At 38.9% G+C, this 68768-nt stretch overlaps 2 protein-coding genes across 3 annotated transcripts; both read right to left on the bottom strand.

Moving 5' to 3' along the window:
• Positions 1 to 17405: 17405 nt before the first annotated feature.
• Positions 17406 to 54499, bottom strand: SPATA7 (spermatogenesis associated 7). 2 transcript variants are annotated; one of them, XM_081229316.1, is made up of 13 exons: positions 54284 to 54499; positions 53397 to 53562; positions 49826 to 49900; positions 47457 to 47552; positions 43283 to 43330; positions 37069 to 37202; positions 28210 to 28685; positions 27010 to 27076; positions 25225 to 25340; positions 23631 to 23684; positions 22190 to 22267; positions 18281 to 18338; positions 17406 to 18020 (listed from the first exon to the last, which is right to left on the bottom strand). In XM_081229316.1, exons 2-13 carry the CDS (start codon positions 53491 to 53493, stop codon positions 17454 to 17456), a joined length of 1866 nt encoding a protein of 621 aa, XP_081085442.1. In that variant the 5' UTR covers positions 53494 to 53562; positions 54284 to 54499; the 3' UTR covers positions 17406 to 17453. The 2 variants fall into 2 exon arrangements, with proteins under 2 accessions (XP_081085442.1, XP_081085443.1); XM_081229317.1 differs by lacking the exon at positions 53397 to 53562.
• Positions 54500 to 57096: 2597 nt separating this feature from the next.
• On the bottom strand, positions 57097 to 57459 carry LOC308614207 (cytochrome c oxidase assembly protein COX20, mitochondrial-like; the record flags this gene model as incomplete). The annotated part of the gene is made up of 1 exon (XM_081228424.1): positions 57097 to 57459. One exon carries the CDS (start codon positions 57457 to 57459, stop codon positions 57097 to 57099), a length of 363 nt encoding a protein of 120 aa, XP_081084550.1.
• Positions 57460 to 68768: the final 11309 nt, after the last annotated feature.

Raw genomic sequence — 68768 nt, 5'->3', positions numbered from 1 at the left:
CCATGTGGGCCCAAAGTAACCACAGGGTCTTTCTACAGGGGAGGCAGGAGGGTCACATTGAGCAGAGATCTGATGACGGAAGCAGAGGTGAGAGAGATTTAAGGATGCTAAATGGCTGGGCTTGAAGATGGAGGAAGGGGCCACAAGTGAAGAAATGCAGGCAGCCTCTAAAAACTGGAAAAGGTAAGAAACATTCTCCCCTAGAGCCTCCAAGAAGATGCTAGGTGTGTGCTTATCATATATGGCCTTTATTATGTTGCAGTATGTTCCTTCTATACCCGTTGGGTATGATGTCAGCTGTGGTCTTGTCATATATGGTCTTTATTAGGTTGAGGTATGTTGTTCCCTTTATACTCTGTTGAGTTTTTTTTTAATCATAAATAGATGTTGAATTTGACAAAAGCTTTTTCTGCATCTATCAAGATGATCATGATTTTTAAAAAATAAATTTATTTATTTATGGCTGCGTTGGGTCTTCATTGCTGCGTGCAGGTTTTCTCTAGTTGTGGTGAGCGGGGGCTACTCTTCATTATGGTGTGTGGGCTTCTCATTGTGGTGCTTGTTGCAGAGCATGGGCTCTAGGCACACAGGCTTCAGTATTTGTGGCACGCAGGCTCCGTAGTTGGGGCTCACCAGCTCTAGAGTGCAGGTTCAGTAGTTGTGGCGCCCAGGCTTAGTTGCTCTGTGGCATGTGGGATCTTCCCGGACCAGGGCTTGAACCCATGTCTCCTGCATTGGCAGGTGGATTCTTAACCACTATGCCACCAGGGAAGTCTGATGATCATATGATTTTTATTCTTCAGTATGTTAATGTGGTGTATCACATTGATAGATATGTGGATATTGAACCAGCATACATCCCTGAGATAAATCCCACTTGATTATGGTGTATTATCATTTTAACATGATGTTGCGTTCAGTTTGCCAGTATTTTGTTGAGGATTTTTGCATCTATGTTCATCAGTGATATCGGCCTGTAATTTTTTTGTGTGTGTCTGATATCATTGTCCTTTTTGGTATCAGGGTAATGCTGGCCTCATAGAATGAATTCAGAAGCATTCCTTCTGCAATTTTTTGGGACTAGTTTGAGAGAGATAGGTGTTAGCTTTTCTCTAAGTGTTTGGTAGAATTCACTTGTGAAGCCATCTGGTCCTGGACTTTTGTTTGTTGAGAGTTGTTTTCATTACTGATTCAATTTCATTACTGGTAATTGGTCTGTTCACATTTTCTGTTTGTTCCCGGTTCAGTCTTGGGAGATTGTATATTTCTAGGAATTTGTTCATTTCTTCTAGGTTGTCCATTTTATTGGCATATAGTTGTTTGTAGTAACCTCTTATGATCTTTGTATTTCTCTGGTGTCAGTTGTAACATTTTTCATTTCTAATTTTATTGATTGGGCTCTCTTTTTTTCTTGAGCTTTGTTAAAGGTTTATCAATTTTGTTTTTCTTTTCAAAGAACCATCTCTTCATTTCATTGATGTTCTCTATTGTTTTTTTAGTCTCTCTTTCATTTATTTCTGCTCTGATCTTTATGATTTCTTTCCTTCTACTAACTTTGCATTTTGTTTGCTTTTCTTTTTCTTTTACACTGAAGGATGTACTCCTTCAGTGTAAGGTTAGGTTGTTTATTTGATATTTTTGTTTCCTGAAGTAAGTTTGTATTGCTATAAACTTTCTTCTTCGAACTGCTTTTGCTGTGTCACATAGATTTTGGATCATTGTGTTTTCATTTGTCTTCAGGTATTTTTTGATTTCCTCAGTGATCTATTGGTTGTTTAGTAGCATATTGTTTAGCATATTGTCTACAAACCATGTGTTTGTATTTTTGCAGTTTTTTTCTTTTGGTTGATTTCCTGTCTCATAGCATTGTGGTTGGAAAAGATGCTTGATATGATTTCTATTTTCTTAAATTTACTGAGGCTTGCTTTGTGGCCTAGCATATGATCTAGCCTGGAGAACGTTTCATGTGCATTTGAAAAGAATGTGTATTCTGCTTTTTAAAAATATATTTATTTATTTAGGCTGTGTTGGGTCTTAGTTGTGGCACACGGGACCTTTCATTGTGGCACATGGTCTCTTCATTGCAGTGCGCGGGCTTCTCTCTAGTTTTGGTGCACAGGCTCTAGGGTGCATGGGCTCAGTAGCTGCAGTGTGTGGGCTTAGTTGTCCTGCAGCATGTGGGATCTTAGTTCCTCAACCAGGGATCGAACTTATGTCCCTTGCATTGGAAGGTGGCTTCTTAACCACTGGACCACCAGGGAAGTCCCCTGTATTCTGCTGCTTTTGGATGGGATGTTGTATATATATTATGTCCGTCTGGTTTAATGTGTTAAGGCCAGTGTTTTCCTATTGATTTTCAATGTAAGTGAAAATTGATGTAAGTGGATTGTTAAAGTTCCCTACTAGTATTGTGTTACTGTCCGTTTCTTCCTTTGTTTTTGTTAATACTTGCTTTATGTATGTAGGTGCTCCTATGTTGGGTGCATATATATTTACAATTGTTATATCTTCTTCTTGTATTGCTCCTTTGATTGTTATGTAATGTCTTTGTCTCTTCTAACTCTTTGTTTTAAAGTCTATTTTGTCTGATATAAGCATTGCTACCCTGGTTTTATTTTGATTTCCATTTGCATCGAATACCTTTTTCCATCCCCTTACTTTCAGTCTGTGTGTGTCTTTAGATTTGAAGTAGGTCTCTGTAGGCAGCATATGTATGGGTCTTGTTTTAGTATCCATCCAGGCACTCTATGTCTTTTTTTTTTTTATTAGTTTCTGCTTTATAACAAAGTGAATCAGTCATACATATACATCTGTTCCCACATCCCTTCCCTCATGCATCTCCCTCCCTCCCACCCTCCCCATCCCACCCCTCCAGGCGGTCACAAAGCACCGAGCTGATCTCCCTGTGCTCTGCGGCTGCTTCCCACTATCTATCTACCTTACGTTTGGTAGTGTATATATGTCCATGCCTCGCTTTTGCTTTGTCACAGCTTACCCTTCCCCCTCCCCATATCCTCAAGTCCATTCTCAAGTAGGTCTGTGTCTTTATTCCCGTTTTACCCCTAGGTTCTTCATGACATTTTTTTTTAAATTCCATATATATGTGTTAGCATACGGTATTTGTCTTTCTCTTTCTGACTTACTTCACTCTGTGTGACAGACTCTAGGTCTATCCACCTCATTACAAATAGCTCAGTTTCGTTTCTTTTTATGGCTGAGTAATATTCCATTGTATATATGTGCCACATCTTCTTTATCCATTCATCTGATGATGGACACTTAGGTTGTTTCCAGCTCCGGGCTATTGTGAATAGAGCTGCAATGAACATTTTGGTACATGTCTCTTTTTGAATTATGGTTTTCTCAGGGTATATGCCTAGTAGTGGGATTGCTGGGTCATATGGTAGTTCTATTTTTAGTTTTTTAAGGAACCTCCATACTGTTCTCCATAGTGGCTGTACCAATTCACATTCCCACCAGCAGTGCAAGAGTGTTCCCTTTTCTCCACACCCTCTCCAGCATTTATTGTTTCTAGATTTCTTGATGATGGCCATTCTGACTGGTGTGAGATGATATCTCATTGTAGTTTTGATTTGCATTTCTCTAATGATTAATGATGTTGAGCATTCTTTCATATGTTTGTTGGCAGTCTGTATATCTTCTTTGGAGAAATGCCTATTTAAGTCTTCTGCCCATTTTTGGATTGGGTTGTTTGTTTTTTTGCTATTGAGCTGCATGAGCTGTTTATAAATTTTGGAGATTAATCCTTTGTCAGTTGCTTCATTTGCAAATATTTTCTCCCATTCTGAGGGTTGTCTTTTGGTCTTGTTTATGGTTTCCTTTGCTGTGCAAAAGCTTTGAAGTTTCATTAGGTCCCATTTGTTTATCTTTGTTTTTATTTCCATTTCTCTAGGAGGTGGGTCCAAAAGGATCTTGCTGCGATTTATGTCATAGAGTGTTCTACCTATGTTTTCCTCTAAGAGTTTGATAGTTTCTGGCCTTACATTTAAGTCTTTAATCCATTTTGAGCTTATTTTTGTGTATGGTGTTAGGGAATGATCTAATCTCAAAGTTTTACATGTCCCTGTCCAGTTTTCCCAGCACCACTTATTGAAGAGGCTGTCCTTTCTCCACTGTACATTCCTGCCTCCTTTATCAAAGATAAGTTGGCCATATGTGCGTGGGTTTATCTCTGGGCTTTCTATCCTGATCCACTGATCTATCTTTTTGTTTTTATGCCAGTACCACACTCTCTTAATTACTGTAGCTTTGTAGTATAGTCTGAAGTCAGGGAGCCTGATTCCTCCAGCTCCGTTTTTCGTTCTCAAGATTGCTTTGGCTATTCGGGGTCTTTTGTTTTTCCAAACAAATTTTGAAATTTTTTGTTCTAGTTCTGTGAAAAATGCCAGTGGTAGTTTGATAGGGATTGCATTGAATCCGTAGATTGCTTTGGGTAGTAGAGTCATTTTCACAATATTGATTCTTCCAATCCAGGAGCATGGTATATCTCTCCATCTATTTGTATCATCTTTAATTTCTTTCATCAGTGTCTTATAATTTTCTGCATACAGGTCTTTTGTCTCCTTAGGTAGGTTTATTCCTAGATATTTTATTCTTTTTGTTGCAATGGTAAATGGGAGTGTTTTCTTGATTTCATTTTTAGATTTTTCATCATTAGTGTACAGGAATGCCAGAGATTTCTGTACATTAATTTTGTATCCTGCTACTTTACCAAATTTATTGATTAGCTCTAGTAGTTTTTCGGTAGCATCTTTAGGATTCTCTATGTATAGTATCATGTCATCTGCAAACAGTGACAGCTTTACTTCTTCTTTTCCAATTTGGATTCCTTTTATTTCCTTTTCTTCTCTGATTGCTGTGGCTAAAACTTCCAAAACTAGGTTGAATAAGAGTGGTGAGAGTGGGCAGCCTTGTCTTGTTCCTGATCTTAGTGGAAATGGTTTCAGTTTTTCACCATTGAGGACAATGTTGGCTGTGGGTTTGTCATATATGGCCTTTATTATGTTGAGGAAAGTTCCCTCTATGCCTACTTTCTGCAGGGTTTTTATCATAAATGGCTGTTGAATTTTGTCGAAAGCTTTCTCTGCATCTATTGAGATGATCATATGGTTTTTCTCCTTCAATTTGTTAATATGGTGTATCACGTTGATTGACTTGCGTATATTGAAGAATCCTTGCATTCCTGGAATAAACCCCACTTGATCATGGTGTATGATCCTTTTAATGTGCTGTCGGATTCTGTTTGCTAGTATTTTGTTGAGGATTTTTGCATCTATGTTCATCAGTGATATTGGCCTGTAGTTTTCTTTCTTTGTGACATCCTTGCCTGGTTTTGGTATCAAGGTGATGGTGGCCTCATAGAATGAGTTTGGGAGTGTTCCTTCCTCTGATATTGTTTGGAAGAGTTTGAGAAGGATGGGTGTTAGCTCTTCTCTAAATGTTTGATAGAATTCGCCTGTGAAGCCATCTGGTCCTGGGCTTTTGTTTGATGGAAGATTTTTAATCACAGTTTCAATTTCCGTGCTTGTGATTGGTATATTCATATTTTCTATTTCGTCCTGAGTCAGTCTTGGCAGGTTGTGCATTTCTAAGAATTTGTCCATTTCTTCCAAGTTGTCCATTTTATTGGCATAGAGTTGCTTATAGTAATCTCTCATGATCTTTTGTATTTCTGCAGTGTCAGTTGTTACTTCTCCTTTTTCATTTCTAATTCTATTGATTTGAGTCTTCTCCCTTCTTTTCTTGATGAGTCTGGCTAATGGTTTATCAATTTTGTTTATCTTCTCAAAGAACCAGCTTTTAGTTTGGTTGATCTTTGCTATCGTTTCCTTCATTTCTTTTTCATTTATTTCTGATCTGATCTTTATGATTTCTTTCCTTCTGCTAACTTTGGGGGTTTTTTGTTCTTCTTTCTCTAATTGCTTTAGGTGCAGGGTCAGGTTGTTTACTCGAAATGTTTCCTGTTTCTTAAGGTGGGATTGTATTGCTATAAACTTCCCCCTTAGAACTGCTTTTGCTGCGTCCCATAGGTTTTGGGCCGTCGTCTCTCCATTGTCATTTGTTTCTAGGTATTTTTTTATTTCCTCTTTGATTTCTTCAGTGATCACTTCGTTATTAAGTAGTGTATTGTTTAGCCTCCATGTGTTTGTATTTTTTACAGATCTTTTCCTGTAATTGATGTCTAGTCTCATAGCATTGTGGTCAGAAAAGATACTTGATACAATTTCAATTTTCTTAAATTTACCAAGGCTTGATTTGTGACCCAAGATATGATCTATCCTGGAGAATGTTCCATGAGCACTTGAGAAAAATGTGTATTCTGTTGTTTTTGGATGGAATGTCCTATAAATATCAACTAAGTCCATCTTGTTTAATGTATCATTTAAAGCTTGTGTTTCCTTATTTATTTTCATTTTGGATGATCTGTCCATTGGTGAAAGTGGGGTGTTAAAGTCCCCTACTATGATTGTGTTACTGTCGATTTCCCCTTTTATGGCTGTTAGTATTTGCCTTATGTATTGAGGTGCTCCTATGTTGGGTGCATAAATATTTACAATTGTTATATCTTCTTCTTGGATTGATCCCTTTATCGTTATGTAGTGTCCTTCTTTGTCTCTTCTAATAGTCTTTATTTTAAAGTCTATTTTGTCTGATATAAGAATTGCTACTCCAGCTTTCTTTTGATTTCCATTTGCATGGAATATCTTTTTCCATCCCCTTACTTTCAATCTGTATGTGTCTCTAGGTCTGAAGTGGGTCTCTTGTAGACAGCATATATATGGGTCTTGTTTTTGTATCCATTCAGCCACTCTGTGTCTTTTGGTGGGAGCATTTAGTCCATTTACATTTAAGGTAATTATTGATATGTATGTTCCTATTACCATTTTCTTAATTGCTTTGGGTTCGTTATTGTAGGTATATTCCTTCTGTTGTGTTTCTTGCCTAGAGAAGTTCCTTTAGCATTTGTTGTAAAGCTGGTTTGGTGGTGCTGAACTCTCTCAGCTTTTGCTTGTCTGTAAAGGTTTTAATTTCTCCATCAAATCTGAATGAGATCCTTGCTGGGTAGAGTAATCTTGGTTGCAGGTTTCTCTCCTTTATCACTTTAATTATGTCCTGCCACTCCCTTCTGGCTTTTAGAGTTTCTGCTGAGAGATCAGCTGTTAACCTGATGGGGATTCCCTTGTGTGTTATTTGTTGTTTTTCCCTTGCAGCTTTTAATATGATTTCTTTGCGTTTAATTTTTGACAGTTTGATTAATATGTGTCTTGGTGTATTTCTCCTTGGATTTATTCTGTATGGGACTCTCTGTGCCTCCTGGACTTGATTGACTATTTCCTTTCCCATATTAGGGAAGTTTTCAACTATAATCTCTTCAAATATTTTCTCAGTCCCTTTCTTTTTCTCTTCTTCTTCTGGAACCCCTATAATTCGAATGTTGGTGCGTTTAATGTTGTCCCAGAGGTCTCTGAGACTGTCCTCTGTTCTTTTCATTCTTTTTTCTTTATTTTGCTCTGCAGCAGTTATTTCCACTATTTTATCTTCCACCTCACTTATCCGTTCTTCTGCCTCAGTTATTCTGCTATTGATCCCATCTAGAGTATTTTTCATTTCATTTATTGTGTTTTTAATCGATGCTTGATTCATCTTTAGTTCTTCTAGGTCCTTGTTAACTGTTTCTTGCATTTTGTCTGTTCTAGTTCCAAGTTTATGGATCTTGGAAATAGAATCTTGGATCAGCTTTACTATCATTATTCTGAATTCTTTTTCAGGTAGACTGCCTATTACCTCTTCATTTGTTAGGTCTGGTAGGTTTTTATCTTGCTCCTTCACCTGCTGTGTGTTTTTCTGTCTTCTCATTTTGCTTATGTTACTGTGTTTGGGGTCTCCTTTTTGCAGGCTGCAGATTCGTAGTTCCCGTTGTTTTTGGTGTCTGTCCCCAGTGGCTAAGGTTGTTTCAGTAGGTTGTGTAGGCTTCCTGGTGGGGGGGACTAATGCCTGTGTTCTGGTGGTTGAGGCTCGATTTTGTCTTTCTGGTGGACAGGTCCACGTCTGGTGGTGTGTTTTGGGGTGCCTATGGCCTTATTATGTTTTTAGGTAGCCTCTCTGCTAATGGGTGGTGTTGTGTTCCTGCCTTGCTAGTTGCTTGGCATAGGGTGACCAGCACTGTAGCTTGCTGGTCGTTGAGTGAAGCTGGGTGCTGGTGTTGAGATGGAGATCTCTGGGAGATTTTCGCTGCTTGATATTGTGTGGAGCTGGGAGGTCTCTTGTGGACCCGTGTCCTGAAGTTGGCTCTCCCACTTCAGAGGCACAGCAGTGACTCCTGGCTGGAGCACCAAGAGCCTTTCATCCACCCGGCTCAGAATAACAGGGAGAAAAAGTAGAAAGAAAGAATTAGTAGAAGAAAGAAAGAGAGAGGGAAAGAAAGGAAGAAGGGAAGAAAGGAAGGAAGGACGGAAGAAAGAAAGAAAGGAGGGAGGGAGGGAGGAAGGATGGAAAGAAAGAAGGAAAGAAAGGAGGGATGGAGGGAGGACTGAAAGCAAAAGGAAGAGTGAATGGAAGAAGGGAGGGAGGGAGGGAGGAAAGAAAGAAAGAAAGAAAGACAGGAGGGAGGGAGGGAGGAAGGAAAGAAAAAGAAAGTGGAAAGAAGAAGGGTGGGAGGGAGGGAGGAAAGAAAAAGAAAGAAGGCAAGGAGGAGCGGAGGGAGGGAGGGAGGAAGGGAAGGTAGGAAAAAAAGAAAGAGCAGGTAAAGTAAAATAGAATAAAGTATGAAATATAGTAGCGTTATTAAAATTAAAAAATAATTATTGAAAAAAAAAAACGGACCGACAGAACCCTGGGACATATGGTGGAAGCAAAGCTATACAGAGAGAATCTTACACAGAAGATTACACATACACATTCACAATAAGAGAGCAGGGGGAAAAATCAAAAATCTTGCTCTCCAAGTCCACCTCCTCAATTTGGGATAATTCGTTGTAAAAAGAGGAAAAGGGCGAGAAGTCTGAAATCTTGCTCTCTGAGTCCACCTCCTTAATTTGGGATAATTCGTTGTAAAAAGAGGAAAAGGGGGGAAAGTCTTAAATCTTGCCCTCAAAGTCCACTTCCTCAATTTGGGATGATTCGCTGTCCATTCATGCACTCCACAGACGCAGGGCACATCAAATGGACCGTGGAGCTTTAATCCGCTGCCTCCGAGGCTGCACAGAGAGATTTCCCTGTCTCTGCTCTCACAGCTCCCGGGTCTCAGCCTTGGACCTGGCCCCGCCTCTGCGCGTAGGTCGCCGGAGGGCGTCCGTTCTTCGCTCAGACAGGACGGGTTTAAAGGAGCCGCTGATTCGGGGGCTCTGGCTCACTCAGGCAGAGGGGAGGGAGGGGCGCGCAGTGTGGGGCCGGCCTGCGGCGGCAGAGGCCAGCGTGACGTTGCAGCAGCCCGTGGCGCTCCGTGCGCTTTCCCGGGAAAGCCGTCCCCGGGTCCCGGGACCCCGGCAGTGGCGGGGTGCACAGGCCCCCCGGAAGGCGGGGCGGACAGTGACCCGCGCTCGCACACAGGCCCGGCGGCGGCGGCGGCGGCGGCGGCGGCAGCCCCAGCGTCCCACGCCCGTCTCCGAGGTCCGCGCCTTACCCGCGGCTCGCGCCTGTCTCCGGCGCTTCCCCAAGCAGCCCTCTTAATGCCCTCTCCTCGCGCACCAGGAAACAAAAGGGAAAAAAGTCTCTTGCCTCTTCGGCAGCTCCCGACCCTTTCCCCGGACTCCCTCCGGGCTAGCTGTGGTGCACTAACCCCTTCAGGCTCTCTTCCTGCCGCCAGCCCCAGTCCTCTCCCTGCGCTCCGACTGAAAGCCGATACCCGAGCCTCAGCTCCCAGCCCCGCCCGCCACGGCGGCCGAGCAGACAAGCCTCTCGGGCTGGTGTGTGCCTGAGGGTACCGGTCCTCTGTGCCAGAATCTCTCCGCTTTGCCCTCCGCACCCCTGTTGCTGTGCTCTCCTCCGCTACTCCGAAGCTTTCCTCCTCCGCCACCTGCAGTCTCCGCCCGCGAAGGGGCTTGTAGTGTGTAGAAACCTTCCCTCCTTCACGGCTCGCTCCCACTGGTGCAGGTCCCGTCCCTATCCTATTGTCTCTGTTTATTCTTTTTTTCTTTTGCCCTACCCAGGTATGTGGGGAGTTTCTTGCCTTTTGGGGGGTCTGAGGTCTTCTGTCAGCGTTCAGTAGGTGTTCTGTCGGAGTTGTTCCACGTGTAGATGAATTTCTGATGTATGTGTGGGGAGGAAGGTGATCTCCGCGTCTTACTCTTCCGCCATCTTCCTCCGGGTCCCACTCTATGTCTTTTGATTGGAGCATTTAGTCTATTGACAGTTAAAGGAATTATTGATACATATGTTTTTATTGTCATCTTGTTAATTGTTTTGGGGTTGTTTTTGTGTTTCTTTTTTGTTCCTTTCTTCTTTTGTTCTCTTCTCTTGTGATTTGAATATTTCTAGTGTTGTGTTTGGATTCTTTTCTCTTTTTTGGGTGTATATCTATTATAAATTTTTGGTTTGTGGTTACCATGAGGTTTATATGTATCAATCTATGTATACATATGATTGTTTTAAGTTGCTGATCTAAATTTTTTTTAACATATTTATTGGAGTATAATTGCTTTACAATGGTGTGTTAGTTTCTGCTTTATAACAAAGTGAATCAGCTATACATATACATATATCCCCGTATCTCCTCCCTCTTGCATCTCCCTCCCACCCTCCCTATCCCACCCCTCTAGGTGGTCACAAAGCACCGAGCTGATCTCCCTGTGCTATGCGGCTGCTTCCCACTAGCTATTGGTTTTACATTTGGTAGTGTATATATGTCCATGCCACTCTCTCACTTTGTCCCAGCTTACCCTTCCCCCTCCCCATGCTCAATTTCAAATGCATTTTAACAACACTGCATTTGTATGCTCCTTCCCACATGATTACCATTTTTGATATCATATTTTACATTTAATTGTTTTGTGTATCCCCAGTGGCTTATTGTGACTATAGATGATTTTACTACTTTTGTTGTTTAACCTTCCTACTAGCTTTGTGTGTAGATGATTTACTACCTTTACTGTATGTTTGCCTTTACCAATGAGTTTTTTGCTTCCATAATTTTCACGTTTCTTGTTGTGGCCTTTTCGTTTTTGCTTAGAGAAATCCCTTTAATATTTCTTGTAAAGCTGGTTTGATCATGCTGATTTCATTTAGCTTTTGCTTGTCTGTAAAACTTTTGATCTCTCCATCAAATCAGAACAAGAGCCTTGCCAGGTAGAATATTCTTGGTTGTAAGTTTTTCCCTTTCATCACTTTAAATATACACTGCCACTCCCTTCTGACCTGCATAGTTTCTGCTGAAAAGTCAACTGATAGCCTTATGGGAGTTCCCTTGTATGTACTGAATAACTTGCTGCTTTTCCCTTGATGCTTTTAATATTCTCTCTTTACCTTTAATTTTTGCTACTGTAATTACAATTTGCCTTGGTGTGTTCCTTTGTGGTTAATACTATTTGGGACTCTGTGGTTCCTGGAGTTGAATGTATGTTTCCTTTCCCAGGTTAGGGAAGTTTTCAGCTATTATGTCTTCAGATGTGTTCTATGCCCCTTTCTCTCTCGCTTCACCTTCTGGGACCCCTATAGTGAGAATTTTAGTGCATGTGATGTTGTCCCAGAGGCCTCTTAAACTGTTCTCATTTCATTTCATTTCATTCTTCTGTCAGCATCAGTTATTTCCATTACTCTGTCTTCCAATTCACTGATCCAGTCCTCCATACCATATTTGGTCTACTGTTGATTCCTTCAAGTGTATTTTTTATTTCAGTTACTGTATTTTTAATTTATGTTTGGTTGTTCTTTATATTTCGAATTCTTTTTTAAAAACTTCTAACTTCTCTGTGCATCCATTGTTCTTCCAAGTTCTTTGATCAACTTTATGATCATTACCCTGAATTCTTTCTCAGGTAGATTGCCTATCTCTACTTCACTTAATTCTTCTGGGGTTTTCTTTTCCTTCATTTGTTACATGTTGCATCATTTTGCCTAACTTGCTCTTTTTATATTTGTGTGTCTGGTAGGTTGGTTACGTTTCCCAACTTTGGAGAAGTGGCCTTTTGTTGTAGATGTCCTATGCCTCCTAGTAGTGCACTCCCCTCTCATCACCAGATCTGTATACTCTACAGGTGCCCCAATGCGGGTCATTCTGTTGTGGCAGACTGACTACTGTGGGCAGTCTGATAGGCTTGGTTGGACCCTTGTCTGGTTGGTTGCCAGGCCCTGCTTTGAGTAGAGGCTTCCACCTACTGGTTGGCAGGCTGAGTCATGAGGTAGCTGGGTGCAGAACCTCAGGGGACCCCAGGGCTAGTGTTGGCTCACTGGTGGGCAGAAGAGGGCTCCAGGAAACTCCGGGGTAGTTGCCCACCCACTGGTAGGTGAAGCCTGGTCCTGGGGCTAGTACCAGTCTATTGGCAAGCAGGGTCATGTTCTGAAGTTTGGCTGCAGGCCCAGGAGTCCCAGGGCTGGTGGTTGACCACTGGTGGGTGGGGCCGTTTCTTGACACAGCTGGCTACGGTGTCTTGAATGTCCCAAAGCTTGTTTTGGGCTACTAGTGGGCAGGGCCAGGTCTCAGCTGGTCCCAGGGCAGGTGCTGGCCTGCTGGTAGGTGGGCTGGGTCCAGAGGCTGTGGGGCTATAACTGTCCTGTGACTGGTGTTTGCCCTTTGGTGGGTGAGGCTGGTCCTGAGGCTACAGCAGGATCACTGGTGGGTGGGGCCAGGGATTCTGGTGCTGTTTCCTGCCCACTGGTGGATGGAGCTTGGTCCTGTCGTCTCTAGCTGTGGGTCCCTAGGGGTTCCAGGTCTACTGCCTTTACACTGGTGTGTGTGGCCAGGTCCTGGGCCCACTGGTGGGCAGGACTGGGTCCAGGGGCAGCTGTGGGCTCAGGGGATCTTAAGGCAGCCTATCTGCTGGTAGGTGGGGCTGTGTCCCTGCCCAGCTAGTTGTTTGGCCTGAAGTGCCTACAGGCTGGTGGGCAGGGGCAGGTTTGGGTCCTGAGGCTAATAAGCTAGAGGGAGGATGGCAAGATGGTGCTGGCTGGCACCAGTGTCCAGGTGGTAGAAAAACTCCCCACAATGGCTGCTTTCAGTGTCTGTGTCCCCAGGGTGAGCTGCTGTTGCCTCCTGCCTCTCCAGGAGACTCTCCCGAGCAGCAGGTGTGTCTGACCCAGAGTCCGTTCAAATTACTGCTTCTTCCCTGGGTCCTGGAGCATGTGAGATTTTGTGTGTGTCTCTATTTAGGACTCTAGGACTAAATTAGAGATTTTAGGACTCCTGAAACTAAGCCCTGCTGGCCTTCAAAGCCAAACGTTCTGGGGGTTCCTCTTCCTGGTGCAGGACCCTGGGCTGGGGAGCCTGATGTGGGGTCCAGACCCCTTGCTCCTTGGGGAGAACATCTGCAATTATAATTATTCTCCCATTTGTGGGTTGCCCACCTGGGGATATGGGACTTGACTCCACCCCTCCTACCCATCTCGTGATTCTTTCTATTCTTTAGTTGTAGTAGATCTTTTCTTGTAGGTTCTGGTATTTTTCATGGTTGTTCTGTAAATAGCTGTAATTTTGGTGTGCCCATGAGAGAAGGTGAGCTCAGGGTCTTTCTACTCTGCCATCTTGGCCCATCTCAACCCACCAGTTTTAAAATCTTGGAAGGTATGGAACACTCGCATCCAGCACTGCTAGGCATTTTTGCCTCAACACTTGAACATTGGTACAAGACAATTCTCAAGGCAACAAGGTTGGCTTTGGAGCAAAACTTTTCCTATTCCAATTCAACAGCATCTTCTTCCTGGCCTTGGAATTCAACATACAGATTTGTTTTTTGGGGCTATGCCATTACTGGCTGCATCTGCTGCTTTTAAAAGTTCTGGGAAAAGTATCATGCTAGGTGGCATATTCTATCACCAAAATGTGAATCAATTTAGCAGACTGCTTTCCAGAACTATACTAGCGCATGAAGGGTGAAGAGGAATTTCCACTTCTAGGTGTAATTTATTTCACTTATAATTTCTAAAGACCCTAAGAATTAAGCTAAGACTAACTATGGGATATTAAAACTAAGAGAAATCTTTGGAACATCTAATCCAAACTTTTTTAAACAAAGGCCCAGGATAAAGTAATTCATTGGCAACCACACAGCTAATTAATCCACTTGGCAAATTGTCATCTTGCCCCATAAAATCTATTCTGATCTCTTCTAATTGGCTTCACTGGGGAAAAATGTAACTTTTTAAGGCTTCTTAGGAAGAGGCTAATTTATATTTTAAACCATTTGAAAAGTGAGAAAATGAGGAAATTTTCCTGTAATTTAGCAATTTGCTACATTGCCCCTTCTTTATGGGAAACTGGCACTCTGAGTATAAAGACAGGAGAAAATATCTGTCCTGGTTTCCCTATAACCTTGTCTGGAGCTAAACATCCCCCCAAGGTCAAACTATCTCCCTCCATGAACAAATGCATTCATGCTTTGGGGATCCAAAGAGAAACAGGTCCTTTCTTTTGAGAAGCCCATAGTCTAGACAGGAGACCAGTTGCGTTCGTAAACAATATTATAATTCGCATGGTAGGTACGAAAGATCTCGCCCAGAGCAGGGGGGACATTTGTTGCAACAATCACTCAAGGTTTCAGTGTTACATTCAATCTGGGCTGTCAAAGGCTCCCAAGGGCAGCAGAGGGGAGATGATATTTGGAGCAGATAGCAAGTGCAAAGGCATAGAGAGAGAGGACAAACCTCTGTATGTTCAGGGAACAAATAATTAGATGTGACAGACACTTAGGATGCTTGGGAGAACATGGCAAGAGATGCATTGGGAGGAAAACGTGACTTTATGAAAAATTCAAAGGGGCCTGTACCTTTTCTTGTTAGCAAGAGGAAACTCTCAAAGATTTGTTCTGTTTCTTAAAGAAGGGAGTGACAGGGTCTGTTTTAAAATAATAACAGCCTGTGAGTCTTTAATTCTTACACAACCTATTTAACTCCTTACAGCCCTGCAATGAAGGCTCTATAATTACATCCTCCCATCCGACAAACGAAAAGCAGAAGGAAGCTCAGTAACCAGCTTAAAGTCGCAGCTCATAAGGATCAAACCTGAGCAATTTGGCTCAAAAGGCTCACTCATCATGACTCTACTAGTCAGAGCAGAGAATGGGCTGTGGGAGAAGTAGAGGGAAAGATATAAATTAACGTGCTGCTTCGAGTCTAAGCCAGTGTTTCCCAAACTTACCTTTCACTTCCTACCTTTACGCAACTTTTGCCATCTGAGAACCACTTTTAATGTTTTTTTTAAACCAACTCATCTCTTTAAACTTAAATTTTACAGAGAAGCCTGAGGATAACAGCAGAATACCCTAACAGGTATAAAAGTTAGGATGGTTCATGGCCCCAGAAACAAAAAGCTGTACCCAGAGTTGGATGGTAGAGAAGACGGAACATGTCAAAGCAGGGCACGCAACAGTAGTCTGAAGCAGGGCCCAAAGGGTGGACAAGCAGCAAGAAGGTAGTGACTGAGAAGGCCTTAAACAAGATGGCAGCTTCAGCAAAGGGAAGAAAATCTGAACCAGGGCAGTGAGTCTGAGGTACTTACATGGATAGCGGCGTGAGGGGTTTGTGGCAGAGTGAGGCTGAGACTAAAGAAAGGAGCCCTGGGGCCTGAAAGGAGGAGGAGTCCAAGAAGCAAGCAGAGGGGTGAAGTATGACTGATGGGGAGACCCAGGCTGGCAGCCAAGAATAGTGCTGGGATATTTTAGCCTGTGAAAGAGGACTGCAGGGTGGGGAAAGGAGGGGTTGTTTAGGGGGTAAGGTAAAAGTTCCAGAGGTGAGAGCAGAGGGTAGGTGGAGCTGAGGAAGGACTGCAGCAGAGCGACTTGGGGCACAAGATATTGGGGCAGAACTGGCTTGGGCACCCAGCCCCACCATGTTATATTAGCTTCGGCTGTTCACAGAACAGAGCATCATGATTTTCAGTGTTTGAGAGAAAATCGATGGAAAAAGTTGGCAGTACTTGACATGTACTTGCATATTATATTTTGCAGGTAGTCCCTGAGCCTGGATCCTGAACACAGCTTCCCACACATGAGACGAACCTGTCACCCATCTACTACCAGAAATCAGCTCTAAATCTCCAGTGGTAGGCACCACCTTCTGGGAAACACTTGGGTGGGCAAAGCATGATAAAAGCCTGAGGAACGCGATACTTGGAGGAAATTGCCAAGTTTCTAGAAGAACACTTGGGTTATCATCATTATTCTTTTCATCTTTTTACCCTCCATGGTGCCTAGGCATGAAACTTCGTATGTAACAGGCACTCAAATATTTAGTTACAATATTGTGAGTGGTTGAAAAGACATAAGTAAAGATAAGTCTTCTGAGGCACACTGGAATAGTAAGGATCCCATGCATGAACTACAAGGGCAAGGGGAGGGTATCAGACTAGGTCTGCTAGAATGTTTTCCCTCACAAGAAGGGATGATTTTTCAGATAGCTGATAGGCCATCCTAGCTCACTGATAACTAGAAAGGCCTTGACACTTTAGATAATGCAGGAGAGTGAGAAGAAAGAGAATTACAGATACTGTAGACAAGGCTTAATGTTTCAAGAGCCACTCCAGATCACAGGCCCTTTCCCACTGCCTACGAGATCACTTATGTCTGAGCAAAATATGTTCCCCTATAAAGGAACTTTAGAAATTGTGGCCAACAGATCCTAAGGAGACCCTAGTGATTCTCACTTTCTGGCATTCACACCCTTGTATCCTACCTCTTACGTGTGGGTAGGACCTGTGACTTGCTTTTAACCAAGAGAATATGGCAAAGGTGATAGAAGTCATTCCTGTGATCATGTATGATTATGTTTTATGAGACTCCATCTTGCTAGCAGAGTCTCTTTCTCCTGTTAGCCTTAGAGAAGCAAGCAGCCAGGCTCTGAGCTGTCTATGGAGAGGGCCAAGTAACAGGGAATGGCGGGCAGCCTCTAGTTGCTGAGAGTGGCCAATGGCTGCAGCCGGCAAGAATCTAAAGCCCTCAAACCTAAAGTTACAAGGAAAGAAATTATGCCAACAACCTGAAAAGAGTTTGGAAGCAGAATCTACCCCCAGTCCCTCCTCCAGATGAGACCACAGCCCAAGCCAACACCTGGATTATAGATTTGTGAGACCATGGGCACAGGACCCATCTACGCTGTGCTCAGACTATTGATCCACAGAAACTGTGGGATAAATAATACATGTGTGCTGTTTCAAGCTGCTAAATTTACAGTAATTTATTATACAACATAGAAAACAAACACATCTTAAAAAGTAAAAAAAAAGTGAAAGGAATATTGAGTTATTGGCCATTTGGGATATTTATTAATGAAGATCAAGCATCCAAAGATCAGTCCTCAATGCTCATTTCCATGATTTTAAGAGTTGGTCCTTCCATGTCCTGATTACCATCTTTGACACTACATAACTGAACAGATGGGGAGAGTGCTGTGCTAAAACAACACAATTCATTTGAAGTCTCAACTTTTTCGTTGTCACTGTCTCCGTCAATGACATTCAAAGAAGTTTCTTGGTCTAGTAAACCGTCTGACATACTTACATTTTTTTCATCCCAAAATGAAGTTCCAAGATTCGTTTCATCATTTACCTGTGGAATTATAACCCCTTCTGAAGACTTTGATTTATAGACAGGTAGGAAAATTTCATTTGGTGAAGAGACTATCTTGTTCTCATCCTTTGGAACAGACAATAACATAGGCAAAGCTTTTTGGTATTCTTGACGTTCCTGTTGAACGGCTAAATCTTGTTCATTTTTATATTCATTTTGTTCTGAATTCTCAGCCTTTTCAAAATCAAGTAAATGCAACATACCAACATCATCTAGCATTACTGAGTTTTCCTTGGACATGCAGCCTAAGTCCACCTTTAGGATATGTAGCAGGTGGCGCATTTTTTCCTGGAATTAGAAAAAAAACAAGAATAATAATATCAATTAAGCTAGTCAAATTGAATGACTTTTGTCTGCAGTGCTGCTAACCTCAGCAGGACTCATACTTCTTCTTCCACATTCTGCCCACACCCCTCACCCCCAGAGAACACAAACAAGCACAAGGGAAAAGAAGTGCTTGCTTTTAATGCATTGTTTGAGAGTATGGTAAAACTTTAAAATTCTTTCTATATTAGAAATTTTCTAATGAAGTTCTAAAGACAACAAACCTCCTCCAAATGATGTTTATTTTCCTTTATATGTCTCTCAAACAGTCGTTCTAGAAACCTACAAATGATAAATAAAAATGTTAATGTATCAAAATCAGAAAATCAACTAAATATAAAATAGCCATACAATAATAAACTACTAAAGGTTGGAAAATATGTTTTAGATTACCCTTTTTCTTTCCAAAGATAAACACTAATCCTTCTCTGTTCTGTCAAGTTCTCCAATTTGGAAGCTAGTATGGCTTCCACTATGTTTTAGTTATGTAACAGATGCCAATGTTTCTTCTAAAAAGACTGCATGCTACTTACATTTCTGTTAATAAAATATCTTCAGTGAGGTTCCCCCCACACACACTAAAAGCTCTTTATCTTTTTTCTCTCACACACATACACAAACATCAAAAGCCTTCCCCCCTCTTTCTCTTTCACATATACAACCCCCCAAAAGCAAACCCCTAAAGAAAATTCTTTACAAAGAATTTTGTAAAGAGTTACCTTACAATGCTTCCAAATTGTACTTGAAAAAAAATTCCACTCATAGTAAATTCACATAAAAACCTAAGGTTATCACTTATTAAGCACCACTAAGTGTTAGACAATTGTGCTGGACACATAATAATCATTATACCTCTAATCATGACCAATACTGGGAGACAAAGGTATTATAAAACCCATTTTAGGGCTTCCCTGGTGGCGCAGTGGTTGAGAGTCTGCCTGCCAATGCAGGGGACACGGGTTCGTGCCCTGGTCCGGGGGGATCCCACATGCCACGGAGCGGCTGGGCCCGTGAGCCATGGCCGCTGAGCCTGCGCGTCCGGAGCCTGTGCTCCGCAATGGGAGAGGCCACAACAGTGAGAGGCCCGCGTACCACATTAAAAAAAAAAAAAAAAAAAAAAAAACCCATTTTAAAAGATGAGAAAACAACTTCTGTAAGATGATGGTTTCCTCTCCCCTAAGGTCACAAGCAATTAAGAGAATTAAACCCAGATATGTCTGGCTCCAGACACATTCTTTCAACTACACCATGCTTGTCTAGCTATCACAGGAGTATATCAACCGGTTTCATTTTACCATTTGTTACTCTCAGTGAAGTTACGAGCCAATCTTAGATTTAGTTTTTCTGAATTATTTGAAATGTTTAAGAAGTCCAAGAAATCTGTGTTCTGTATTTTACAACTATCATTAATGTTTGGACCATTCATTCACTTCTGGGCACTGTTCTCTGCATATATATTTCTTTACCAAAATTGGGATTAAACAATACATACTGTTTTGATACCTATATTGTTTTTTCTAATCAACTATATATTTTGAACATCTTTATGCATCAATAAATTCACTTCTACAACATCATTTAAAATCTCTGAACAGAACTTACTATTATATTCTACAATTTATTCAGCTGAACCTTTACTATTCAACATGTAGGCTGATTCCATTTTTTGGTGCTACTATAAAAATTGCCATAATAAACAGCCTTATAATCTAAAAGAAAAATGTGAATTTTTTAAGCATAAATACACATTTTTCATGCCAACCATTTTTGGTTTTGTTTTGGCTTCTAACCTTTGCTTTACTGTTTTTATTTACAGTTGGTATCAATGTTTTTGCTGTGGTAGTGGTAAAAAGAACACATAAAATCTACCATCTTAACCAATTTTTTTTTTTTTTTTTTTTTTTTTTTGCGGTACCCGGGCCTCCCACCGTTGTGGCCTCTCCCGTTGGGGAGCACAGGCTCCGGACGCGCAGGCTCAGCGGCCACAGCTCATGGGCCCAGCTGCTCCGCGGCATGTGGGATCTTCCCGGACCGGGGCACGAACCCGTGTCCCCTGCATCGGCAGGCGGACTCTCAACCACTGCGCCACCAGGGAAGCCCCATCTTAACCAATTTTAAATCTACAGTTCAGTGGCATTACATATATTCACACTGTTGTGAAACCGATCAATAGAACTTTTTCATCCCGCAAATCTAAAACTCTACACCCATTATGCAAACATTCCTTTTTAACATAAAGAGGTAAATAGAATTATTGTAAACAAATTCAGGTCTTTTTGGTGTAGCTTTTTATACTAATAATGAAAATGTTCGCTTTAAGAAACTTCATATAGAAATAGAAATAACTCATTAAAAATGTCTGCACTTCACATATTATTATGACAGGGAAAGCATGTAGCATATACATAATGGGGTCCTATGATACATATCATAAAGTTTTATCTAAATGAATTTCAGCTAAATAAATGTATAAGCTGGCTCAGGACCACACAGTTTCCTTAAGATATACAATACTAATTTGGTTTTGCAAACTTCCCCTTTCACTCACAGTGTGCAAATGTAGCCTTTAATTTGTCCTCACGTTACTAGTAACAGTTGTAACAAAAAAAAGCTTGCTTTTGATTCTCATGACAGTTTCAGATAGTAAAAAGAGATGATGGATCTTTGCAAAGAAACAGCAAAATTTAGTTTACTAGTCTATTATAAACTAAGGGATATAATAGTATTTTTTTGGCTTTTTTGTAGACTGTATGGGATTTTTACATGGGTGATAATGTCATCTGTGAATAAAGACAGTTTTATGGTTTTCTTTAAAATATGGATACCAGGGGCTTCCCTGATGGCACAGTGGTTAAGAATCCTCCTGCCAATGCAGGAGACACAGGTTTGAGCCCTGGTCTGGGAAGATCCTACATGCTGCGGAGCAACTAAGCCCATGCGCCACAACTACTGAGCCTGTGCTCTAGAGCCTGTGAGCCACAACTACTGAGCCTGCAAACCACAACTATTGAGCCTGCGTGCCACAACTACTGAAGACCGTATGCCTAGAGCCCGTGCTCTGCAACAAGAGAAGCCACCGCTTGCTGCAACTAAAGAAAGCCTGCATGCAGCAATGAAGACCCAACGCAGCCAAAAATAAAAATAAATAAATTATTAAAAAAAAAAAAAAAAAAAAGAATCTGCCTGCCAATGCAGGGGACATGGGTTCAAGCCCTGGTCTGGGAGGATCCCACATGCCGTGGAGCAACTAAGCCTGTGCGCCACAACTACTGAGCCTGCGCTCTAGAGCCCGTGAGCCACAACTACTGACTCCGCATGCCGCAACTATTGAAGCCCGCACACCTAAAGTCAGTGCTCCGCAACAAGAGAAGCCATGACAATGAGAAGCCTGCGCACTGAAATGAAGAGTAGCCCCCGCTCGCCGCAACTAGAGAAAGCCCAAGCGCAGCAATGAAGACCCAATGCAGCCAAAAATAACTAAATTTATAAAACAAAATATGGACACCATTTCTTTTTCTTTGTGATAAATCTTTTGAAATTGAGGTATAATTGCCATACATTATACTAAGGCGTACAACATAATGATTTGATATTTGTATATATTGTGAAATAATCACCACAATAAATCTAGTTAACATCTGTTAACATATGTAGTTACAGAAAATTTTTTTCTTGTAATGAGAACTTTTAAGATCTATTCTGATAACTTTCAAATATACAATATGATATTATTAACTACAGTCATCATGCTGTACATTATATCCCCATGTCTTATTTATTTTATAAATGGAAGTTTGTACCTTTGGACTCCCTTCGACCATTTTACCCCTCCTGCCCCACCTCTGGCAATTTGTTCTCTGTATTTAAGAGATATAACAGTATTTAATGAATAAACTCTATTCGTTTCTCTAACTCCCCAAACTGTGAACTTGCCTTAGAATATGAATTAAACATCCTTTATAATTTACTATCAATTATAAGAACAATTACATCAATTATAAGAACATGATCCCCTAAGAAAGCAATATAATTTTCATTTCCTAATATGTGGAAATAACTTTAAAAAATTAACACCAAATGAACAGTATTTAATATATCATTCAACCACCATAATACAATTTAAAAAATCCAACCTGTTTGAAAATAAGCCAAGTTTCAAAATTTCATCTGTTACATCTTCAATGAAACTCAGATACAACAGTTCTTCTTTACTGTGAAGGCAAAGTGATATACAGCATAAAAAATCACTGCTTACTTACTCTGAAAATGATAGGAAACATATGAGTACCTAATTAGAAATATCTGTACTATTACAAATGTACTTCCATCTCACATTATTACGAGGAATATTATAAAACAAACGTTACATCTACCTTCTCAAATTATGCAAGGATTTTTATTGATATTAAAGATGAGACAATATTCCCTAACAGAGTAAAATTTCATAGATGTCTGAAACATTCATCAGGAAGTAAAAAATAAGCAAGGATTAAACAAAACAAAACAGAACAGAAAGCAACCAGGGGCAGCGCCAAGACGGCAACTAGGTGTGACCCACTGGGGGCCCGTGTTCTTGACAAGCATTTGACATTTCCTCTGGCTCCTGACCAGGTCCAGCAGCAGAGGTGTGAGTCCCTCCCTCTGCATGGCAGAAGGGAAGGAAGAAAGTCATCCAGAGAAACAGGAACTTCAATGATGAAATCCTCTCCTGCTCCTAGGAGAGCATATTGTTTTAAGGTTGAGAAATTTACTGAGCAGAAAAAATTATTTTTTTTCTCAAAAGGTCTGGAGATGAGGAAAAATATTCTAAAAGAAAAATCTGTGTATATAAATACAGTGATAATTTTTAATTACTTGGACACATTTCTCTGTTATATTATCTTCTAACTATATTTTACAAGTTATTACAAGAAAATTAGTGTACTATTATAAGTTTGATTTTAATTAGCTAAAAATCAGTGATGATAGCAAATGTAAATAGCAAGTAACTACTCAATTACTGAAAAAGTAAATACAAGGGAAAGAGTTAATTAGCAAATCAAATAGAAGATTAAAATACTGCATAAAAATTACGCTTTCAAACCAATTCACAGGCAGCAAGTTTGAGAATAAATGAAAGTCTGTAAAAGTAGATTGTTTTCCCTGAAAAAATTCAGCTTAACTAACACAACATTCAAACCCAGAAGTGGGTTTTTTATCTGCAAAAAACTGGTGAAGTTAGAAACCTCCAAGAATGGTATCCTAAGCTACCAAGACTACATTTCTCTAAAACTCATCTTTATTATTCTTTATTATTTTTATTTATAAAAATAAAAATTATGGGGACTAATTATAAAAAAATAGCAAGTATTATTAACTTAGGGACAAATTTCTACTGGACATAAAGATGAAGTGATTAATGATTATTTCAGAAAATTCTGGTCATTCTCTCAGATTTGGTGTGCATTATACGACTGAACCCCAAAGCTGGTTGTAAAGAAAGATTAGTGTTCAATCCTGACTAATTTAATAATAATTTGTGTGAGTCTTAATTCTTCATTTCCACTAGGCAAAATGAAGTCAAAAATATCTTACTCAGAACAGATTTTTCTCCCTGAAGGAGGCTGCAGGGAACACTGACATACTGCCCTGGAAAGAGAAAATTAGAGTATTTGAACAAAACAATGATTTGGCATACAGTAATATGTTAATCATATGTTTCAGAATTTTAAAGCACTTTTCACATTCATTATCTAATCTAATCTTCAGAAAAACCCTGTCAGGTATATTGGGTAGGTGTTATTTTTTCCACTTACTAAGCAATTCACCAAGGGGCAGAAAGGCTAAGTAACTTACCAAGGTCATGTGTTAGTAAGTAGCAAAGATAGATTTTTAAACTAGTCTTGTAATCACAAATTCATGATCCTTTAAAAAATTGTACTATGAAACTTACCTTGTATAAACTATTAGTTTGACTAAGATTAAAACATAAATGATGTTGGAAACATATTTGGAAACTTATCTCCCTATAGAAAAAAATTTTAAGCTGTTAACTATGATAAATTTTGTCATTATTCAGTTACGTCATCATTAGTTAATTCCAAGCTTCCTATTCAGGTATATTCAATTATAATATTTTACTTTACTTCTTTTAGATAGAAGCTACTAGGAAAGATAACTATCCCTTTCTTTAGGTTATTCTTTATATTCACTGCAGACTGGCTCAACTGGCTCAAGAGAATATCTTAAGTTTTGAGTACTAAAGCATCATGAATTTCCAGACAGAAAAGTTAGCAATGACCCCCCTTGCCACTCCCTCCGCCCATAAAGCCTTTCCAGGTGAGATCTCTCCAAGGAAAGGCCTGAGGGAAGACCTGGGCCCTGAAGGACTGCGTGTGCTTGCTTCCAGTCTGCTACAGGATGTCTCATCCTTGCTCTTTAGTCTTTTTTTCCTTCCACCTCCTTCATCTCATATCCAAACTCTGACACTGGAAATGCATTTGACAGCTGAAGCTATCAAAGGCAATTTTTAGGTTCTATACTACCTGCTAACCTATCATTTTTATTTAGGCGCAGTGTTCCATAATTCCAAAACATGAGGGGTCGTTTTAAAAAATAGTGCCTCCTCTACAAAGCACGGACAGATAAAGCACTAGCACATGAGGACTATTCAAAACCACAAAGGCTGAATCCTCAAATGGGAGGGTTCTTCAGTACTATCTGTGCCATGTAAACTGGTTAGCATCACTGCTGTAGGATCTGTCCTGGGGAAAATCCTTTCTCATATGAAGAGGGATAGTAAATAATACAAGCCTGTGTCCCTTTTCCCTTTATTAATGAATTAGCAAAATGAATTCATTTACACTTTTTTTAGTGACTACCTACCTTCATAATACTTCCTTAGTAAAACTAACAGGGCCACTGAATTGTGTAATACCAAAACAGATGGGAGAGCATTCAGTTAAAACAGTACTCATGTTTCCAAGTCTGAAGTGTCCGTCCCCCGCCACTGCCCCCCTACAGCACGCGGCACGTGGGATCTTAGTTCCCCTGACCAGGGTCAAACCTTCGCCCCCTAGAGTGGAAGCAGGGAGTCTTAACCACTGGACCGCCAGGGAAGTCCCCTCATGTTGCAAAGTCTGTACGTCTGTTACACAGGAAAGCAGTTAGATATAAACAGGTGAAATACCTTGATGAGGAACACCGAAGAGCACTGTCTTTAACCTCATCCCGTGGTAATTCATGCCCTTGTAAAGGTAAAGGGGTTATTTTTCCTTTGGTACCATACGACATACAGCTAGATGCCTGGGGATGCAATGAGAAGAATAAATCTTTATTTTCCTTCAAAAATACATTATGAAAGCAGAACTAAAGCAAAACAGCAAATTTCCAAAAATAGTTGATGAAAGAGCATAGAGGTACCCAGTAGATAAAAGCGACTGATATATTAGGACAAAGGATGTTTCAGAATTCACTTTTCATACAATCAAGGCCTTTTTCTTAAATTTATTTAAAGGTAAAACAATTTCTTATATTTTAATGATGAATATTTTAAATGACATTAAAGAATACCACAAATAAACATATAAAGAGAAACCAAGCAAATAAGTAAACTTGAGAGAAAATAGCCTATTATTCAGAAACTCAAATAGTCCATCTGTTTCAAATGCCAACCTATCAAATATGTATTGTAGAAGCAGTGGTAGCTCTGGCAGTATGAACAACAATATAAAGAAAAAAACAAACATAATGGCAGCCTACTTTTATAGAACGCTTACGAGGGGCCAGATACTGTGTCAAGCATTTACTTGCATTATCAGAGTTAACCTTTAGAATGCTAATTTATGTGTAATGCTTTACAGTTTTAAAAGTGCTGTTAGGATGGTCTATCTACTGTAGCTAATACTCTTACTAGCTTCCTCAAGTAGATTATGGAGTAAGGGGACATGCCGTTTTCTTACAGGGTTATTAGATAAACATTTGGAGCACTATGTCATAAAAATGGACTTCTGCTTTAGTTTATTTAGTTATCTACGGAGCTAAAAACCCTCTTCCTAAATCTCAAGCTAGTCATAGCCATCATTCACTGAGCCCGGGTCAGACTAGGTAGTTTACCTACAACATTTAATCCTTCTAATGATCCTGCACATTAAGTACAGTTTTTTCTAGAGGTGGAAACTCAGCTCTCAGAGGAAGTGATTTGTCCTTGGGCCTTAAATGGCAGAACCCTATGTCAAACAGCTATTAATGGCTGGGATGGAAAACTACAATCCTCTACCCATTTTTGGAAGGGAAGAGGGAAGCTGAGTATGCTTATATTATCCCTGAATCTGCTTGACATTTTAATAAACAAACCTTTTTCCCAAACAATAAATTTAAATTAGTGTATGATTAATACCCCTAAAATAAAAACAATCAGTTTATATATCTCAAAGTCAGACTTAAAGCTATAATATTTTAAAATAAATGATTGCTAAACATTCAAAATACAAACACTAAAAAAGATCTTTACAGTCTAGAAAAAAGTAAAAGCAAGCACAGGAGAATGATATCCATCTGTTTTTATAAAATGTAGAATTTCCAGTAATATAATCAGTGGCAATTCTTCAAAATACAGGCATAGAAACTAAAATAACTTCTGCACAACTTTTCTGGCTCCTTTAGTGATCCAAGTCTGCAACTTTGAAAAGAACATATAAGGTATTTTACTCATCCACCCGTCTGTCCAGCCAGCCAACCAACCACCTAGAAAAGATGCCAACAAAAAATGACTTCCCGGATTGGGCAGGATCCACCTGGCCACTCACAGAGAGCTATAACCATCTGTAAACAAGCAATACTTCTGTATACTGGTTGTGTCACATGCAAGAAGTGTCACCAAGAGATTATTCTTCACAGTCCAAATAGCTACACATGTTCTGTTAAAGCAGCTATAATTCTAATGTGGGACACAAAGAAATCTCATTTTTATTACCTGCTTTATGTTCATTTCTGAATCTGTGAAGTTCTTAATCTCAACTGTCTCAAAATCAGATTGAAAGCTGTAATATTTTAAAAGAAATTATTGTTAAATCTTCAAAATATAAACACTGTGATAATAAGCTTTACTGGCTAGAAAAATATAAACTTCAAACATGAGAGATAAAATGCATCTATTCTTGTAGAATGTGTACTTTCTAATTATATAATCGGGGAAATAGATATGGTTTGGATTACATATGCCTCTTTTTCCTTTTTTTGAATAGCAGCTAGATTTCAGTTGGACAGAATGGGACTAGGGAAATGGAAACCATTATTTTCAAAAGCTGTCAAAAATATAATCAGAAAAGTATTCGTTGTATTTGCTTCCCTCATTTCTTCTTCACTTAAAAATTCTATTAGATTTAATTCCTTAATTCTTTAAATGTATACAGACTGATCTTACCATACCTCTTATCTTTACCCAGAGAAAAGAATACTAGTCATAAATTGTTTTTTACTTTTAAAAATAATTAAAACCTAGCACCAGATAAGTACTCATTTATATAACACTAGGAAAAACAATCACAAATCCGCTAACACTCAATACTTTACAAAATTTGTTTCTTTCTTCAATCATATGGCAACCTTTAATGAATATTCATTACGTGCCAGGCACTACTGTATATGAAAATATTATTGAGGCAAATTATATACTTAATTTCCAGAAATTATCCCAATTGTCTACATTATACCTGAGGAGTTGTTGCTGAGTATTTGCAGGGAGGGAAGCATAGGGCTAGTTAGACAAACAGTTGCTTTTTCTCCCCCAGTATAGCCCATTGTTTTGCCATTTCTAACATAAATCAATAAACATATTTACACAAATGCTGTCTGATGACATATTTTGCGGATTCTCTGAAAGTATAATATTTAAAAACACACAAAAGTTCTAGTCCCATGTTTGAAACAATAAATTAAAATACGTAACATTCATGTTTATAAGGAGCTTGTTTAATAGCTATTTATTTTTTCAACAATTACTCTGATAGTTCTAGTGATTCATGCAGAAGGAAAAGTCACATTAATCTCATTCTAATCAAAAGGGCACTACCAGACCTTAAGTGTGGCACATAAGGTACATGATATAAAGTAAGGAATATTATTTAATTTCTACCACATCTTGACAGATCTACTATTGGCTGTTGTGCCATACCTGCTTAATTCAGTCTGCGTTTCAGCTTCTATCTGCTGATCTGTAAAATCCTTTTTTCTTTTGGCAGGTGTATAATATCGATACTGTGACAGGAAAGATTTTGCTTCTGTTTTTAAAGTGCGTGGGGTGAATGGCAAATGTCTGTTAGAAAAGAGTTCAGAATGTTTATCCAAAAGGTCCCCACTGGGTGCTTTTGAAAAAACTAACTGAAACCGCTGGGAATTTAGGGATGTGCCCCGGGGCCTTCTGCTGTAGGAGGTTCCAGAGGATGATTTCCTGGGCCCAGAGGCAGCATAATCCGTGCTGGACAGGAAGGAACTGGAGTTCTTCTCAGTACCATTTGTGAGGACTTTATGGGCTTTAGGTGGATTTAAGTGTAGTCGCTCTGAAGAAGTTACTGGTGACCTTTTAAAGGATGGAAATCCATTCACTTCTTCGATTAACATAGCATCTTCATCTTGTCGTTCTCCTGGAGGCTAAGAACATTTGGTTTAACAGTGATCAGTTACATTTACAAATTCAGATAATTGGGGATCTCCAGATTACACATTAAAAAATGTAGAGCCTCAGGGCTCTACAAATATAATGTTTATGTTCCTGAAAATTTGTATGTGAAGTTATATTCAAGTTTTTGAATTATTAATATATAAAAATATAATTCTAAATATAAGCAATAGCAATCATTTTTCTTTCTGAAACTAAAAAAATGATTAATAACATATAACCATATTTGTGGTCTTGAACCTGTGTACTGAGGTAGATGTCAGTTTTATTTGAGTTTCCAAACCAGTCGTGAGTACTAATCCCCTTCTCGACCACTGCTGGTGGCAGCACCCACCCATTCCTGCCCTGTCATGACCACCTTCAGTGCCAGCAGTTCCTCTGTGACTTAAAGCCTTTGAAGGAATGAAAAGGAACTTCTCTTCACAATGTATAGATGTATGGAGCCCTGATTTAAGTAACTGATATTTTAAACATAATTAAGAAAGATTTATGCCATAGGGAAGTTCATATATGTTTCTTTCTCAACTTCTCATGAGTGGGGAAAGCTTTGAAAGGAAGGCATTTTGGCCTGCTCTATTTCTTTTTGGTTTAACCATTAAAAAAAAATTTTTTTAATTGAAGTATAGTTGATTTACAATGTTGTGTTAATTTCTGTTGTACAGCAAAGTGACTCAGTTATGCACATATATACATTCTTTTTCATTATGGTTTATCCCAGGATATTGAATACAGTTCCCTGTGCTATACAGTAGGACCTTTTTGTTTATCCATTCTATATGTAATAGTTTGCACCTACTAACCCCAAACTCCCAATTCATCCCTCCCCCACCCACCCTCCCCCTTGGCAACCACAAGTCTGTTCTCTATGTCTGTGAGTCTGTTTCTGTTTCATAGATAGGTTCGTTTGTGCCATATTTTAGATTCTACATATGTGATATCACATGGTATTTGCCTTTCTCTTTCTGACTTAACTTCACGTAGTATGATAATCTCTTGTTGCATCCCTGTTGCTGTAAATGGCTTTATTTCATTCTTTTTTATGGCTGAGTGGTATTCCATTGTATATATGTTTGGTTTAACTTTGGAAGAACTATTTCTACAGGGTATTTGTAAGGTTTAAGAGTATAGGTAATATTTTATTCTTTTACAGACTAGATGCCCATAGACTAGATGCCTTGTCCATGATTCCAGACTTTATGGACACCTGTGTATCCTTTACAGAACTTTGAGGCACTTTATTAAATGGTAGAGAGGAAGTTACATGAAAGTTAATCTGGGGTGAAAAAGGCTGGGATTTAGCCAGCTATATCTGTCCTACAAGCTCATGGGGAGGAAAACAAGGGGAAGATAAGCAAGCTGAATAAGAAAGGATCTGAGTGCTTTCTGTGCACAAGGTACTGTTACTGCCTTTGAGTAGACATAAAAGAGGAATAGTAAGAACTGTTACTGTTATCACTGCTACCATTACATATGGAGTGCATACTATGTGCAAGGTACTGTTCTAATTAATTTACACGTACGACTCATTTAATCATCACATCAACTTCTGGGTGGTGGTACAATTAGTACCTCTACTATGCAGATGAAGAACCTGAGGGGCAGGGTCTCATAGATTTGAACCCAGGTGAACCTATGCTCTTCCCATTATATCATACTATCTATTTTACAGACTCATTTGAAATTTATACATTTTTAGATTTTTTTTACACCACCAGGAATCTTAAGCTGATTTTAACTCCTTTCATGGTAATGAACAAGTCAGCTAACTTACATATTGATGTACCTCAGCAAGGAAACTGCAGATAACTAGGTATTGTGACTACAGCCTAAAATAGGTCAAGTCACCTATTTCCTTTCCAAGTGCTTTCGAACTTTATCCCAAATGTAAGGCAGAATTACTCAAAGCAACTAAGTATTTTGGCATTAAACTGTGAGTCACTAGGGTAGTGTTTAGTTAACAATTTTAACATGTTAGTTGTAAAAAGTGTTCCCAAACTAGGTTCACACTGCAGCTTATGTACCAGGGGAATCTGGCTCCCCAGAAAGCAATTTCTAAGTATGATCTGAAAAATCTTTTAGGGCTATTAAATAATAATCACAGGAATTATTTACACTTGGGGAACAGAACAAATTGGGATCATAGCAGGCAGAAATGCATAAGGCATTAGATTACCTATGAGAAAATTCTTACCAGTAATGGTTATTTAATAAACAAAATGAAATACTAAAGAAAGTCTTTAAAGGCAGGAATATACTCTCATCTGTCTGAAATGGGCTGGGAAAATTGCTCTTGAATCAACTGAAGGCATGAAACTTTTCTGTATCTTTGCACCTTATAATTCCTACCCTGTATCCTACTTCTTCTTTCCTTGGAAACCAGTAGAACACAGTGCAAAACCAACTGTACCTATCTGCTTTTTTGAGATTATGTAATTTTTAACTATGAATATCAGAAAGCTTGGATATGCTTTTCACAGAAAATGTGTAACACACTGGTAAATTCACCAAAATTAAAATAGCAGATCACTGTAAAGTTCTAAAATCAGAAAAGTGTTATCAATTATTGTCAATGGAACAAAAATTCTGGTGGTAATCTGACCACTTTCACTTTCAGTTTAATGCAATTTGTTGTAAACTGTTTCTGTGATTTAAGAGTTTATGTAGGGCTTCCCTGGTGGCGCAGTGGTTGAGAGTCCGCCTGCCGATGCAGGGGACACGGGTTCGTGCCCCGGTCCGGGAAGATCCCACACGCCGCGGAGCGGCTGGGCCCGTGAGCCATGGCCGCTGAGCCTGCGCGTCCGGAGCCTGTGCTCCGCAACGGGAGAGGCCACAACAGTGAGAAGCCCGTGTAACGCAAAAAAAAAAAAAAGAGTTTATGTAAAGTGATAATCATTGACAGTTTACACATACATGTTTTTATGTCAAGAATACCTATCCAATTTTACAATCACAGAACAACTGAGTATTAAATCAATCTTCTTCAGGGGTAATGTCAGAAGAAATGGTATACAAAGATTTTCCAATTGTCAGGTTTTAAAACAGTTGAGGAATCAATTCAAGTGCAGAACAGGATGGATACAATTTATTTTGAAGTTTGATTAACACTTATTTTGCAAAAAGCTTCAAATTGTAGTTTACAGAAGAAACTGATAGCTTCTGACGTTCCTTGTTTTATAGTGCGTCTAACATAGATTTCTTTAAGAACATGAATCACATTCATAATCTTAATATCACATGGTATGGGCTGCACCAGTGCTGTGAGTGGTGAATAACTGTGTGTGGGGTACAAGGTGCGGACTTAAAAGTGTCTGAGGCGATAGCATGCAAGTCAAACTGCAAGAGAACATAAGTAGCCCATGTCACAGTGCGGGCAATTAAAGAGCAAGTGTGTTATTACATGATCTCATGTGTATCAACAGCTAATACGTCCAGAGGCCAAAGTTACCACCTTCGTTTGAACTGTAGCAAACTTTTCAGCAAATGCAGATTATAACTACAGGTATCTGTTAACCATAAACCCACCCAATTATCAAAATATTATGCCCCAAATAATAATTTGAATTGGAATGTATCTAAATATGCATCATCAAGTAGTATAAAAAATGTAAGCAAATTGCAAATTACCATTAAGTCTAAATGGAGTAAAAAATATACTTACATAAAAGCATAAATGAACTATATTTTCAGAAGCAAAAAGTTACAGGGTTACAGTGGCTTAGGGAAAAATGACTGGAAAACATCGTCCATTTACAGACTTAATTATATATTTTATTTTCAACAAATTCCATCCTTACCTCAAAATATAATTATTAATTTATGTTCAAAATGCTAGATAATAGAAACATATTTTTTAAAATATGTTTAAACAGTACCATCACTAAAAATGAAAATACATACATGAGTGAAATACTGATGAACAGATTCCCAGATGGTACAGTGTATATTTATTCTAAAGGAAGCAGCTCTATTCCTAGTCCTTTTATCTATATAACAGCCTTGGGGACTCTTAAACATATTTACAGCTTTCCTGATGACTCCCAAATCTATTTTCAGCCCAGACCTCTCTCCTGACACAGATACTTATATCCAGCTCTCTACTGAATATATTAGACGTTCCAAAGGCATCTCAAATTAAGCAGGTCTGAACAAGTAAACTCAGGCAAGCCAGAAACCTGGAAACCTCCCAGTTGCCCAAGCCAGGAACCTGGAAACCTCTTTAATTCCCGCCTCTTGCTCTTCATATCATCTGATCAGTCACCAAGGCCTGGAGATTCTACTTTCTAAATGTCTCCTAAATATATATTCCTTGTGCTCCTTCTGCTGTCTTACAGATCATATCTTAATCATTTCTTCCCCATACTACAACTGTCACACAATTAGTCTGTCCTTCCCTGCTGCCAGTGTAGTCTTTGTAAAGTGTCAATATGATGACATAACTTCCCAACTAAAAACTGGTCTATGGCTCTGCCACACTTCTCAGAGAAAAAGGACCCAGGTTCACTCTTAATTCACAAATGCCCTTAGTCTTTACACCTGCCTACTGATATGTCACATCTTCATGTACAATGGAAAGAGCTGGAGTCAAAAATGAAACGGCTTTTACCAACAGGCAATAGTTTTTCCATATCACAGTTGCTAGGGGACAGAAAACAAAGCTCAGGGCCTAATCTAGACAGTCTAGGAGAGCATGCTTATGAATCTGGGATCCTCTCAACAGCTACCCTCCAATTAGATGACTTACAAAGAAACTTGCCCATCTTGAACACTGGCACTGAGAGAACAGTGGCCTTTGAGAATGCGAAATCATATGCTGCTTCCACACAAGCTTGCAGCCTAAATTTGCATTACCCAGATGGTCCACAAAAACCTTAAGCCAAGACAAGTGACTCAAGTTTTTTCCAACACATAAATTGTAGGGGGATAAAAAGGTGGGGAAAAGAGAAATTATAGATTAAAAGAAATGTATCAATTAGTTGAAATTATTTAGATTCCAATTCCAACAAACTTAAGAAAAAAAAAAGAGAGAGATAATGGAGAAATGTGAACAGTGGATATTTGATGATATTAAGGAATTATTAATTTTTAAGGCATAATAATGGTATGGTGGTATTTTAGATATATACAGAAATATTCATAGATAAAATTATATATCTGGTATTTGCATCAAAATAATCTGGGATGGGGGTAGTGAGTGAGGATATACATGAAATAAGTCTGGCCCTGAATTGATCATCGTTGCACTTGGGGGACAAGAACACGTGGGTTCATTATACCACTCTATTTTTATAGATGCTAAAATTTCCAAAATTAAAAAGTTTAAAAAGAGACCATCACACACACAAAAAGACTTCCAGTTTCAGCTGACAGATGGAGAGAAATGGAAAGAGCATAGCTCTCACCATTATAATAAGAAAAAAAGCTGGACAAACTGCAAATTAATCATTTTTCTTGAACTATTGAGAGAACTAAGGTCACAACTAACCTAAAACCCACAGTGATATAGGTACCTGCAGGGAGAAACAGAACCTAAGCATTTGCTTATTTGGGACAGATGCTGCTGAATGACATATAAACTGGTAAGAAGATTATGCTAGAAGTTTTTAGCTAATTGCTAAGGACTGAGTGTGGACTAGTCTAAGAGTATGAAGCCTCTGAGACTTGGGGAGTTTGTACCCTCTTGCAGGCTTTTCCTCTAGGAAAGAGCTTTTCCACCAATAGCTCTCAGGGAAGAGCAGGAAGAATCCTGAGAAAATATCCCCCTTCCCTTGTTTCTTTGGCATGGCTAGGGGAGGGGAACAGCACCCACTGCAGAAATTACTCCCGGACCTATTTTTCCTTTCTCTCAATCTACAGGGGGAAATTCCCTTCACTTTGCCACATAACAACTACAGAAGTGATATTCCATCACCTTTGCCATATCCCATGGGTTAGAAGCAAGTTACAGGTACTGCCTACACTCAAGACGAGGGGATTGTTTAAGGGTGGGGATCACTGTGGGGCTTAGAATCCTGCCTACTACTGTGGGTCAAGTACAAAGTACACAAGAAGAAAGAAGAAATAAAAAACATACTAAATGCTCCACTTTAAAAGGCAAAGATTATCAGAGTGAATAATCTGACCCACCTAAAACCTATCTAAAATATTAGGATTAAAAAATGGAAAAAGTGGGGGCTTCCCTGGTGGCGCAGTGGTTGAGAGTCCACCTGCCGATGCAGGGGACACGGGTTTGTGCCCCGGTCCGGGAAGATCCCACATGCCGTGGAGTGCCTAGGCCAGTGAGCCATGGTCGCTGAGCCTGCACGTCCGGAGCCCGTGCTCCGCAACGGGAGAGGCCACAACAGTGAGAGGCCCATGTACCACAAAAAAAAAAAAAAAAAAAAAAAAAGGAAAAAGATATACCAAAGGAATACTAATGAAATGAAAGCTGGTTTAACTATATCACTATCAGAAAACACTTTAATATAAAAAGCATCAAGGCAAAGAAGTTCAAACCACAGTGACAATAGGTTAGATTCACCAAGAAAATATATCATCTCTAAGTCTGTATGTATATAATAATATAGACTCAAAACATATAAAGCAAAAATTGCTAGTACTAATTCTTGGAGAAATAGCTAAATACATAATCATGTGAAAGATTTCTCTTAATAAAAGATAGACTAATTAGACAAAAAGATCAATAAGATTTGAACATCTAAAAGATATAAAACTTAATCTAATACATACACTATATATTAAATACTGCATACAGCTACAGAATATATGTTCTTTTCAAACACATATGACATAGTGCATTAAAAAAAATTGTCCAAACAAATAAAAGAAAAAAAAACTGTCCACCTACTGGGCCATAAAACAAGTCTCAACAAATTTCAAGAAATGGATATCATACAGATGTTCCCTGATCAAAATACAATTAGGCTAGAAATCTGTAACAAAGAGAAAACCAGGTAAAAAAATAGAGATTAAGAAACACTTCTAAAAGACGCTTGAGTTAAAGAATAAATTATAATGGAAACTGTAAAATACTTTGAACTGAACCATAAAAAAAATACCACGTATCAAAACTTGTGGAATGCAGCTAAAGCAGCACTTGAAGGAAAATATATAGCCTTAAAAATGCTACTATGAAAGAAGTGAGGCTGAAAATAAGCTAAACAAAAGTAGAAGTACTGCAACATAAACTCAAAGAAAGCCAAAAGAGGAAAGTAAAGCATGAACATTACCAACTAGAAAACAAAGTACAACAGAGAGGATAAATGGAGTAAAAGATGTGCCCTTAAAAAGATTAATAAAACTGACAAATCTCTGTGAGAATAATAAAGAAAAGAAGAATGAAGGCACAAATAAACAACATTAGGATAAAAAGAGGAACTAATACATATTCAAGAGAGATTATGAAATGATTTAAGAGATATTATAAACAAGTCTATGCCAAGAATTTGAAAATTTAGATGAAATGGACAACTTTCTACATGTGTACAACTTATGAAAATAGCTCTATAATGATTTCAAAAATTGCAGTCAAAAATCTTCTCACAAATAAAACTCTAGGCCCAAAGAATTTTAATGCTGAGTTCCATCAAATTCAAGGAACAAATAATTCCAAACTTACATAAACTACTCTAGAGCATGGAAAAAGAGGAAATAGCACCCAGTTTATTTTATGAAGCTAGCAAAACCTGACACAGTAGAAAAAAGGGAAAATGACAGGTCAATATCAATAATAGACATAGATGCTAAAACCCTAAACAAAATAGTAGCAACTGTATCTGGTAATGTATAAAAAAAGGAATTACATCATGACAAACCTGTGTTTATACTAGGGATGCAAAGTTGATTTAACATTAGAAACTCGATTATAATTCACTACATTTGAATAGATTAAAAACAAAAATTGTACCATCATTTCAAAAAATGCAGAAAAAGAATTTGATAAAATTAACACACATTCATGAGAAAGGAAAAAAAAAATCCTCTTAGCAAAAAAGGAATCAAAAAGAATTCCCTTAATCAGATGATAAAGGGTATCACAAAAAACCTAAAGCAGGGGTCAGCAAACTATAGCCTACAGGTCAAATCTGGCCCACCACTTTATTTGTTAATAAAGTTTTACTAGAACAAAGCTACGTCCATTCATTTACGTACTGTCTATGGCTGCTTTCCAATGGCACAATAGTTGTGACAGAGACACAATAGTTGTGGCCTGGAAAGCCTAAAATATTTACTATTTGGCTATTTACAGGAAAGTTTACCAATTCTGACCTATAGTAAACATTATCAAAAAGTCAGGCTGCACCACCAAGGAAGTATCTTAGAAACATTTACTTTTAAAAGGTAAAAATACTATCTTACCTTTTGTAGAGTGTTAAGTAATGACTTGGAATTACTTTTAGAATTGGATCTCATTGCAGTTTTAGTTAATTTCAATTCCCCTTCACACCATGCTAATTCCTTTTTGAGTTTCTCTCTTCGTTGTTGGTCTGCATCTGAGGGGAAAAAAATCTTTTGAAATTCAGAATAAAATAGAAAAATTATTTTTTTGGTGTTAGACAACTAGTAAAGGGCACTTTTTTCTTGCTAAAAATGTTTAGACTACTGATATGTAAATAAAAATCCATATACTTTTCTGTATAAAGATAACAAATATTTAATTTATAGAAACTTCAAATGGATTGTTTCTGCTAAAGAGCAGAAACAAGATAAGACAAATTGATTAAGCCTAAGGGCTCAAGGGAGCAATTCCTAGCAGATACAGAGATATAAAGGTTAGAAATGCTTGACCGTGTTGTCTGTAACTGCAATCACCAAATGCAGAGTTAGAATTAATCCATATACTCCCCCGCAAATGAAATATTATTGTCAATACCATCATATGCTATAAAAATTTAAGCTTTATGAGTCAAAAAAAGACACTAAATTTTAAAACATTATTTTTAATTAGGATAACTGATTTCCATTTTTCTTAACTGCTAGTCATTTGAAAATACAAACGAAAAAGGGGGTTTCACATTTTAGTGTGCGTTAAGTCAGGTATTGAGTCATTATCAAAGACTGAAAATGGCAAAATGAAAGCTAGTCAAGTTTCAGAGTTAAAAAGAAGGCTAACCATAAGTAAACTGACTTGTATTTTCATGTAAAATTTAAAATTTAACATATACTTTTTAATTGGAATCTATATCAACTTAATGGACAAGATAATTTCAAGTTTCAAATCACCCTGATTTAGGGGGAAAAAAAGGGGGCAAAAGGTTTGAAAAGACACTTACTAAAGATATACAAATGGCCAATAAGCATATCAAAAAATGCTTTACATCCTTAATCATGAGGAAAATGCAAATTAAAATCATAATGAGACACCACTTCACACCCACTAGAATGGCTATAATCAAAAAAGGAGTCAATAACATGTTAGCAAGGATATGGAGTAACTGAAATCCTAATTATGTTGGAGGCGAGAATATAAAATGGTATGGCCACTTTAGAAAACAGTTTGGCAGTTTCTTAAAAAGTTAAATATAATTTTACCATATGACCTAGCAATTCCATTCTCAGGTGTATACCCAAGAGAAATGAAAATTCATATTCACATGAAAGACTTGTACATGAATGTTCATAGTGCACTATTCATAATGGTCAAAAAACAGAAACAGTGCAAATGTCAGTCAATTGATAAAGAGACAAAATGTGGCATTATCCATACAACAGAATACTATTTAACAATTAAAAGGAACGAAGTACTGATTTAGGTTACCACATAGGTTAATCTCAAAAACATTATTCTAAGTAAAAGTCTAATGCAAAAAAACACATATATGACTCCATTTATATAAAATGTCCAGAAAAGGCAAATGTATAGAGAAAGAAAGCAGATCAGTGGCTTCCAAGGCTAGGAGTGGGATGAGGAAGCAGCTGCAAAGCTATCATTTTGGGGATCTTCTTAAGGTGAGGAAAATATTTTGAAACTGGTTTGTAGTGATGATTGCACAATTCTGTAAGCTTAGTAAAAATCCATGAATTTTATGGTATGAAAATTATTTGTCAGTAAAACTGCTATAAAAAATAAAGCCTTTCTAATGCATTAGAATATGGCATTATTTAGACAGTTCAACAAAGTATATAGAGATATTCTAGTTTTGATAAAGACTGAAATTATCAAGTCAGTTGTCTGCTATGACAGAAGAGTATATCTTATAAAAACAGAGATGACTCAAAACCACAGATTTATTTCTTTTTTAAAATATGTCTACAAAGCCTGTTTCTAAGTTAGTTCATACTGATTATAATGAGCATCAGCTTTGTAACACACAAAGTAATGATTATTAATTACACTTTGGTTTGGTGATCACAATCTTTGCAATTCTTCTAGCCATCACAATTTTCTTCATTTACATGGCCAAAAAGAAAAACTCCTGTCTCAACTGACTGAAAGCAGAAAATATCATGGGATAAATAAACACTAGCTAAGTCTAAATTCTAAAAACAAAAAACAGGAGTAATTCTTTAAATACAACTTATATGTCATCAATTTCTGAATTTTTATCTCCATCCTGGAACTCTCTCCTGAACTCCAGACTTTGTATTCCAACGGCCTACTCAGCATCTCCACTTGCATTTCTAATAGGTATTTATTTTGAACTTACAATGACCAAGACTTAACTCTTGATTCACTTCCTCCCCTAAATATCTTCCTATCATATTCCTCGTTTCAGTAAATTGTAACTGTCATTTTAGTTGATGGACTCTTAAGTATTGGGAGTCATCTTTGACTCCCTCTTCTTTTTCTCTCATATTCTATCTACATCCAGTTCATCAGTAAATACTGTTGACACACATCTGAAATATTTCCAGAATCCAGTCATTTCACATTCCCTCTACTTACAGGCACTTTGGTCCAAGTCACCACTATTTCTCATCTGAATTGCTGTCTCCTAACTGGTCATTCTGCTTCTACCACTGCCCCTTATAGACTATTCTTAACTCACCAGCCAGAAAGATGCTTTTAAAGTTAAACTGGCTCTGTTCCTTCTCCTCTACTCAAGACCCTCCAATGGCTTCCAATTTCATTTAGAGTAAAAGCCAAAGTGCTTGCAAATAGTCATAGCCCTATGTGGTCTGCATCTCTTTGTCCCATCTCAGTGACCTCATCGCTTGTCACTCTTCAGCTGGCTTATTTCACACCAGCTATACAGCTCTTCTTGCTGTTCCCCTGGATACACCGATCACAATGCCATGTCAAGGCTTTTGTACGTGCTGTTTTCTCTATCTTGATTGCTCTTCCCTCCTTTAGCCACTTGCTTCTCCCTTATTTCTTTCAGGTCTCTGTTCACCTTATCAGTGAGGCCGCCTTCTCCAAAGTCCCAGTCTCCCTTATCCTGCTTCATTCTTTTTCATTGTACTTATCACCATCTGATATAGTCTATATTTACTTATTTCTTTGCATTTGCTTATTGTTTGTCTCCTTCAACTGGAATGTAAGGTCTATAAAAGCAAACAGTAGGTGTCCAATAAATATTTGCTGAATTAATCACTGAATAAACTCTAGTGTACTAAACAAAATATGCAAAATGCCTGATTATTTTAAATTGGTGAATTTGGATTTTAAATTGGTGAATTTGGTTCAGTAAGAGGATTAATACATACATTCAGGCTTGTTAATTACACAACCTGAATTAAAAAAGAGATAGTCTTATCTTATACATCTACTGTTCAGGAACTTGTTCAGTATGAAAATTTAGCAAAACTTTCCCATTTAGAGCCTAGTTAAAAAGGATTATTTGATCTAATGTCAACTGGGTAAAACCACCTTAATTCAAATGATTCAGATTTTGAAAGCCTATAAATATTGAACCAGTTTTCTGTGCTATAAAAAGTTACTAATATGATACAGAAGAAGAAATATAAAGCTTAGAAATTAAAAATCTGGAAGGATCCTTAGAGATTATCTAGCTTTCATTTTACAAAAGAGGAGGGAAAGACATAAAATGACTAGCCCATATAGCTTGTGTGCTATGGTGAAATTGGTCTTTAAAAACATATACTCAACACTGTACTCTTGACTAAAATGCCTTTACCTTTCTTATAAAATTATTCAAATCCTAAGACTCATTCAAAGATATGAGAACCTACACGAAGGCTTGTTGCAAACATAAAGGTCACAGAAGAGGGAGAATACAAAGCGCCAAGCACAGGGCCTGGTAAAGACAGTGTACTCACTGGTGGCAACTGGCTCAGCTTAAGTCCCATCTGTTCCTATCTGTTCCACTACGAAAATGTACAAGCAGAGATAGGTACAACCAATCCCGTTGTCTGTGATCTTTCCCAGATTGTACATAAGGGGCATTTTCCTATCTATGCTCTCATTCATTTATCATTTAGCATGCACTACTTGAAGCTATTATTTATTTTTTAATGCAGAAATTCTCAAACTATAAATAACAATTAAGTTCAAACAGCAGCTTAAGAAAATACTAAACTTAAAGTTTATAGTATTTGATATTTATATAATTATAATAAGACAAGCACAGGCTGTGATATCCATGCTCTTTGGCTATTTTAAAGTATGCATTCCTTGATTGGACTCAAAGCCCTCAAAAGGTCTTAAATGGTATCTTTCAGAACATTTTAAAATAGGAATTTCAAATTTTGTGGTCTGATTATTTTCTTAGTAAAGATTTCTAAAAATAGAAATATTTTTCTATGTACATACCATATGTATGTACATACAAAGGGGAGATATATCATGATTCTATAATAATATATGTCAATAGTTTTTCAGATACAAATAACTACCATGTTTATCAGTTAGCTATTAGGATACAAATAGTAGATAATATTTATCTGAAGAAAAGTGCCAGTTATGGTATTTTTAATGAATAATTCAGTAATTTTTAAAAAATTTATTTATTTTATTTATTCACTTTTGGCTGCGTTGGGTCTTTGTTGCTGCATGTATGCTTTCTCTAGTCGCGGTGAGCAGGGGCTACTCTTCATGGCGGTGTGCAGGTTTCTCACCTCAGTGACTTCTCTTGTTGTGGAGCATGGGCTCTAGGAATGCAGGCTTCAGTAGTTGTGGCCTGTGGGCTCTAGAGCACAGGCTCAGTAGTTGTGGTGCACAGGCTTAGTTGCTCGGTGGCATGTGGGATCTTCCTGGACCAAGGATTGAACCCGTGTCCCCTGCATTGGCAGGCAGATTCTTAACCGCTGTGCCACCAGGGAAGTCCCTAATTCAGTAATCTTAACAAGCTGAGGGCAGTGAGAATCACAGAATTCTAGAACTTAAACCTTGCCAAGCTTTTCAGCACTATCCAAATTTTTATATACAGGAAAAATGAAACCCAGAGTAGCTAAATAACTTATCCAAAGTTACACAGTGATTTTCTGGCAGAGCCTGGGCTCAACTGTAAGTTCTTATACTGAGAAATACAATAAAAGCTTCTTTTATGGATGATTTTTAAAAGTTAGAAAATGCTTCCTCAAAACGTAGCATGTCAATACCCATTAGGAGGGTTACTATCAAAAAAAAAACAGAGAACAAATGTTGGGGAGGACGTGGAGAAACTGGAACCCTCAAATTGGAAACTGGGAATATAAGATTGAAAGCAGAATTACCATATGGTCCAGAAATTCCATTTCTGGCTATATACACAGAAAAACTGAAAGCAGGGTCTCAAACGAATATTCGTACATACATATCTATAGAAGGATTATTCACAATTGCCAAAAGGTGGAAACAACCCAAGTGTTCATTGACTTATGAACATATGAACAAAATATGGTAGTACATACAACGGAATATTAGTCAGCCTTAAAAAGCAAGAAGATTTCTGACACATTACAACATGGATGAGCCTTAAGGACACTGTGTAAGTGAAATAAGTCAATCACAAAAAGAAAAACACTGGATAATTCCACTTAAATGAGTTACCTAGGGAAGTCCAATACATTGAGACAGAATATAGAATGATGGTTGCAGGGTGAATGGGGAGTTACTGTTTAATGGGTGTGAAGTTTCAGTTTTGCAAGATGAAAAGAATTCTGGAAATGGATAGTGGTTATAGTTGTACCACACTATGAATGTACTTAATGACACTGAATTGTAGACTTAAAAATGGTTAAGATGGGGTCTTCCCTGGTGGCACAGTGGTTGAGAATCCGCCTGTCAATGCAGGGAAAATGGATTCGAGCCCTGGTCTGGCAAGATCCCACATGCCGTGGAGCTACTAAGCCCGTGCGCCACAACTACTGAGCCTGTGCTCTAGAGCCTGTGAGCCACAAGTACTGAGCCCATGTGCCACAACTACTGAAGCCTGTGCACCTAGAGCCCGTGCTCCACAACAAGAGAAGCCACCTTAATGAGAGGCCTGTGTACCGCAACGAAGAGTAGCCCCCACTCACTGCAACTAAAAAGAAAGCCCGTGTGCAGCAACAAAGACCCAACGCAGCCAAAAATGAATAAATAAATTTATTAAAAAAATAGTTTAAAAAATGGTTAAGATGGTAAATTTTAGGTTATGTGTAGTTTACCATAATTTTTTTAAAAAAACACAATATGTTAAAAATTACTTACATTTGATGCTGGCACTCATGCTTAGTGGAACTGAGCAGTCTACTGCAGCTGAAAGAGAAAAATCAGTTGTTCAATATTATTCTTAATTTTATAAATGACAATAAATATCAAATGCGAAAATCCCCAAAAGTACCAGAACTTGCACTTCCTTGTTTTGATTTTTATGCTACTTATAGAGATGAAAAATATCTTTGATAAAAAATATACTGATTGGGATTAACGGCTCATTAGATACTGCAGAAGGAAATACTAGTGAACTTGAAAACACAGCAATATAAATATTCAAAATGAAACAGAGTAAAGACTGGAAAACAAATGTGCAGAGCATCACTGACTTAAGCTACCTGTATCACTCACTTAACATACTTGTAACTGGAGTCCCAAAACAAGCTTGAGAAAATAAAAGAGCAAAATTGGAGCACCTACATTATCTCATTTCAAGACTTACTGTAATGCTATAGTGATGACGGCAGTGTGGTATTCTAATAGACAAACAGATCAACAGAACTGAAGAGTAAGTCCAGAAACAGACCCTTGCATATGGTCAATTGTCTTTTAAAAAGTGCCAAGGAAGTTCCATAAGGAAAGGACAATCTCTACAACAGATAGTACTCCAATATTTAGATATCCATAGGCAAAAAAGTGATCCTTATATCATACCATATAAAAAAACTAACCCAAAATGGATTATAAACTAAATGTAGGAGCTAAAACTTATACTTCTAGAAGAAAACACACAAGAAAATCTTAATGACCTAAGATTAGGCAAAGATTTCTTAAACAGGATATGAAAAGGATAAACTATTAAAAATTTGAAAAGCTGGACTTGATTTCACATATAACAAAATATTTTTCTTTAGATTTTTTAATCATTTAAAATATAAACTTCAGAAAACATGAACCAAAATTTAAAAACTTTAGCTCTTCTAATGATAAAATTAAAAAAAAATTAAAAGACACTGGTGAAAAACTGGTAGAATTCAAACAAGGTCTGTATTTAATAGTATTGTGTCAATATTAATTTCCTGGTTTTAATAATTGTATTATAGCTTTGTAAGATTTTGACATCAGGGAAAGCTGGGTGAAAGGTTTCTGTGACATTCTGTACTATTTTTGCAACTTTTCTATAAGCCTAAAGTTATTTCATAATAAAAACTTAAGAAGGGCTTCCCTGGTGGCGCAGTGGTTGAGAGTCCGCCTGCCGATTCAGGGGACACGGGTTCATGCCCCAGTCCGGGAAGATCTCACATGCCGCGGAGCGGCTAGGCCCGTGCGCCAGGGACGCTGAGCCTGCGTGTCCGGAGCCTGTGCTCCGCAACGGGAGAGCCCACAACAGTGAGAGGCCCGAGTACCGCAAAAACAAAACAAAAAAACAAAACAAACAAACAAAAAAAAACTTAAGAAAATGAAAAGACAAGTCACAGACTGGGAGAAAATATTGGCAAAATATGTATCTGACATAGGACCCATATTCATATAAAGAGAACTCTCAAAACTTAATACAAAGAAGACAAACAATCCATTTTTAAAAAATGGGCAAAAGATTTAGATAGATATTTCACCAAAGAAGATACACGGATGGCAAATAAGCACAAGAAAAGTTGCTCAATGAAAAGGGAACCCCTGTGCACTGTTGGTGGGATTGTAAACTGGTACAATCACTATGGAAAACAGTATGAAGGTTCCTCAAAAAATTAAAAATAGAACTACTATATGATTCAGTAATTCCACTTCTGGGAATTTACCTGAAGGAAATAAAAACAGTAATTAAAAAGCTGGGCTTTCCTGGTGGCGCAGTGGTTGAGAGTCCGCCTGCCAATGTAGGGGATGCGGGTTCGTGCCCCGGTCCGGGAAGATCCCACATGCTGTGGAGCGGCTGGGCCCATGAGCCGTGGCCGCTGAGTCTGCGTGTCTGGAGCCTGTGCTCCACAACAGGATAGGCCACAACAGTGAGAGGCCCGCATACTGCAAAAAAAAAAAAAAAAAAAAGAGCTATATGCACTCCAATGTTCACCGCAGCATTATCCACAATAGCCAAGATATGGGAGCAAGCTAAGTGTCTATTGAGAGATGAATGAATAAAGAAGATGTGGTGTACATATACGATGGAATGTTAGCCATAAAAAATGAAATCTTGTCTTTTGCTATAACATGAATGGATCTAGAGGGTATTATGAGAAGTGAAATAAGTCAGACAAAAAAGACAAATACTGTATGATCTCACTTATGTGTGGAATCTGAAAAACAAAATGAACAAACAAAATGAAAAGACTCAGATACAAAGAGTAAATGAGTGGTTGCCAGAAAGGAGGGAGCTGGGAAGGGAGGGCAAAATAGGTGAAGGGGATTAAGAGGTACAAGCCTCCCTTTATAAAATAAATAAGCCACGGATAAGTACTACATAGCATAAGGAATAGGGTCAATAATATTGCAATTAATTCTTTTTTTTTTTTGCAGTACGCAGGCCTCTCACTGTTGTTGCCTCTCCCGTTGCGGACCACAGGCTCCGGACGCGCAGGCTCAGTGGCCATGGCTCACGGGCCCAGCCGCTCTGTGGCATGTGGGATCCTCCCAGACCGGGGCACGAACCTGTGTCCCCTGCATCAGCAGGCACACTCTCAACCACTGCGCCACCAGGGAAGCCCTGCAATTAACTTTTTATGGGGACAGGTGGTTAGTAGACTTGGTGATCATTTCATAATGTATGCAAATGTCAAATCACTATGTAGTACACCTGAAATATTGTATGTCAACTATATTTCAATTAAAAAAAAAGGAAAAAAAAAGTTGCTCAACATCATTGGACATTAGGGAAATAGAAACAAAAACCTTATGAGATACCATTACATATCCACTAGGACTGCCAATAGGAAGTGTTGGTGAGGATGTGGAAGTGATGGAAATGAAAAATGTCACTCTGGAAAACAGTCTGGCAGTTTCTTATAAAGTTAAACATACACTTACCACATTATGCCACCATTCCACTCCTAGTAAATAAATTTATCCAAGTGAAATGGAAACATAAAAAGATTCTATGTGAATGTTTACAGCAGCTTTATTCCTAATTGCCAAAAGTGAGTCAATACAATCCAGATGTCCACCAACTGGTGAAGTGATAAACTAATTGTGGTATATTCATTAAATGGAATACTACTCAGCAATAACAAGGAAGAAATACTGAACGTGGATTAGTTTCAAAAGTGTTAACTAATTGAAATAAGTCAGACCCAAAATGATACATATTGTATAATTCCATTTATATGAAATTCTAGAAGAGGCAAAACTATAGTGAGAGAAAGGAGATCAGTGGTTGCCAGGAACTGGAGGGAAGAGAGTGATTGCAAAGGACTAGGGAGAACCTTTTGGGACGAAGAAAATGTTCTATACCAGGAGTCAGTGAACATTCTCTGTAAAGGAACAGAGGGCTAATTCTACAGGCTTTGCAGGGTGATATAGCCTCTGTCACAACTAGTCAACTCTGCCTTTTAGTGTAAAAGCCACCATAGACAATGTGTAAAAGAATGAATGTGACTGTGTTTATTTATGGACGACAGAATTTCAATTTTATGTAATGTTCACATGTTACAAAATATTATTCTTCTGATTTTTTTCAACCATTTAAAAATATAAATAGCACTCTTAGTTCAGGAGCTGTACAAAATGGCAGGATGACTTGGCCTGCAAGCTGTAGTTAGCCCATCCTTCTTTTACAGCATGACTGTAGTGGTGATCATAAAAATTTATATATTTTTCAAAAATTTCAACTGTACACTTAAAATTAGTTCATTTTATTATATTTAAGTTACACCTCAATAAAGCTGACAAAAAGAAAAAACTTGTAGTTACCATCTTCTCTGTGTAGCTTCTTCAAATTTGAAAACAAAAGAGAAGATCATAAACTTTTGTTATATTAAGATCAGCATCTAATCGCAAAAAATATATTAGGAATAACAGGTAAAATGAAACAACACAGATATTACATTCAAATACAGTTAATAAAAATGGCATTCTGAATTTGCTAGGTATGTAGAGTCTGTGGTTGGTATCTTACTACACCAAACACAAACCCATGGGTATATAATGTATTCATTTTTGCTACAGATTTATACTAATTAGAAGTGAAGCTGAGAAGGGTTTAAATGGGTACAGAAAGTTAACATTTGCATGTTTTTACCTTTGGCTGAAAGGATTTTATTATAGTGAACAGCCATGTGATTCTTGACCAGTTGGAGGGTACTCAGTCTGAGAGAGGAGGAGTCAGTGCAAAAAGCTAAAAATTAAAACATACTTAATCATTATATATTTAAAATATAAAAGTCATCATGAGATAAACAAGTTACTGATTATTAAGCTCCTTTTTATAAAATGTTCTGAAGTTTAACCATGGAGATACTGACATTATATCTGTGATGCTGAATATGTCCTAGCTGTCACCTTGCACTGATAACGAGCTATTCACTACTTTGGTTCAAACCTTTCTAGGAATAAGTTTTACAAGCCTGAGAGTTTTGGGAAGCGATTGAGAAATATAATCTACCATTACATTTACAAAACTATTTCTTATCGACAGCTCTCAATCTCTTAACTAAAAATGTTTAGCTGCTTGCCTGATGATAAAATAATGTTACCATTGTTAACACTTGAATACATGGAGTCTGGGAAATCAAACAAATCCCAAACTCCGAAACTCTAGGCAAAGATTCTATTCTGAGATGCAAACTTCTAATTTTATATCTGAAAACAAAATCTACAAATCGGTTTACTGCATTCTTTTTGAAGTATTAGGACTATCTTAAGACAAGTATAATTACAAAGAAATTGGATGACATTAAACTTTTGTTGTTGTTTTGTTTTTTTTCTTTTAGATGTTGGGGGTAGGAGTTTATTAATTTATTTTTATTTATTTTTGCTGTGTTGGGTCTTCGTTTCTATGCGAGGGCTTTCCCCAATTGTGGCAAGTGGGGGCCACTCTTCATCGCGGTGCGCGGGCCTCTCACTATTGCGGCCTCTCTTGTTGCGGAGCACAGGCTCCAGACGCGCAGGCTCAGTAGTTGTGGCTCACGGGCCTAGTTGCTCCGCAGCATGTGGGATCCTCCCAGACCAGGGCTCGAACCCGTGTCCCCTGCATTAGCAGGCAGACTCTCAACTACTGCGCCACCAGGGAAGCCCGGGGACATTAAACTTCTTGAACTCCTCTAAACTGTTAAAAGAAATCTTAGAATTAAGCATGTATATATGAGTATAAATGTATAAAATGTAAATGTAGGCATAACTTTTTTAAATATTAAAAAGTTTTTGAGAAGTAATACATGCATGTGGTTAAAAATTATAGCTAAAACGGCATGGAGACATTGAAAAATAAGTGAATTTCCTGCCCTGACCCCTAGTTTCCTCTCCCAGAAGTATACTCTGCTACTTTTTTAATACATCCTTCCAAGGAAATTCTATGCATAATAAAAGTATATACAATAATGATAATCTTGACACTAAACTACAACTACTACTAAAAACATTTATTGAATAGGTACCATGCATATATTGCTCTAAGCTCTTTACCTGTAAAAACTCATTTAGTCATTATTATCACCATTTAATAGACGTGGAAACTGAGGCAGAGAGATGTGAGCAAGGTCTTCAAGGTCACACAGCTGATAAAGGATGCAGTTTAGATGTGAACCAAGGCAACCTCATACTTACAATAACTATTCCTATACCAGCTCTGCACATATATTCTTTAAAAAAAAGTTAGTATACGACGTATTGTTCTTCATCCTGCTTTTCTATATATGTATCTTTTAAAACTAGCTCAAAATTTTTATTTAAAAATTGATTTTCAAAGTTTATGATTCTGGCTCTATGTGTATATAAGCTTTATTACAAAGAAATAAATGAGGCAATGGAAAATGATTCTTCTTTCACATTTGGAGGATCAGTATAAAGGATTTTTCATGTAAATAAGGAAAGAAAGACTTTCAATTAGTATTTTGCCTAAAAACCCAGGCTTAAACATTTTAAGCTATAATTATAAAAATACTTTAAATGTACATTAAAATGTACTTTAAAGGCTTTAAAATGTGAAAACATCTACAGAATACAGATTCCGCTTTCATAGGATCTAGAAGTCCAATTGGATAAAGAGGCCCAGTTGGATAAGTGTTTGTTCCTGATACAAAATGCATTTTTCAAGGGCTCTTTTCCTCTGCACAGCTTTTCCTTTTCAGTGCTGTGTCTTTAACAATCTGCTAATCACCATTTTAACAAGGAAGGCATGCCTTCAGTCAGGGTAGTCGGCCAGCAAAGAGGACAGCTGGGCTGGAGCTGCAGTAGGGAGCACAAGGTAGCAAGGTCCACATCCAGGGCATGATGGGCTCCTAAACTCTCTAACCTCAAGAATTCCTATAACATGTAATTATAATTGATAATATGAAGTTCAAATATTGATTAAATGAAGTATTTTTCATCATTTTATATAATTTACAAATAAAGGAAACACACTTGGTCAATCTTTTAACAATCTTTTACCATTTTAAGTACCTCACTTACCATTACTTTTGGTGCTCAAGTGTCCTTTAAATAGGCAGGGTGGACCATATCTGGGAAGGACAGAGGTTGCTCTGACTTTTAACAAAAAAACATGAATTAGGATAAATGAAACACAACTTTCACAAAGACACTACTGAACACATAAAAAATAATAAATTTATTTTTACCAAAACTGTTTAAAATTTTATTCAATCATATTACTAACCAGCAATGATATATCACACAAAAATTCGGTGGCCATAAATAAAAGGCTTTCTCTTTTAAGAAAATATGTAATTTTCAAAACAGTTGTGCCTTGAGGCTTAAGTTTCACTGGATAAAATGATAAACACATCAATTATGTTATTTGATATATACTGGCTTCATTCAGTAAATCACTGACCTACTGGTTTTTAAATGATTTTGAGATAGAACACAACTAGATTTTCAGTTCATACATATGATTAACTATTTCAGTTAACCATAGGCTGGTCTGTCCTTAAAAATAACTTTAAGTAATCCTCTCACAAAGTAATTTGGTCAATTATAAATTATACGGTATAATATTATTATATATAAGTATATAAAAATGTCAGAATCAGAACTTAATGATTAAAGATGTCTTAAGGTTCATCTAGTCCAACCCACTTACCCTCTTGCTTGGATTCTATCTAAACATCTTATATTCATAAATTTATTTATTCATTCATTCATTTATTCATTCATTCATTTATTCATGGCTGTGTTGAGTCTTCGTTGCTGCCCGTGGGCTTTCTCTAGTTGTGGCGAGTGGGGGCTACTCTTTGTTGCAGTGCGTGGGCTTCTCACTGCTGTGGCTTCTCTTGTTGCAGAGCAGGGACTCTAGGCACCCGGGATTCAGAAGTTGTGGCACGGGGGCCCAGCACTTGTGGCTTGTGGGCTCTAGAGCGCAGGCTAAGTAGTTGTAGCCCATGGGGTTAGCTGCTCCGCAGCATGTGGGATCTTCCCCAACCAGGGCTCGAACCCGTGTACCCTGCACTGGCAGGTGGATTCTTAACCACTGAGCCACCAGGGAAGTCCCTAAACATCTTATATTTAAAAGCACCTCTAGTGATGGAAAACTCACTGTGTCCCCTAAAGTCAGTGTCTCATGTTTCAGACCAGATAGGCTGTCAGAAAACTAGATATATACTTTATCACAAAATAACTTCTCTCCCGAAAAAGTGACTGTGTTTTGAGGGGTAATCTCCAAGATAGGAAGGCTGAGTTACAGAGTTTCATGGAATTTAACATGCAAAATATAGTATCCCAAGACATGTTTTAAGTGGGTAAAATGGCCAGTCTGCTATCAGGTGGGCTTTTATAAGCTATAAAGGTATGGGGAAGACACAAAGTCTGGAAGAAATATGATGTTTGAAAATAGAAAAAGAGGTATCGAGATAGTAGAACTAAAATCCAGGATCAGAGAACAAAGCCTGCCAGAACAGACTAAAACAAAAAACAATCTGAGATCAGAATACCCAAGAAGCTCCTTCTACATCATAGGCCAGAGAGCCAGAAGGAAAAATATTAACTTATTTAGGATAAGAGAAGTCAAGGTGATACCACTTGAGCTGGTAATGAAGACAGTCATGAAATTAGCATAGTTTTTGCCTGGAGAGACTAAACATAAAAAGAGCAAACTAACCAACAAACTCTCAAGCAAACCTTATTTCTCCAGAGGGAAAAAAGTGTTGACTTTTTGCCTGCCCAGAATTCAATGCCCCTTTATCTGGAAATAGGACCTCAACCTGCTTGGGGAACCACTCCTCCCCTCTCTTAGCCCAGCTGGTTCAAGTGGAGCCCACTGCTCAGAGGTGGGCATATCACCCCAAACTGGCCAGTAATGTTGACTGAATCAGGAGTGATTATGTGACCCAAGTCCAGCCAATGAGACATAATCATGGGACTTTTACTGGAACTCTTAGGAAATTCCTAGAACATAAATAAGCCTGGCACTACTGGTGGCTATCTTGCACAACACAATGGGAACCTGTCTGAGAACGCAGCCTACACAGAGGAAAGTGTAACCAAGACCAAATGAGATCCCTGGCAACATCGCCTGAGTATCGGGATCTAACCATGTTTGAAGCTCTACCCTCCCTAGCCTATTCGTACATGAACTCAAAAAATCCTATTTTAGCTTAAGCCAGCTTGAGTTGGGCTTCTTCACTTGTAGTCCAATGCTAACTTACTGAATACTGCTAACTGTGCCTGGCACTGTTCTAAGCACTTTGTGGAAACAAATTCACTTAATCCTTACAACAATCCTATGAGAGGTACTATCATTATCCCCACTTTATAGATGAAGCACAAAGAGGTAAAGCATGTAATTTCCCCAAGATTACACAACTACTATGTGACAAGATTTCAGGTCTGAACCTAGGCAGTCTGGCTTCTGAGTCAACCATTACACCATCTTGATCAATATAAATTGCTTAGGACTCAAACCATGCTCCAAGCTACTGTATCAAATGAAACAGGCTAAGAAGTATGTAGTTTATTCCCTGTATGCAGTTTATTCCCTCCAAATTCCTTTCTAATGTATGTGTTTCCCTTCAGTTCACAGAAAAAGAGAAAGCAGGTACATCTAGAGAAGTTAGAGAGCACAATGTCAGAGAGAATAAATGACAAAAGATAAATAAATTATAACGTTGGATGTCTTAGTATTTTGTGCTCTTGAAAGCATCAAAAGTAACCTCTTAATGAAATCAAAGAAATTTAGAAAGTGCAATACTTTCAGTTAAAATTAAGTATTTTAGCTCTGGCTAAAATTATGTATGGTTTCCTATTAATAATTATGGTATAGGAGAACTGACTACCCTAGATCTCTGTTGAATAATACATTTTGCTTAAAAACTCAAAATAAAAAACGTTTGATACTATATATTATATAATGTCCTAAAAATGAAGCTAATTAAATTGGGTAAGTTATAAAAATAGAAACCTTTTTACATTCTGACATGAGCCTGACTTTAAAAATAATTTAATTAATAGATACTGACACTTACTAAGTCTTACTAAGTCTATTATATTCTAAATTTTACATATTTTCCCATGCTCCCACATCTACCACGGGGTAGTTAAGTAAAACAATGGCTCTAGGGTTTCACATTCATCACACCTGGATTCAAAGCCTGTTGTGCCACTTAACTGCGACCTTAGCAAGTTACTTATGATCTTTTAGTTTCTTCACTGTAAAATGAGAATACCTATGTACAAGATGTTCTGTGGATTAAAAAACGTTAACTTGGGAATAGTTTCTGGTACACAGCATGAGTAATGTTAGCCTGTGTGGTAAAACTTCTGAAAACCATTAACAGCACTTTCGTTTGCTTTTTCTGGAACTTAGGTGGCAAGGTGTCAGAGTATACCGGTTTGGTGATCAATTAATAGTTATCTCCTACATTTAGAACAGCACTTATTTTGATCAATGATTACATAATAGAGGTGCACTTGTATTCAAAGCAAGACTTGTTGCAAGGAACCATCCCGCAGCTTGGTTTAAAGGTACAGTTTAAAATAGATAAGAACACTGAATTGGGAGAAGAGGTCTGAAGATTGCCTTATCTGCCTCGCTCAGAAAGTGTGAAGATGAAGATTATTTGGACTGGGCTGACTCCTAGAGATTTAAAGCTATATGGCTCCAATTGTTCCACAGGGATGTCCATTTTAACCCAGAGTATTCAGTCAAGGGCAGGTATACATAGTGACTATGGATTAGTCCTTTGCTCCTAAAACTGTAGCCAACAACGCTGCACCATTTGGAAGCTTATTAGAAATGCAAAATCTCAGCCCCCCCCATCAGACTTATTGAATCATAACCAGCATTTTAGCAAGATTCCTAGGTGATTCCTATTCGCACTAAAGTTAGAGAATCCCTGGGTTACTCAATGGTGTGTTTTTTTGCGGGGCGGCAGGAACGGGGTTACAGTGTGAAGGATTTTGTATTTACTGAGTACTTACAATGTGCCAGGAGCTTTGTATGTATTATCCGCATTTAATCCTCAAGATTAAATGGGTGTTTTTTACCCATTTAATGTAAAAAAAAAATCCATGGGTGTTTTTACCATCACCCATGGTTCGAGATGAGGAAACTGAGGCTCACCCCTCGGGAGTGCAGCGGGGCTTAATTTGGGGCCCAGAGAGGTCTGACTCCAAAGACCACATTTGATTCCTCTGCCTCCGACCCCGAATTCAGGGGACAGGGCCTCCTGGAGTCAGGGTAACAAATTCTAAGCAAGAAATGGACCTGTGAACCCCGCAAGAAGGGCTTCATCCCGGGCGAGAGGCCTGGGCAGCTCGGGGCAACACTCGGGTCAACACCGGCGACTAAGCAGGGGTCAGGGAGCGCCCAGCGTGCGGCCTCGACCCGCGCGGCCCCTTACCCGGACCCCAGACCCGAGGGTCGGAGAGCGGGTCGACGCGATATGGCGGTCGCCAGCGACAACTGCCCTTTACCTCTCCGGCTGCCATCCATGCTTAGATCCTCTTGCAGCCGCCGTGGGGACACGCTGGGTCCCCTTTGGTCCTTCCCGGGTCCGGGCCAGCCCCCGCAGCAGACGTTTGGCGAGAAAGAGCCCGCGGGCGACCGCAGGAGCTGGAGACTGACGCAAGGCGGGTTGCTAAGTGCGGGTTCCAAGGCGCCGAGATTGTGACGTCACGGCGCAGGGACGTGCGCTCCCGCGGCCCCGCAGTCCCGCCCCCCGCCGCAGAGGATGCTAGGGTGGACGGACTGGGCGGGGAAAGAGCCCCAAGGGCCAGTCTGTTCCTCTGGATCTCTGCCAGTAGTCCACAGAACGGCTGCCTGTCAGGAGTCGAACCACCAGCACCTGGCAGGCCTCATCCCTGTGGGAAGAGCGGGAAGAGATGGTAGTCTCATCTGGCATCCATGTCCTTTGGGTCCCAGAAGGAAGTCAAACGCAATTGTTGGTTGAGGTCAGGGTAGCATTTAACCAGCTCTAAATAATTAAATTTCCAAGCAGTACGTGAACATTTGGATTAGTGAAAATCCTGGGGATGAAAAACATCTACATATTTATATCTTAATTCTTAACCCCAATAATCAGTTTGCATTTCCTTTCTGCTTACTGAGCTTCCTCCATCCTCTTCCACCACCACCCTCCGCCTTTTTTATCTTAAGGCACCAATGTGTTTTCCTTTATGATGGAAGAGAGTTGCAGCATGAACAAGGCATTGATTTATCCGTGACTTTGAACAATTTGTTTAATTTTGAAGCAGTTACTTTTGAATCCTTGGAAATATGAACAGAATGGGGCGTGGAGCATGGTAATGTGCTGCTTCTCAGCAGCAGCTCTACTGACATTTTGGGCTGGATTCATAATTCTTTGTTGGGGGGTGGCTGTCCTGTGCACTGTAAGATGTTTAGCAGCATCCTTGGCCTCTATGCACTGCATGCCAGTAGCAACCCACCCACTCCACCCCTAGTTGTGACAAAAAATGTCTCCAGCTGTTGCCAAAGTTCCCCTGAGAGGCAAAATCGCACACACACACACACACGCACACACACACACAAACACACGCCCCCAACCTCTGCTGTAATGGAAGAAGTACTGGCTTTGGAGTCAGATATGTGGAACTTAATTGTGAGTTTTTTGCCACAGTTAGTTCCTAAATTTCTTGAATTAGTTTCCAAACCTCTCCAAGCCTCAAGCCCCTCTTTTCTAAGATGTAAGAGATGCTACTAACTTTGTAGTTGTAAGGATTAACACATACAGTGCCTGGCAAAATGAGATGTTCAGAAAATAAAAGTTTTCTCTCTTCTAAGACTTTTGTCTCGGAAGAACTTGGGTATCAGGAAATTCAGGCATAAGGGAGTAAGTCAGGAACACTATGAAAAGGAAAGGGGAATAAGCCAGAAATTCATCTGAACTCCTGATTCTCTAAGGCTCTAGGGAAAGGAGAAAATTAGATTCAAAATCTGAGAAATATGGAAGTGTGTGTGATGGTTCTGTGGCCCCCAACAGCAGAAGTCATTTAGAAGGGTGCAGGGGTAGAGAGTCAGATGTTACCCAGAGAACAAAAACACTCTTGCCTACCTACTCATTAATGCTTGAAATCCCTGTCTAAAAACACGAAAACTTTTATTCCACTACTAGCATCTGGAAAATATCTTGCATATAATAGGCCTCCAGTAAGCATCTGTTAGATTGAATTAGAACCAAAACATAAAGGGCAAACGCCCCTGGGAGAAGCAACACAGTGACTTGACTCACACAAAGGTGATGCCAGCTTCTCTTGTGAAAGTAGATTTTGGGTATCAAAGTAAATTTTAGTTTCAGATAGGAAAGAGGCTCCACGATTAATCGAGGACAGCAAAGTGAGAGAGGTTCTGAAGACTATATTGCTTGCTATCCACCTTCAACTGAAGCCATCCTCATTTCATTATTTTTCTTTTAAGTATTTTATTCCAATTCTTTCAAGAAGTGGACAAATAGGGTCTTTTTCTCTCCAATTTTAGCAGAGAACATATTATCATAAGTGTAATTTAATTTGTCCTTGGCCTTCACTCTACGTGTATAAAGAAGAGAGAGAAGATCCTTTCTGGTTGCTGTTCCCAGGAGATAACCCATGATCATAGGCAGATACATGCAACTTATATGGGCTTATTGTAGATTTAGCTTCCAGGAACACGGTTCCACTGGGGAATCACCACCAGCTGCAATAGGCTTGGAGAATAGACATTCCTGAAGACCTTTTGTTGAGTATTTAAACATGAATTTCTCACTGTTAAGAAATCATTCCAATGGTACATTTTTGTTATTGATATCTGGAGGCTTGTATCTGTATTTTAGAAGGAAAACAATTTTCTCCCTTAGTGCACTGCTATGTTTACTTTTATTATTGAATTTCTTCATTTTGTCTTAGCTTGTCAGCTCAAAACTAAGTCTTGTGCTCAGTTGCAATAACTATTCATAGCCTATTTTTCTATTTATCTCTTTAATTCCCTTTATTAGGCAGGTGGCTTTTATTCTTCTACTCTTATTTAATGGTTTAATCAAGCCTATTTTTTAAAGCATTAAACATGAGGTTTATTTTAAGTACGAGTCCACTGTGTGTTATACTGACAGTAGATACAGGGCCACAATAAGTTTGTAAATATTCATACATGTGTAAAAAAGACTGAAACTTACACATACTTTCTTTACTTGATTGAAAGACTTCTTATGGTACATAAAATGCTTTCTGTAGTTGATCTCAGCTTTGTTCACACTGAAGTGAGTTGTATCCAGGTTTTCTAAGCTCAAGACTGCTCAATTGCTGCTGTCGCCACCGTTGGTTTGTTTTCTTTCAGGATCAAGGTGGATACTTTCATATAAAATCTTGTTTTTAATTCCTTGTCTGGCAAGTTTTTCCTGGATTCTTAGCTTTGCATAATTATACCTACAATGGAACCAGCATCCTAAAGTCACCAAGATAAATCCTCCTACTCCAACATCACGTGATCTTCTAATTCTACTGGTTAACAAAAAATGTCCAAAGCCAGCCTCAACAGATCCTAATGAACCGTATGATATCGAATCCCATGCATAGAGAATGTTTTCAACATCTAAAATTCGTAGGAGCTTAAACGGCTTCCCCTTCCCGGGCTCCCCAGGCTCTAGCACAGCCGCCATGGGGACGGTCGACGCCTTTGCCCCTAATCAAGCCTATTTTTAATTAGATGAGTTTGAAGCCCTTTGGAAATGGGGATATAAATAAAACAAACTATGTATTATTATTACATACCATAATATATAGCCTAATACATATACTATATAGTTCGTTTTTTCTATTTTATTATATATTATTTTAAAACGTATTATTTATTATTATTATATATTATATATATTATATATTATTATATATTATTTAAAAACGTATTATTACATTTACATTTAATCTATATCTTTATAGAGTACCATTACTTGCATAATTCAGAGGATTCCTGGAATTTATATTTGTCTGCTTGGCCATGCTCAGTATCATCAATGAAAATTATCCAGTAAATGCAGTGAAAGCACCAAGAGGTAAAGGCCAAGATAACCTTTTCCCATTCAGTGGCTAATTATGAACATATTTTCATCTTTAAAGTCCCTGAAGGACAAAAATGAAGGACTTTTTTTAGGGAATATTTTTTAAGGTGTACCTATCAGGGCAGAGAAAAGAAATGAAATTAAATGATGAATGTGCCCTATATGTTGGCACCAGTCTCAAAACAAAATCCCTTAGGTTTTGGTGGAAACCTTGGAAATTTGAACTATTGACTATTTCTCAGTCATTCTCCAATCGAAATACTGTAACTATTCATTCATCTAATAAGTAAATTGAGAAAATGGAACTTCAGAGCTTGGCGGTATTAGCATGTTATGAAGTAATGGATTAATTTGCTGTTTGTCACTAGAGGGGGCTTTAGGAAAGTTTTAAGCTGCATCTCTATGAGGAAGACAATCAAGCCATAGGAGGCAATATTAACTTACAAATCTTACTCAAGGAGGGTAAGGAGTGAAAAGCATTTTGAAACGTGACTTCGAGGTAGAGCTTCTCCAATAATAGTTAGTGACATATATACCGAGTTCTTTCTTGAGCACAGGAAGAAATTACTGTATTATCTGAAGGCCCTTCATGAATAAAAAAATCTTCATCATTGTCAACCTATAACTTGAGTTTTCTTAATTTTATTGTTAAAGCTGGAGAGAACAGTAATGACCATAATTCTCTATAAAGCAACATGTGCTTAACAGACAGAAAAAAAGGACAGATAGACAAAAAAAGAGTGATAATAGGATAAACTGATCCCAAATGACCATTTTGAGTTCTCATAAGAAAAAGAACTCTGATATCTGAACACAATATCATCTTGTCCATAGAAATTTATCAGAGCTGTAACACCACAGAGTTCATTGCACTTTTACGGTCCATTCCACACTTTATTTTCATTTTTCCTATATTTTAAAGGAGCACAAAATTATGACTCTGGAGGTAGCTTAGCTGGCTTCTTGTTTCTTGAAAAGAATCACTCATATCGTGACCCTTTGGAAAGGCTGCCGGAATTGCAGATATTAAGCCGGCTAGTAACTGTAATAGTCCTCCACAGCTCCAATTTCTCCCCAGCTGTGCTTCTTAAATCTTTTTGTCCAATTAAGAGAAGCCTCTGTGAACAGAACTTAAACATTCTATGGTTACTAAGTAACCTGTCCCTATAGCTTAAGAAGAGCATTGTATCTATTTTTCCACTGCCAATCAGTTGCCCACAATGTATCTGGGTGGAGGCTCAGACTGAAGTTTTGATAATCTCCACCTAATGCATTCTCTGTCTACAAGTGGCTTCACCGTTAAAAGAAAGCAAAGCAAAAAACATAACCGAGCTGTTAGTTTATCCTGATATTATTTCTTTCAGTTAAAAAAATAGAGTTTGGAGTTTTAACGATTAGTGGATTTCTGGGAAGTTACAATAAAGCTCTATAGGTGCATCTATGAATAGCAAATAGCCACATAAAATCAGTTTAAAAAAACCCTGAGTTTGTAAGCCACCAATGAAAACCATCCTTTTTTAATGCCCTACCTAGTTTTCCTAAGGGATTCAATCTTCACTCCAGACAAAATGAAGGACAGAAATGAAGGATATTCGGGAATGTTTAAATTTAGATTGCATTAATTATTTCTTTATAATTTTGAGCAAATAAGCTTAGACAATTGAGATGGGGATGGGTTACTGACCCTGTCAGACATGCTCAATCTCTGACTTGCTTGGCTGAAATGTAAGGTTTCTCTTACCTTCTTTGAGTCCTTCCATTTCCTGGTCTGCAAACAACAGTTCAATGTTCATTGTGTTTCGTGTTTTAAAACAAAAATCGAAATTCTCCAACATTATGAAAATATGTAATGAAAACAGCTTCTTGTTATATAACATTGTGTCCACTGAAGTTTATACCCATAGGCAACTTTACATTAAAGAAAAACATTATGAGTCAAGAAATGAATACAGGAGACCTTTCCCACAGTGAAGCCACAGTCTAGAAACTTTGGTCATGGGCTGGGCACAGAAAGATTTCCTCTGTTGTAAAGATTTCCTTTACAACATGCAGAGTGGATCCTTACGTAAGATACCTGGACATATAAAGTAGAATAAGTGATGCACTGAGCCTTATTAATTTACTTTCTAAACAAGGCTGGAAGTAAACAAATATTTTTCCTTGTATGTCAGAGAATGGGGGTGCTGGAAGGATGCCAGTAATCACCAAGCCAAAAGCTTCATCTTGCAGAAAAGCCTGCTAGAGCCCAGAGCACGTAATTAGCCCACGCAACTCAGCTTTCTGACTCCGGATTTAGTGCTCATTCCACTAAATCAAGAAACAGGCAGATAACCAGACAATTAGCTCAGTGACATTTCATTATGTATGTTTGCTCTTTTATGCATGTACTACCTAAAACAATGGAAAATTTCTTTTATTGTGCAATCACGAATGCATAAATGGAAAATGTAAATGAGAATTTGCTTAAGTCCTTTGTCTTAGGCAAACCTGTACTTAAGCTGTCTGAGAGAAATGCAAATATGTATATTTTAAAGTCATACATTTTTCTAAAAGACCAGCATATATGAGTCTTCCAAAGTGAACATGAGCCCAGCTGAGCCCAGTTTTCTCCTACCCTGGAGATGTTTACTTTACCATAACCCGGAGATAATCTGTCATTCACATGGAATTTGGGATCATTTTTCATTGGAGAATTCACCCCTCAGAAGGGGTAGCTTTTCTTTTACAAGGATGGCGGAAAAGAATAACATTCATGACTCTCCCTGTAAACTAAAAACTGCCATACATTATTTCAACTAATATTAATGAGCACCTACTATGTGCAAGACCCGTACTCTTTTTTTTTTTTTTTTTTTTTTTTGCGGTACGGGGGCCTCTCACTGTTGTGGCCTCTCCCGTTGTGGAGCACAGGCTCCGGACGCACAGGCTCAGCGGCCATGGCTCACGGGCCCAGCCGCTCCGCGGAATGTGGGATCCTTCCAGACCAGGGCACGAACCCGTGTCCCCTGCATCGGCAGGCGGACTCTCAACCACTGCGCCACCAGGGAAGCCCCAAGGCCTGTGCTCGTCAGCTCACATTTCCCCCCTTAGAGCCTACAGGACACAACCGTACCTTCTCCAGGTCATTTGCAACCCCTTCAGTGATCCTCTGGGTTTTACCTGCTTTGAACAGAATAACTGAAAGCTGGACATCTACAGGGCTATGATAAAGTGTCAGGTAACATAGAATAGCCATTAAATGTGTGTTGGAATCTACTTGCTTTTGAGTCCTGGGTCTGCTGTTTCTTGGTTCTGCAACCTTGACCAAGGGCTGCATGTCTTCATCTGCAAAATAACAATAGTGTCTACCTCATGTGATTGTTGTGAGAATGACACAAGATAATATAATAGCCTTCCACAGTGCCTGGGTGCCATAATTTAGGTTCCCCCAGAAGCAGACCCTGAGGCATATATTCAACTACAGGTAGTTTATTTAGGAGGTCATCCAGTAAACACCAGTAGGGGGGTACATAAGTGACACAAGAAGGGAAGGAAGCCATAAAGAGATGCTATCAAGCAAGTGGCGAGGAACTCTGTGAAACAGTACAGAACATCTCAGAGTTATCCTCCCCAAAGGTCGGGGAGCTGGGGTATTTATCCATCACCTATTGTCAGTCTTTGTCTAAGGGCTACTGGCAGTGTGTGGTTAATTCCCCATAGGCAGGTAAGGTGGGTTTCAGTATTCAGAGAAAGCTCTAGGCAATAAGGTGCAGGTGCTGACTGTTGAAGTTGGGATTGGCATGCAAGGAAGTGGCAAGAGCTGAGGACTGACAGTAGCCATTCAACACATTTACTCTTTTTGTTTTTATTCTTTTTATTTTTGTATTTTATTTTATTTTTTTTGCAATAGGCGGGCCTCTCACTGCTGTGGCCTCTCCTGTTGCGGAGCACAGGCTCCGGACACGCAGGCTCAGTGGTCATGGCTCACGGGCCCATGTGGGATCTTCCCGGACCGGGGCACGAACCCGCGTCCCCTGCATCGGCATGCGGACTCTCAACCACTGCGCCACCAGGAAAGCCCCTTTTTTTGTTTTTAAATGTTATTATTATTAAGTGACTTATTACTTTCTTTTCAAATTGAATATGCATGGCACAAAGAAGGCATTTGTTATGAACACCTGTTATGTGTGTCTGCCCAGCATCCTTTCCCTTTTCTTCTGATGGGAAATGCATCCCTTGTCCTTTGGGTAATACTGTCTTGATCTTCTCTCTTTCCCAGGCCCCTCTCTTCTCCTGCCCCTCTGTTATCACAGGAAGGGGGAATGTGACCCTGGTCTGGCTGGAATACATCCAGCCAGCTAGCTTCAGGGATTGATTCAAAGGTGGGTGTGGAACCCTAGTCAGCATCCCATCTGATCAGTGTCCTTGCTAGGACTTAGCTGCTAGAGCTGTTGGTACTGATTCTTTCTGCTGGATCTGCTCAGCTGGGTAGAGTTCTGGGCTGCTGACTGCTGTGTTGCTTCATTTGGAAAGCATATGTGTAACAGATAAAGAGATAGAGAAGGGTGGTATGGGGGAGAGAGAGAGAGAGAGAGACTCTGAAGACATCGTTTGAGCCCCCCAATACAGATCTGGTTGAAGTATTGAATATTTGAACTGGTCTTCAAGTTATATGAGCCAATAAATTCTTTGCTGTCACTTGCAATGAGTGAGTCCTAGCAGAGCGTTTAATACGTATTTGTAGCATTTCGTGCTCTAAAATGCTAAGACTTATCTTTTAATACGTCATGTTAAGTGTAAATTCCCAAGTAATTGTGAAAGCTGCTTAGCAAGATGTTGGAGACAAGTGTGTACTGACAGTATCTTTATATTCCAGAATATTCTTCCCCTCATTTGAGGTTTTAGCATTTCATGTCTCAGTCACATCATTAACTAACTTTTTAAAAAATAAATTTATTTATTATTATTATTTTTTATTTTTGGCTGTGTTGGGTCTTCGTTACTGCACGTGGGCTTTCTCTAGTTGCGGTGAGCGGGGGCTACTCTTCGTTGCAGTGCGCAGGCTTCTCATTGTCGTGGCTTCTCTTGCTGCAGAGCACAGGCTCTAGGCGTGCAGGCTTCAGTAGTTGTAGCACATGGGCTCAGTAGTTGTGGCTCGCGGGCTCTAGAGCACAGGCTCAGTGGTAGTAGCACAGGGGCTTAATTGCTCCATGGCATGTGGGATCTTCCCGGGCCAGGGCTCGAACCTGTGTCCCTTGCATTGGCAGGCAGATTCTTAACCACTACACCACCAGGGAGGCCCCATTAACCAACTTTGAATTACCCCAGGATAAAGTTATTTCACTCCTGAGCACATCAAGAAGAAAGTCTCAGTTTGAGACTAGTGTGGTTTTAGCTCCTCTCACCTTTGCTAATCTCTCTTTCTAACAAGTACTGAAGCTCTAGCTCAGGCCATAGCATTTGAGGGAATCGTTTTTTGCCTTTGTTGTGCTTATGGCAATTACTACCATCCTTCCAATTATAAATGAGGTATTAGTTTTCTTTAAAAATGTTTAACTTAAAAAGTGAGTAAATTCAAAGGAAAACTATAAAGTAAATAATGGTATGATGGTGTAACAATATGGCAAAAGTCGTGGGTGGCATTTAAAAGACTGAAGTTTGGGAAGTTGAGGGAAACATTAGCTTATTATAAGGTATCCCTGCTTCCATAGGGAAAAGAGAAAGGCTAGATAGACAAGGATCCACTCAGATTTGCATAGGCTAATTCTCTGATGTGATTTTGATTAAAGGACACAATTGGCTTATTGGGGAGTTTCAACTCATTTGGGGGTAAAAACATAGAAGAATTTTATTTTTTCCAGTCACTGTTTTCACCTGTGCTCTAATGAAGTCCCTTCCCCACTGGGTCACAGGGTCTCTTAAAGACACTTTGGCCTGATTCTTTAGCTTTTTGTCGTTTTTGGTAATTAAAAGCACGTTCAGTTTTTTTTTTTTTTTGCGGTACGCGGGCCTCTCACTGTTGTGGCCTCTCCCATTGTGGAGCACAGGCTCTGGACGTGCAGGCTCAGCGGCCATGGCTCACAGGCCCAGCTGCTCCGCGGCATGTGGGATCTTCCCGGATCGGGGCACGAACCCGTGTCCCCTGCATCGGCAGGCGGACTCCCAACCACGGCGCCACCAGGGAAGCCTAGTACGTTCAGTTTTTAAGACTCAGTTCTGCTTTTTAAATAAATTGTAACCTTTTGTCAGATCTAAGGCTCTTCTCTTCCCCTTTCCCAGAACTGGCTAGACTGGGGGCTCCAGGGGCTGGTACTGGAGGTGCACTTGCAATGAGTGAGTCCTAACAGAGCATTTAATACGTATTTGTAGCATTTTGTGCTCAAAATGCTATCAGTTTTTATACACCCCTTCTCCCTACCCCCTTGTCCTGGTTCCTTTGATACTGAGGTGGAGAGGCAAAAGGAATGTCTTTATCTTCTTGCATGGCTGTCTCTGTTTTTCTAGCTCTTCGTCTAAGAGCTCAATGTGAAGGAGTAGTGGCTCCAACATGCCTTTTAATTTTTTTGGCCACACCGTGCGGCTTATGGGATTTTAGTTCCCCAACCAGGGACTGAACCCGGGCCCTCGGTAGTAAAAGCACACGTCCTAACCACTGGACCTCCAGGGAATTCCAATATGCCCTTCTGAGGGCATTTTAGTCCCAAGCAACTTCCTCAGATGGTGGTAATATGCTGCAATACTTGACTCCAAATGAATCCCATCTGGCTGCATCCTTCCCCACTGATTCAGTGCACCCGCCTGTTTGGCCCCTGCTGTAGCAATCCCCAGACAGACAATAGACTCCAGTTGCATGGACTTGCAGGTGTGTGTGGGATTCTTTTCTGTATTTGGGGGGAACTAGAACTATGGGAGAAGTGCATGCCCCTGTCTGTCTGACTACCCTCCATCCTGCCTTGTCTCCTTAATTCATTCCCTTCTGCCTGGATCACAGGGGCAGGTGAGCAGATTCGCTGGCTAACAGACATTTAACCAGAGAGTGGAATCAGAATACCCCATTGGAGTATAATTGCTTCACAATGGTGTGTTAGTTTCTGCTTTATAACAAAGTGAATCAGTTATACATATACATATGTTCCCATATCTCCTCCCTCTTGCGTCTCCCTCCCTCCCACCCTCCCTATCCCTCCCACCCTCCCTATCCCTCCCCTCTAGTTGGTCACAAAGCACCAAGCGGATCTCCCTGTGCTATGCGGCTGCTTCCCACTAGCTATCCATTTTACATTTGGTAGTGTATATATGTCCATGCCACTCTCTCACTTTGTCACAGCTTACCCTTCCCCCTCCCCGTGTCCTCAAGTCCATTCTCTATGTCTGCGTCTTTACAGAATACCCTTTCTGTAGGCACCTATGAATTCACCAATGAATGATTCTCTTGGGATCTGCCTCCCTTGGTTTCCAGTAGTGGGAGCGGGGGAGTAGCTTTTCCTTTCCTGAGGACAAAGAAGAAAGACAGGGAATGGCTTCTCCTTATAAGAAATGCCCTCCACCAAAAGGTGACTTTTTTCTTCTCCCATCAGCCTCACATTTTCTTGTTGGTGGATGTAGTATGTTGAGTGATGGCCACTCAAAGATATCAGGTCCTAATCCCTGGATCCTATAAATGATATTTTATAAGGAAAAAGGGTCTTTGCAGAAACGAGATGAGGAGATTCACTTGGATTATCTGGGTCAGGGGTCCCCAACCCCTGGGCCTCGGACAGTTAATGTTAACGGGCCGCACGGCAGGAAGTGAGCAGGGGGCAAGTGAGCTAAGCTTCACCTGCCGCCCCCCATCACTCACATTACGGCCTAAACCATCGCCCGCACCCCCCACACCATTCGTGGAAAAATTGTCTTCCACAAAACCGGTCCCTGGTGCCAAAAACATTGGGGATTGCTGATCCAGGTGGTCCCTAAATACAATCACAAGTATCCTTATAGGAGGAAGGCAGAGGGAGATCACTCAGACAGTAAAAGAGAAGATGATGTAAAGATAGAAGCAGAGATTGGAGGGATGCAGTCACAAGCCAAGGAATGCCAGCAGCCACCAGAGGCCAGAAGAAGCAAGGAATGGATTCTCCCCTAGAACCTCCAGAGGTAGTGAGACTCTGCTTTCAGGCCCGTAATACTGATTTCAGACTTCCAGCCTCCAGAGCTGTGAGAGAATAAACTTTCGTTGTTTTAAACTACCCAGATTGTGGAAATTTGTTATAGCAGCCCTAAGAAATTAATATAGTGGGATAGGACACTTTTGGCTGAAATGATGCCTCTCACTGACTGTCATCAAGACAGGCATTTCTCAGAAATAACAATGTGGGGACCTGTAACTTTTTGTTCTGATTTTGGGTCTTTTGTTCTGGGTATAGGGAGCCCAGGAAAGAAATTCCACTAAGCACTTAACACCATCCTGTTCCAAAAAGGAACATCACCATTAACTCCCAGCATGGTCATTTAAATTTTTTTTTTTTTTTTTTTTTTTTTTTTTTGCTTTTCCAGGCAATTGAGAATGTTGGTTTTCATTTATATAGACAAACAGAAGATTCTCTCACAAATTATAACAGAAACAACTATCTGATCCCAAATAGTCGATTTTCCCTTATATAATAATAGGACTCCCAAGTTTTAGCTGGGTCATGTGGAATCGAACTACAATTCTCATCCTCCTTTGTAAGTAGGAGGATGACAAAAATTTGGTTAGTGTGTAAAGTAGAAGAGATGCATGCAACACTAGGGCTGTGTCCTTAAAGCAGAGAATGTGCCTTTCTTTTTCCCTTTGTTCTTCCCAGTGGCTGGAATGTGGATGTGATGGCAGGACCTGGAGCAGCCATCTCAGACTATGAAGTGGCCCTGGGAATGAAGGCATTGCTCAGCATAGAAACAAGCTAGAAGGAGCATGAGTCCCTGACACAGTGGCGTTTCATACCAATCCTGGAGTCAGACTTTCATAACAGAAAAAACTAAACTTTCGTGTTTTCTGTTACTCACTGTTATATGTAATCCTAGCCAAACATAATTAGAATTTTTGTAGACTTCAAACTACACTATGGAAATGGATTCTCCTAGAAAGTAACTTTTTTGACCCCTTGGAATAGTCAATCAATTTGAAATGTCTACCTGGATTAGACTGAAATTATAACAGTATTTTTACTGTTATATATATGGGTCTTTTCATTATTTCTAATATGAGCAATTTGAGGACTGACTTGAAATAAACAAAACCCACATTCAAATTTTATATAAAGGTTGCCTTTTCCACACTGTATTCTCTGTTCTTGGTGTCATCCAGAATAATTGTTTTAACATCTCTAAAGCTTTGGCTTATGATAGCATGGAAGCATTATAGAATGAAGACATGAGATGGGAATCCTTGAGTTACATGGTGTTAACTAGTTGTGTAAACTTGAACAAGACACCTCTCTGAGCCTCAGTTTCCTGACCTTTAAAATAAAAGAGTTAAAATACAATAAGTTTTGCTTCCAGTCCTTATTCCATGAAAAAAAGGGTATTTTTTAAGAGTATCATTTTCCTAGTGTTCTGACAAAGACCAAATCTCTAAAACTTTGGAGTTATTTTAGGACCCATGCTATCAAGCTGCTTATGGAAGATGGGAGATTTATTGTTAGTGATTTCACTGATATTTTGTTTTTAGAAAATTATTCATGGTCTTCAATCATGTTTAAACATCCAGATTGTTGACACTACCATTTTATAAAAATGGAAGAGTTTCAGAGTGAGGAAGTAAATTATTCTGCTGGGTATCTTCTTGACTGATTGGAATGAGGCATCTTATGTTAAGCTTATAAGAAACGGATTTCTTTTACCCTCTTTTGTTAGATATGTTTTTACATATTCCTTATACCATAGTTCAGTGTCCTCTAGTGGTTACAATCTAAATCAGAAATCACAAAAGCCTGCAGTGAGTGGGCAGTTGACATAAACGTGTGAGGACAATAGGTGCTTGCACACTGGTACTGCTGCCAGGTGTAACCACTGCCTGGGTACTTTGCATTTTCAACAACAGACATAATCAGACACATCCCCTGGCTGCACATCACACATAAGCACCAACTGGTAACCCATGATCTTCAGGCATTGGTGACCAAACCTGGCTGCTTATTAACAATCTCCTGGAGAGCTTTTGAAAAATACTAATGCCTGGGCCTCCCCCATAGCATTTCTGATTTAATTCAATTTGGGTTGGGCTCGGGCACTGATATATCTATATCTATATATAGATATAGATATATATATGTATGTATATGGCATCTCCTCTGCCGATACTCATGTGCTTAGGTTTGAGAAGCACTGGGGATATACTGCTATAAATTGGTTACACCACAAATAAAGTGGTATAATACATTTGCAGGGAGACTCTCATTAATTAAAGATGCATATTGTAAACCTAGGGTAACCACTAAACATTTTTGGGGGGCTGCATATGGCTTTTTTTCCTGCCAGTTTTATTGAGGTATAATTGACATACAGCGCTGTATAAGTTTGTGTACAGCATAATGATTTGACTTACATCATGGAATAATTATCACAATAAGTTAGTGAATGTCTATCATCTCATATAGACACAAAATTTAAGAAATAGAGAAAAAATACTTTTCTTGTGATGAGAACTCAGGGTTTACTTGTTTAACAACTTTCATATGCAACATACAGCAGTGTTAATTATATTAATCATGTTGTACATCACATCCCTGGTACTTATTTATCTTATTACTGGAAGTTTGTACCTTTGTCCAATTTTCTCTCTCCCCACCCCCTGCTTCTGGTAACCACAAATCTGATCTCTTTTTCTATGAACTTTTTTGTACATTTAAGAAATGGATATAAATAATGTCTATAGAGGTGAACAAATGGAATCCTAAAAAATACTCAATGAG

The sequence above is a fragment of the Mesoplodon bidens genome (assembly GCF_964165515.1).
Source record: "Mesoplodon bidens genome assembly, chromosome: 3".
Classification (NCBI taxonomy): Eukaryota; Metazoa; Chordata; class Mammalia; order Artiodactyla; family Ziphiidae; genus Mesoplodon; species Mesoplodon bidens.
This window is presented reverse-complemented; position numbering and strand designations above follow the sequence as displayed.

What these genes read in the sequence shown, in the direction of transcription:
- SPATA7 (XM_081229316.1), bottom strand. Translation starts at nt 53,493, where the DNA reads ATGGACATCCCTGTGGAACAATTGGAGCCATATAGCTTTAAATCTCTA. An exon ending in CTTCACACTTTCTGAGCGAG is followed by an intron (nt 49,901 to 53,396) that starts GCAGATAAGGCA and finishes TTTTGTTAAAAG; the next exon opens with TCAGAGCAACCTCTGTCCTT. An exon ending in ACGCAGACTGAATTAAGCAG is followed by an intron (nt 27,077 to 28,209) that starts GTATGGCACAAC and finishes AAAATATTACAG; the next exon opens with CTTTCAATCTGATTTTGAGA.